The sequence below is a fragment of the Hippopotamus amphibius genome, chromosome 8, assembly GCF_030028045.1.
Source record: "Hippopotamus amphibius kiboko isolate mHipAmp2 chromosome 8, mHipAmp2.hap2, whole genome shotgun sequence".
Taxonomy (NCBI): Eukaryota; Metazoa; Chordata; class Mammalia; order Artiodactyla; family Hippopotamidae; genus Hippopotamus; species Hippopotamus amphibius.
This window is the reverse complement of record NC_080193.1, coordinates 84917205-84989293: the sequence shown is the minus strand read 5'-3', so window position 1 is coordinate 84989293 and position 72089 is coordinate 84917205.

Sequence of the window (72089 nt, the reverse complement as noted above, 5' to 3'; positions counted from 1 at the left end):
GGAGTCAAGGAAGGGAGGGAATACGGGGATATGTGTATAAAAACAGATGATTGAACCTGGTGTACCCCCAGAAAATAAAAAATTAAAAAAAAAAAAAAAAGAAGTGTTCTCTTTTTGCATTTCATAGATTGAGAATAGGTATCTTGCCTGTACTATTCAAAGAAAGAAAGGAAAATACCTGGCAAAATAAAAAAATTTTCGTTGCAGTTGTTTAGAATGGAAAGACGTGAATGATGAATCAGATAAATTCTACCTATGTTCTGCCAGATATTTTTTAAAGAAAAGCCAGTAACAATTTTGCAAAAATTTCTGCCCTGCATTCAAATATTAAGGCCACATTTGCCTTTTGACTTCTCTCTGAATAGCTTTACAAACTCGAGGTATTCTTAAATATAAGCAAGGTCAGTCAAATAACCTGTAAGCCTGGGGAAGGTATTAAAGCCAGATCCACACCAGATAATACAGGCCAACGAACTCGTCTTTATGAGAGAGAAGAAAACCTCAGTGATGTAAGATACCACAATGATATGAGATGCTGTACCTGAACTATGATCCTTGGAATTAAGATCCTGGCAGAGCAGAAAAAATAGAACACAAAGAGAACTAAACTCTGGTTTAATAGAACCTGCCAGTTGCCTCTGTGCCGAAGTTAGAAATGAACTTGGGATCATAAGAGATGATGTAATGCAGTTTCAGGCTGATGTTCATACCCAAAGGGAAATAGAGAATTGAGGCTATTATGTAGCTAATGAAGACATATCTTTCTTTATTGGAGATTTAGAAGACTAGAAAGACAACTCCTTAGCCTGGGGTGGGTAGAAGTGCTGTATAGAGACAAGAGGATGCACTGAAGGACAACTATTACGATCTTATGTAAAAGGCCAAGGGAGTCATATTTCATAGTAAAACAGAAGTGGATATGCGGTGATGTAGTAATTCATTCACGATAATAGCAGAGAAATATACTCCAGAACATCAAAATATGAAATAATCACAAATAGTCCACATTAAAATTTATATATTGAACTTTGCTTCTTAAATTATGTGAATTTATGTGTATTTTAAAGTAATGGTTACGAATTTTTAAATTATATGGCAATTAGAATTGGGATTTAGAAATGCTGTTTTTAAGCTTTGAAAGTCAGGAACAATTCCACAGGTTACTCTCACAATAAATAAAGGAGATTATAACTTCGATTCTGTCCTACTAACACTGTAACTGATAAGAGTATTGGGACAGATTTGGACATCTTACGAAATCCTTGTCGAGTTCTGAATTAATTGCCAGTGTTCTAAAAAAAACTAAGGTACTTATAAGAAACTTTAAAGATTACAAATATCATCTCATTTTGCCAGCTCTACTGTACTTCCAAGTTAACTACTAACTAGTCACAATGTTTAACTGCTAAACTTTACCAAAACGTTTGTATTAATATCAACTAGATTTACATAACACAGGGCTTAAAAGTCTCATTTCACTGAGAGTACAAAGTAGGCTATAGGGCCATGATTAAGCCCTTGAGCTATAGTCAGAGAAACACTATGGGAATCCTGCTTCCACTGTGACATTGTGAAAATGACTTCTAAATCCCGTGTGCCTAAGTTTCTTCATTCAATGGTCTGATAATAGTACCTATTCTTTAGGTGTTGCAGGCTTAAATGAAATATCTAAAGTACTTAACAAGTGCCTGACTTAAAAGATTTTGTTTTTTTCATAATGTTTTAATGGACTTTATTTCAACATGCCACTATTTTAGTAGATATTGTTTGGAAACATAAATATAAGGGACTTCAAATAGAACCCTCAAAATATTACATCATGATGAAATAGATGGCTCCATATGCTTTTCAAAGTCATCTTTGCAAAATTCTACCTATAGGTATTTGGAGCCGATAACTGACTTCAGTGGATCGTTTGTCTTCAATAAATGTTCCAACTCAAAGGAGAAATGCTGAATTTATTCATTTATTGATCTATTCATTCACGCATATTTTCATTCACGATTCAACAATCACATTCTCTCTGCGTAGAATCTGTACTAAGAGACCCTCAGGAAAATTGAGCCAAGTAGGAGATGAAGAAGGAGAAATTGGGAGAGAGGGCAAGCATGGAAACCAATATGAGTGAAAACAGATTGAAACACCAGCAGAGACAGTGAAAGTCTGACAGATGGGGGCAAGGCCTCGGTTCAGGATTCTTTCTGTTCCTAGACTCAAGCACCATGATGACCCTTAGATTCTAGGAGATTTCGCTGATGCCCTAAATTATTGCCATTTCCCTCCCCATTTTACCTACTCTCGTCTGTCTGAATGGGTTTCTGTGCCTTAAAACTCAAAGAGCCTGATGTATACTGGATGCTGGGAAAAAAACAAGTTTCCTTTGGATCTGGTGATTTTATTGGATTCCCTGTTGACTCAGGTGAAAACTCTTTCTTGGAGGCTGGAAGAGTCAAGGCATCACACTAATATCAAGATATTTATTCTAGTGAGTTAGAGGGTTAAAAAAAGGGAAGGGGACACTTTTTGGGTATTCATAAGGGTCTTGATCCTTGCTTGGCATCAGGAGCTAACCTGTCTCTTTATTGCCACTGAGTTTGCTGGTTGGTAAGTGTATATGGTGAGGGCAACACGAACATTCAATTAGGTACAGAAGGAAGAAATTAGGAGGAATGTTCTCTACTGATATGTCATTATTTCTCTAAATAACATGATTATTTAGAAATAGGATATCTGGTTACAGTTTGGCCAGGGTGGGGGGGGGGGTGCGGAGTGACAAAGGCTCTGAGATGCCAAATGACGGCCCAGTAAGATTGTATGAGATAACATTCCTGGTTTTCTCCTAACTTTCTTTCTGTATTGAATCAGTTTTATGGTAGTTATCTAGCCTCTCTGCTATGATATGCCATGGCAGACTTTGCTATGCTGTATTTACACAACCATGTTTCTTTATTGACTATTAATTTGACTTTTTCAAAAGTCCTGGACACTGTAAACAGAACTGTTTTAAGCTAATGCACAGGAACGTCAGCACAGAATTACAGGGGTTAGTTAATGGAGGCTGAAATTCCACACTGCTAATGAAGCATGATATTTAAGAGTTGAAGCAAATTATCTGTAAGGCTTCAACTCTGAGCTCTAGGAAATAAATATTTTATGCAATTCAAGGTAAGAATAACTGTTTAAATGTTATTTATTGCCTTACAATATTCAGCTCTTTATCCTTCAATAATTATGATTATTTACTAAATAACTGTTACTATAATAAAGGGGTAAAATACTATATGTAAAAACAATTATTATAAATAATTATACATATCATATAGACCTTTACTGTTATATGATAATTCAAATATTAACTGTCCAAATTTCATGTGTGCTATTCACTGTATTACAATATATAACATTTTATCCTTACGTAATTACCAGTATTGAGTAATATTAGTATTTTGTACTATTAGTACTAGCAATTAGTAAGCATTTACTAGATGATAATTACTATTATTTAGGTATAAAATATGTCACATGTAGTAATGTATAAAGTCATTATTTACATATAGTATATAGTATTTTACTATTATAAATAATAGTGTAGCACTGTGTTCATCCTTTAGTAATAATATCTCTAAATATACTTAAATAAAGGTCTAAAATACTTGTAAGTACACAGTGCTATATAATATCAATTATTTCAGAATATTTGGAAAATACAGAAAAACATTTTTTAAGAAATCATTTTTTTTTAAAATTTAATTGGAGCATAGTTGATTTACAATGTTATGTTAGTTTCTGCTGTACAGCAAAGTGAATCAGTTATACATATACGTACATACACTCTTTTTTAGATTCTTTTCCCATATAGGTCACTACAAAGTATTGAGTAGAGTTCCCTGTGCTATACAGTAGGTCCTTATTAGTTATCTATTTTATATATAGTAGTATGTATACATCAATCCCAATCTCCCAATTTATCCCTCCTCCCCGTCCCCCTTGGTAACCATAAGTTTGCTTTCTACATCTGTGACCCTGTTTCTGTGTTGTAAATAAGTTCATATGCACATGGGGAGAGTTTGTTTTGTTTTTAAAAATAGCCTTATACCACACAAATTATTCTACAATGTCTTTTTTCACTTAGTAATATATCATGGATATCTCCATAGCAATAAGGTACATGAAACATCCTTTATAAAAGATGCATAATAGTACACAGTGTGGATATATCATAATTTATTCAACTGTTTCTTAGAGGGACGTTCAAGTTATTTGGAGGGTTTTTTTTACATTATAAATAATGCCATAATGAAAATTCTTGAACAATTATTAGGTATTGCTTTTTTAAAATAAATTTATTTCTTTATTTATTGGCTGCATTGGGTCTTTGTTGCTGTGCACGGGCTTTCTCTAGTTGTGGTGAGTGGGGACTACTCTTCGTTGTGGTGTGTGGGCTTCTCATTGCTGTGGCTTCTCTTGTTGCAGAGCACAAGCTCTAGGGGCATGTATAGGCTTCAGTAGTTGTGGCACACAGGCTTAGTTGCTCCACGGCATGTGGGATCTTCCCAGACCAGGGATCGAACCCGTGTGCCCTGCATTGGCAGGCGGATTCTTAACTACTGCACCATCGGGAAAGTCCCTAGGTATTGCTTTTTATTTCTGTAGGCTACATTCTTCTAAGTGGAATCCTTAAAGCATATGGACATTTTAGTTTTCAGTAGATCTTTCCAGATTAATTTCATAAAATCTGTAGTAATTGACATTCTTATTAGTAACATATGAGATTGCCAGTTTCAACTCCACCCTCATCAACACTAGAATCTGTTGCTCTTAATAATTGGCAATCTGAAGTTGAAAAATTGTCTTATTTAATTTGTATTTCCATACTTCTAATGGGGTTAGGCATATTTCTTTTTTATTGCAATATAGTTGATGTAAAATATTATATAGGTTTCAGATGTACAGCATAGTGATTCACAATTTTGAAGGTTATAGTTATTTATAGTTATTATAAAATATTGGCTATATTCCCTGTGCTGTACAATATATCCTTGTAGTTTACTTATTTTATACATAGTAATTTGTACCTCTTAATCCCTTACTCCCACCTTGTCCCTCCCCCTTACCTTGCCCCACTGGTAACCACTAGTTTGTTCTCTATATTTTCAGTCTTTTCTTTTTTCTTATATTCACTAGTTTGTTGTATTCTTTAGATTCTACATATAAGTGACATCATACAGTATTTGTCTTTCTCTAACTTATTTCACTTGGCATAATGCCCTCTAAGTCCATTCCTGTTGTTGTAAATGGCAAAATTTCATTTCATTTTTTTTATGACTGAGTAGTAATCCATTATATATATGTATCTATGCCACATCTTCTTTATCCATTCATCTGTTGATGGATACTTAGGTTGTTTCCATATCTTGGCAATTGTAAATAATGCTGCTGTGAACATTGGGATGCACGCATCTTTTTGATTTAGTGTTTTTGTTTTGGGGGGATATATACCCAGGAATGGAATTGCTGGGTCATGTGATAGTTCTATTTTTAGTATTTTGAGAAACCTCCATACTGTTTTCCACAGTGGCCGCCCCAATTTGCATTCCTACCAACAGTATAGGAGGATTTCCTTTGCTCCACATCTTAATTTGCATTTCCCTGGTGATTAATGATGTTGAGCATCTTTTCATGTATCTGTTGGCCATCTCTATGTCTTCTTTTGAAAAATGTCTGTTCAGGTGTTCTGCCCATTTTTTAATTTATGTTGTTTTCTTTTTTGATGTTGAGCTGTCTGAGCTGTTTATATATTTTGGATATTAACCACTTATCAGTCATATCATTTGCAAATATTTTCTCCCATTCAGTATGTTGCCTTTTTATTTAAAACTGTAAAGCAGTATAGAATTAAAAAAAATCTTTCATTCAATAAAAATAATCATTCCCGGGCTTCCTAGGTGGCGCAATGGTTGAGAATCCGCCTGCCAATGCAGGGGACACGGGTTCAATCCCTGCTCCAGGAAGATCCCACATGCCGCGGAGCAACTAAGCCCTTGCGCTACAACTATTGAGCCTGCACTTTAGAGCCCGTGAGCCACAACTATTAAGCCCATGTGCTGCAACTACTGAAGCCCACGTGCCTAGAGCCCATACTCTGCAACAAGAGAAGCCACAACAGTGAAGAACCCGCGCACCACAATGAAGAGTAGCCCCCACTCACTGCAACTAAAAGAAAGCCCACACACAGCAAAAAAGACCCAACACAGCCAGTAAAATAAATAAATAAATAAATAAATAAATAAATAAATAAATAAATTTATTTAAAAAAATCATTCCCCCCAAAAACCACATTTAACATGAAAAAATAATGAGACAAAAATTTTGAAATAAACATAAATCTTCTGAGTTATACCTATGTATTCAATTTCAAGTCCTTGGTTTTTGGGAAAATATGTGTCATAATATGTTATAAACAAGTATTGATTAGGTATTATGATGAATGAACATATTATAAACTATACTCTTCCCCCTTAAAAAAAAAAGATTGATGATTTCCTTTGCTGTGCAAAAACTTTTTAGTTCAATTAGGTCTTATTTGTTTACTTCTGCTTTTATTTCTTTTGCCTTGGGAGACTGATCCAAGAAAATATTGCTACAATTTATGTCAAAGAATGTTCTGCCTGTGTTTTCCTCTAGGAGTTTTATGGTTTCCAGACTTACATTTAGGTCTTTAATCCATTTTGAATTTATTTATATATGGTGTTAGAGAATGTTCAAATTTCATTCTTTTACATGTAGCTGTCCAGCTTTCCCAGCACAACTTATTGAAGACACTGTCTTTTTTCCATTGTATATTTTTTCCTCCTTTGTCATAGATTAATTGATCATAAGGGCATGGATTTATTTCTGGGCTCTCTATTTTGTTCCATTGATCTATGTGTCTGTTCTTGTGCCAGTAGTATACTGTTTAGATTCCTATAGCTTTTTAGTATAGTCTGAAGTCACAGTGAATGATTCCTCCAGCTCTGTTTTTCTTTCTCAAGATTGTTTTGGCTATTCGGGTCTTTGTCTTTCCATACAAATTTTAAAATTATTTGTTCTAGTTCTGTGAAAAGTGCAGGGTTATACATATTTTCAAGTGTTTGTTAATGATTTTATTTTCTTCTCTATGAATTCCCTATTCATATCTTTGCTCATCTTTTATTGTGTGTGTTTTTGTGTGTGGGGGGGGTGGTTTTTTTTTTTTTTTTTTTTGGTTTGTTTTTGTTTTTGTCTTTTTCCTATGGAGTTAATAGGGGGAAATTTGTATATTGGAGTAAATGACACTTACCCTGTCATATATGATGCAGTTATTTTGCTGCATCCTACCTTTTCAACTTATTATATTCTTCTCCCACATAATTTTTAAAATAAGTATGGAATTTTATTGTTTAGAGGGTGTATTTCAGGTGGAGAATAAATTATGCCAACACCATTTATTCAATTAATGACGAATTATCCTGAAGTGAAATACCAATCTGGTTATATATGAAGCTGCCATATGTCTTTGAGTTTGTTTCTGTCATCTCTGTTTTATCACAATGCGCTATTACCATCTTTACTATGATATATCAGGATAGTGTTCTCTATTGGAGTAAATAAATAATTAATTTAAATAATTATGTTAGCTCATTGCCTATGAATATAGTGTTCCTAAATTCTTTTATATTGCCCCAAAGACACTAAATATAAAATGTTTTAGGTAAATGTATAGGAATAAGATTTTATCACAGTAGCTTTGTAGTAAATTTTAATATTTGGCAAGGCAAGATAGTACCCATACCTTCCTCATACACATCTTCCTCTAAACTTATTGTCTCTTCTCAGATATTTATCCCCTTATATAAAATTTATATTCATTTTGCCTAGTTTTAAAACATTGGTATTTTGATTGGATTTGCATAAATTGTTGTACCCATTTGGAAATGACTGACATTTTTAATATTAAGACTTTCATGCAGGATCAGAAAATATTCTATTAGTTCAGATTTTCTTTTATATCTCTCAGCAAAAATTATAGTTTTCCAAATATAGGTCCTGTGTCCATCTTAGGTTGTGAATTTTTGTTTGTTTGCTTTTGGTTTGGCTAATATCAATGGAATATTTTTTCCATTTCTACTCCTAAGTGGTTGTTGCTATTATAAATAAAATTATCCTGGGTTTTTTTTTTTTTAATATTTATCTTGTACCTAATAACATTACCAATTTCTCTTATTATTTCAAAAAACATGTACTAGCCTCTTGGCTTTTCTGAATATACAATAGTATTAAGAAAAAACAAGATAATTTTGTCACTTTTTTTTCAATATTTATAATGATTATTTTCTTATCTCAGTATTTCAGCTAAAACTGGAAATTATAATTTTTGGCATACTTCTTGGTCCTAATTTTAATGGAAATGACTTTAATATGTTTTCGCTTAATATGTTTGTCATGGGATTTTTATAACCATATTAGGGTATTTCCTTCAGTTCTATACTGCCAGGAGTTTTTGTTGAAAACGACTGGATATTGACATAAAAGTGTAGTCATTCCTCTTTCAGTGTGTTGCTCAAAGAACTAATTTACTGGATATTTTGAAGTTGAATGATATTTACAGAATGAGTTCTGCTCAGCTGTAGCAGCTTTGTTCCAGTAGTACAAGGCCTGGACTTGAGCCAGACTGCCTCTGCTCAAACCCGAACTCCAAGTCTTACTGTGTGACCCTAGGAGAGTTACTTTGTCTGCCTCCACTTCCTTAACTGTAGAATGGAGGTAATAATAGTTGTTACCTCCTGGGGTTGTTTTGCATATTAAATAAATTAATATGTATAAAAAAGTAGTCTGGCAGAGAGTAGCTGCTGTGTTAGCTATTATTATTATCAATGTAAACAGAGATGCAATTTACTGATAGGTCATTTAGATAATCTGTAGATGAATTTGCTCCATAGTTTTCTTTTTGTGCCATCTTTAATAAGATGTGATATTAAGTTGTGCTAATTTCATAAAACTAATGGGGGAAATTTCCATACTTTTCTATGGTTTGCTATAGTTTAAATAACATAGGAATTATTTGTTCTTCAAAGATTAGCTATTATTCAGCTATAAATCCCTTTGTGTCTGGTGCTTTTTTTTTTTAAGATTTATTTATTTATTATTATTATTATTATTATTATTTTAGCTGCATTTGGTTTTTATTGCTGGGCATTGGACTTTCTCTAGTTGTGGAGAGTGGGGGCTACTCTTTATTGCAGTGTGTGGGCTTCTCACTGCAGTGGCTTCTCTTGTTGCGGAGCACAGGCTCCAGGTGCATGGGCTTCAATAGTTGTGGAACTCAGGCTCAGTAGTTGTGGCTCGCAGGCTCTAGAGCACAGTTCAGTAGTTGTGGCACACAGGCTTAGTTGCTTCTAGGCATGTGGGATCTTCTTAGACCAGGGCTCGAACCCACGTCCCCTGCATTGGCAGGCGGATTCTTAATCACTGAGCCACCACAGAAGTCCATGTGGGTGCTTTTAAAAATCCTATATCTTTGGTTATAATTTTGATTTCTTCTAAGATTATTGACTTATTCAAGTTTTCTTAGTAGTACAGAATTCATTTTTCATATAGTTTAAAATTTATTGTCATAGACTTACTCATATTTTTATAATTTAAAAAATAATTTTCTGAGTTTATCTTATTTCTCACTCCTAATGTTAAATATAGTTTTTCTTAATAACTTCTACGAGGAGTTAACATTTGTCCCTTTAATGAATCAGTTTTTGATTTTCTGTATTTTTTCTTTTATTTAATTAATTTTAGATTAATTTCCATCTCCTGCTTTCTTTTCATTACTCTTTATTATTTTGCACGTTTCTTATTTTGAACACTTAAATTATTTTTGATCTTTTAAATGATTATACAAACTTCAAACTTTTAGAAATAATAGTTTTCATTGTGATGAACATTTTTTAATATAACTTTTAAATATTTAGGATTATTCTCTTTGTATTTATTTCCAGATATCAGATAAGTCAATGGAGAAATTTTTTTAAGGACCTTTATAAGACTTTAGAAATTTTAATGTAGCTCCTAAAATTCCATCTCATGAAAGGCCTTGTATAGGAGAGAGCTTGAAAAGTAGCAGAATTAAAAAATAAATTGTTTGGACAGATTTTGGTCTTCTCTACTACTGGAATTCTATATCTTGCAGAAAAAAATCATATTATGTTTCCTACTTGAGAAGTGCTTCAATTGCTATGGAATTTGTTAATTTGTTCTAAAATCTACATTGAAACTTATAGATTCAAAAGAGATTAAGCGTATCTATAAGGGAGCTTTTTAATTAAACACATGAAAAGAGGAGTAGATTGTAGTTACTGTAATAGTATGACATCTATAAATGTGGTTGAATGAGAATTTTGTGGCTTCTATTTGAAACAAACCCACAAACAAAATTACATTTGCTATCAGTGTTGGATTTTCATATCTCATCATAGCTTTTGAGCTACTTGTTAATTAATTAATCAATATTTAATAAAGTTTGAAAAATGTGTGCCTCTCCATCACATTAATCTTTGTCCATGTATCATTGGTTCATATAGCAAAGAAAGATTGATTCGACACTGTGTGGTAATATAACACCAATGACATAATTAATGATCCTATCCTCTATTTGTACTTTACTGTCTCTATTTCTAGTCATGAGTCAACCCTGTAATGGCAGAAATATTTTCAGTAGCAGATTTATTTTCCAATTCTAACAGAAAAAAAATATGCAGAGAATAATATTCAAAGACAGCATACAATCTCAGATATTATAAGCCTCAAATATAAAAATATGATGAAGATTCCTTCCCTGCTACTGCTTCTTATGCATAGGACCAGATCCCTGTTAATTAACTCAGAGGAGCAAGACATCTGAGTAAGGCCAGGGGACATAAAAAAAGTGGTGAAACAATTGGTTGAAAAAGACAAATTTGTAAAAATTAGGCAACATTTGACTTTTCTCCTCTTGAAGTAGACTCTGCAAGAATGAGCTTAGGCATAGGTGATGGAGGAGATCACCTCAGTTATGACTTTTTAGGGCACTGGAAAAGCTGAATGTTTTGTAAATCCTGCCCCAGCTACTGAGCAATGCCTGAAATTCCACTGTTAGAGTTTCATTCTCTTAGCAGGGTTTTGTAACCTTTTTAGGTTACAGTACTACTATGAGAAACCAAGAGTAGCAATGATATACATCCCAGAAAGAAGCACGTAAACATAGACCCACAATGTTTTATGCCATTTGCAACAAAGGGAATTCCTTTTTTACACTCAGTATGTGTAAACAATCTTTATGCTTAAGCTTCATTGCCTTTTTTTCAGGCACAAATTAATAGCCATTTATTGGAAAATATGCAAAAATTTTGCAAAGATATGCAAACATGAAATTTTCCATACAAATAAAAGGTACAATTTAGTCTGCTTGAAAGTGAATTGAGGGACTTCCCTGGTGGCGCAGTGCTTGAGGGTGTAGGGGACACGAGTTTGATCCCTGGCTCAGGAGGATCCCACATGCCACAGAGCAGCTAAGCCCGTGCGTCACAACTACTAAGCCTGCGTTCTAGAGCCCTCGAGCCACGACTACTGAGCCCATGTGCCGCAACTATTGAGGCACACACGCCTAGAACCCTTGCTCCGCAACAGGAGAAACTACCACAGTGAGAAGACCTTGCACCACAATGAAGAGTGGCCCCCACTCACTGCAACTACAGAAAAGCCCAGGTGCAGCAACGAAGACCCAATGCAGCCAATAAATACATAAATAAATATATTTAAAAAAAGAAAGAAAGAAAGAGAGTGAATTCAACAGCAAAGCTGCTGCTATTTGGCTTGAATGAGAGGATGAAATTGTGGAGTGCTCTTTATTAAACTGCAAATGTCATCTTTGACATTCACTGGATTCCATCTTTCGATTTGGCTGACGAGTGATGAAAAACTCTTGTTCACAAACACAGTTCAGAAACGTAGTAATGGAATCAGAGCTCCCACGGAACACTTGCAAGAGAAGGGCAGACCTGAGTCAAGGAATGCCAGAATTTTCCAGGGCTCTTTTGGGTTAATCTGTGTAGCATCTATTCCTTTGTGAGGTAATTTTTGGCAGAGTCTGCAGGTTTGATGTCAGCAAGTTAAGGATCATGAACACACAATTCATTTCAAGATCACTGGAGTAGAAATAACCATCAAAAGAATTCTACAGGGTTCCAGGTGTTTACAGAGTTTTGCCTGCAGAAAAATGAGGGGTGGGGGTGGTAAATGTACTCTCTACTTCAGCCTAAAGAAACATTTTTTTCTAGCACAATCGCCTCTTCCCATTGCCCTTTTCAGAGCAGCAGTTTGGATAGGAGGGAGTGTCGGTAGCTTTTCTAATAGTGTGCTTGGGTTTGAATGGAAAGAATGACCTCATTGATTTGATCAAAAGTATTCACCAATAAGTCAAGCCATGAATAAACTCATCCATGTCCAATTATCCTAAGTAAATGTTCCTTTACTCTCAACATTCCCTGACCTTCCCCTCTGTTTTTTTCCTGAAGGTCATTCAAGTAAACAAGACCTGTCTTTTGGAAAGCCAGCAAATTTCTGTCTATAGGAAAGTACATTACTTTCTACTGCTCTTTCTTGTTTGAAATAAACAAAGATCTTGAAAAAGTGGTGATTTGAGGTCCGAGTCTGATGAAGCTGATGTCTTTCATGAAAATTGACCACCAGATTTATTGCAGGAAGATGGGCAGCTTCCTTTGCCATCAATGTTTGCTTAGTAGAAAGCCATAAAGCATATACATGTTTTCTTCAAAGCTGCAATGATATGTGTTCTATCAAGTATCACAGGTCTCCATCTCTACAGAGAATGTTAAGATTGTTCTTCTAGTGGAAGTTTTACTTTGCAAATTTTACTCTAACATTAACAATGGTCTTTGTATGTCAAAAAGGGGATTATAAACAGGATTGTTTGATGGTGTCAGTGCAACACAAGGGAGGAAAACCAAAAAGTGATTCCATTGGTAGGTCATACTAAAGGTAGAGCTGACAGTCTCTCTACAGTTTTTTCCAAGGTATTGGAAGAAATGGCACTAATTCTGGTGTGGACAAGTGTCATTTTATTAAGGAACCACTTCAGTTTTCTACCTCTGCTTCAGGCCACAGCCTACTGTACCGTTTCCTAGGTATATGGCTTCACAAGATCTCTGCAATTATATGTGGGCAATTTTCTTTTCACTTAGGTGTGTGATGGACAGCCTTGAAGAGGGAATATTTTGTGGGAGTAAGTGCATATTTTGATACATTTTTAATCCTTGTTGAATTATCATTGACCTTCTCCAAAATGTTCTTTTTCAGTAGAATTCAGTAAAGGTTCACACATGGCATTTGTCATTTCTCATCAATTTTTCCCCCACATGTTGACTTTTTGAAGAAACTAGGAAAACTGTCTTATAGAATGCCCTCCATTCTGGATTTGTCTAACAGTTTCATGAGGTCTTGTTTAGCTCCTCTGCCCCTGGAATTTCTCTGAACTTGAAGATTTCATAAGATTCAGGTTAAACCTTTTATGTAAAAATAGTTTTCTGTGAACTTACTAAATTACATCAGGAGGTATTTATTGCCAGTTTGTCCCACCATTAGTGATGTTAAATTTGATTAATTGGTCACCATGGCAGCTGCCAGATATGTTTTGTAGATTTGTTTCTCCCTTACTAATTAGCAGTTAATCTGTGGGGTAATACTACGGTAGCACGCAAACATTGTATCATCTCTTTTTTTTTTTTTTAAGTGATTTTTTTTAAATTTTTTTTTATTTTTGGGGGGGTACACCAAGTTCAATCATCTGTTTTTATACACATATCCCCATATTCCCTCCCTTCCTTGACTCCCCCCCCCCGAGTCCCCCCCACCCTCCCCACCCCAGTCCTCTAAGGCATCTTCCATCCTCGAGTTGTATCATCTTTTAAAAACATCCTTATTGAGGATTCCCTGGTAGCTCAGTTGTTAGGAATCCACCTGCCAATGTAGGGGACATAGGTTCGATCCCTGGTCCAAGAAGATCCCACGTGCCACGTAGCAACTAAGTCCGTGCACCACAACTACTGAGCCTGCTGTGCTCTAGAGCCTGTGAGCCACAACTATTGGACCCCACATGCCTAGAGCCCATGCTCCGCAACAAAAGAAGCCACTGCAGTGAGTAACCCACGCACTGCAATGAAGAGTATCCCCCACTCACCGCAGCTAGAGAAAGCCCATGTGCAGCAATGAAGACCCAATGTAGCCAATTAATTAATTAAAAAAAGATACATGCACCCCAATGTTCATAGCAGTGCTATTAAAAAAATAAATAAGTAAATAAAGATAAAAACATCCTTATTGACATATAATTGCCACATATTAAACTGCATGTGTTTTAAAGTGTACAAATTGTTAAATTTTTAAAAAAACTTTATTTATGCGTCCCCTGCATTGGCAGGCGGATTCTTAACCACTGCACCACTTAGGAAGTCCCTGTTAAATTTTTGAAATGTGTATACATTATGAAATCATAACACAATAAAGGTGATGAACATATCTATTACCTTCCCCCCAAGTTTCCCCTTATCCTCTCCTCCCTTCCCCCCATCAGTAAGGCAACCACAGGTCTGCTTTCTGTCACTACAGATTAATTTGCATTTTCTAAATTTTATATATAAATAGAATTCCACAGTAGGTACTCTTTTTTTTTGGTCTGGATTCTTTCACTGAGTATAATTATTCTGAGATGCATCCCTATTGTGTGTGTATCCATAGTTCATTCCTTTTTATTGTTGAATAGATTCCATTGTGTGGATATTGCACCATTTATTTATTCATTCACATGTTGAAGAATATTTGGGATATTTTCTAGTTCAGGCCATTACAAATAAAGCTGTTATGGATATTTACAAACCAGATTTTGTATGGACACGTTTTTGTTTTTGTTTTTGTTTTTGTTTGAATTACTTTTTAAATTTATTGGCTGCATTGAGTCTTCGTTGTGCGGGCTTTCTTTAGCTGCCCCAAGCTGGGGCTACTCCTCTTTGGGGTGCCAGGGCTTCTCAGTGCAATGGCTTCTCTTGTTGTGGAACACAGGCTCTAGGTGGGTGGGCTTCAGTAATTGTGGCACACAAGCTCAGTAGCTGTGGCACACGGGCTCAGCCGCTCTGTGGGCATGCCGGATCTTCCCGGACCAGGGCTCGAACCCATGTCCCCTGCATTGGCAGGTGGACTCCCAAGCACTGTACCACCGGGGAAGTCCCTGGACACGTGTTTTTATATTTCTGTGATAAATACCCAGCTGGTAGGTATCTGATTAACTTTTTAAGAAACTACCAAACTGTTGTCCAAAGTGGTAGTACCATTTTACATTCTCACCAGCAGTGATAAGAGATGCAGTTCTCCCATATGCTTATCAGCACTTGATATGGTCAATCTTTTTAGATTTTTGCCATTTCAATCAATGTAGTTGTATCTCCTTACAGTTTTAATTTGCATTTGGCTGATGACTAATGACCCTGAGCATCTTTTCGTGTACATATTTGCTATCTGTGTATTTTCTCTTGTAAAGTTTCTGTTCAAATCTTTAGCCCATTTAAAAAATTTTTTTCTTCTTGTTGAGTTTTGAGAGTTCTTTATGCATTCTGAGTGCAAGACCTTTATCACATATGTGAATTGCAAATGTTTTCTCCTAGTACGTGGTTTGTCTTTTAATTTTCTGAACAGTGTCTTTCAATAAGTAAAAGTCCTCAGTTTTTATTATATGCAATTTGTCTATTTTTAATTTTATCAGTCATATTTTTGTTTTTATACCTCAGAAGTCTTTGCCTAATCTAATGTCATGAAGTTTTTCTCTTGTTTTCATGTAGAAATTGTGTAGTTGTAGCTTTTTACGTTTCTATCTGTGATCTTTTGGGGTTAATTTTTGTATACGGTGTGAGGTATGAACTGTTTTTTTACATATGCATATCAAATTGTTCCAGCATCTATTGAAAAGATTATTCTTCTCATCTAAATTGCCTTTGCATCTTTGCTGACAACCAATTGACATTATGCATATAGGCCTATTTCTTGACCTCTCATTCTGTTCTATTGATCTACATGTCTATGTTATAGCAACACCACACTCTTGGTTACTGCAACTTATAAGTGCCAAAGTTAGATAGTGTAAGTCCTCCAACTTTGTCCTTCTTTTTCAAAGTTGCTTTTGCTCTTCTAGGTCCTTTGCTTTTCCATATGAATTTTAGAATCAACTTGTCAATTTCTACAAAAAGTTTACTGAAATTTTAATGGAGATAACATTGAATCTATAGATCAACTGGGGAGAATTGACATTTTAACAATAGTGTGTCTTCTGATCCATGAACACAATATAGCTCTCCATTTATTTAGGTTTTTAATTTCTCTCGGGAATGTTTCATAGTTTACAGTATACATTTTTGTCATGTATATCCCTAAGTATTTAATATTTTTAATGATATTGTAAATGGTACTGTTTTTAAATTTTAATTTCTGATTGTTTCTAGTACATAAGAAAGTCAGCTGACTTTTATATATTGAACTGGCATCCCACAAGCTCGCTTAACTCACTTATTTCTAATTGCTTTTATATGGAGTCTCTACAATTTTCTATGTAGATAATCATGCTGAGAATAAAGTTTTATATCTTCATTTCTAATCTGTATAAGTTTTATTTCTTTTTTCTCTTTTTTTTTTTTTTTTGCCTCATTGCATCGGCTACAACCTCCAATACAATATTAGAAAGAAGCAGTGAAAACTTGTTCCTGGGGTAAAGGATTCAGTCTTTTACCATTAAATATGTCAGCTGTAGATTTTTCATAACTGCTCTTTATCAGGTTGAGAAGGTTTCCTTCTGCTACTAATTTGCTTGGTTTTCCTTTTTAGAAACATTAATTGAGTTTCAAATGCTAACCCAACTTTGCATTCCTGGGAATCCAAATGCTGTATTTTGCTTTTCATATACTGTTGGATTCAATTTGTTAATTTTTGTTTAGATTTTTTACATCTATGTTCATAAAAGATACTGGTCTATAGAGGTTTTTTTTTTCTCTTTTATAAAGTCTGTGTCTGATTTTGGTATCAGAGTAGTGTTGGCTTCATAGAATGAGCTGGAAAGTATTTTCTCCTTCATTTTTCTGGAAGACTTTCTGTAAAATTGATATTATTTCACAAATGAAGCTATATGAGCCCAGAGTTTTCTTTATTGAAATAAATTCAATTTCCTAACATGTTAAATCTTTGCTCTGGTTTCTTGAACATATGTGATACAATTATCATAGAGGTTTTAATGTTCTTTTTCTACCACACGTGTCATATGTGAGTCACTTTCAGTTGGTCAATTTTTCTTCTCATTATGGGTTGTATTTTTCTGCCTCATTGCATGCATCTTTGATGGGATGCCAGATATTGTGAAGTATACCATATGGTCCCCTTTTTCTTGCTGTAAATAAATGCTTTCATTTGTTCTAGAACATGACGAAGTTGCTTATAGTTTGATCCTTTTAGAGCCTACATTTAGGATTTGTTAGGTGGGACCAAAGCTGCATTAATTCTGGGATGAATTTTTCCCACTACTGAAGCAAGAACCTTCAAAGTACTATATCTGGTTCACTGTGAATTGTGAGGTTTTCCACTCTGGCTGGTAGATAACAGGCACTATTTCCGATCCTGGGTGAACTCCAGGCACTGTTCCCCCTAACCTTTTCAGGTGGCTCTTTCCTTGGTCTCAGGTGGTTTCCTCACCTGCATGTGCTAAACAACACTCAGTTGAATACTTGAGGGACATTCCCTTTAGATCTCCAGCGTTTTCTTTGTTCAGCTCACTTCTTTTATCTCCTACAAACTCTAGGCATCTTAGCATCCCTAGACTGCCAATTTCATCAACTCAACTCAACACAAAGAAATCACTAGGCTCTGCCTAAATTTTCCTTCCTCCCTGCAGCCTGGAAACTTCAGGCAATAAGCTGGGCTTCATTTGTTTTCTTTTCTTTCTTTCTTTCTTTTTTAATATTTATTTGTTTATTTATTGGCTGCATTGGGTCTTTGTTGCGGCGCGCAGGCTGAGCAGGGGCTACTCTTTGTTGTGGTGCACAGGCTTTTCAGTGCGGTGGTTTCTCTTGTTGCGGAGCATGGGGAGCATGGGCTCTAGGTGTGCGCTGGTGGGATTCAGTAGTTGCAGTGCTTGGGCTCAATAGTTGTGGTGCACGGGCTTAGTTGCTCTGTGGTATGTGAGATCTTCCTGGACCAGGGCTCAAATCTGCGTCCCCTGCATTGGCAGGTGGATTCTTAACCACTGTGCCATTGGGGAAGTTCCACTTAATTTGTTTTCAGTCTCTCAGGGATCACTGTCCTTCACTGGCTGATGTCCAATGTCTTGCGTGTCATTGTTTCATATTATTTTGTCTGGTGTTTTAGTTGTTTTAGGATGTATCTTATCCTTGTTACTCCATCCATAATGAAAGCATAAGTCCCATTAACGTTTTATCCAATAGTTATCATATTTATTCATGACTGCTGCACTGATCAGTTATTTCATTGTAGTTTGGTGATTTTTTTTAAATCTTCCATTTTTTTCTTTATTAAGTAACATCCATCAAATGAAGAGCTTTCCTCCATTACCTGGAGACAAGTTTCTGTTCCTTCTGTTAGGACAGAATTACTGTCTAGCTCTTTCTCTTCTTTCAGAATAAAGAGTTGTTATTAATAGTCATCTCCATAGTGGTAAATGGGTTTCCTCATTTTTTTCCTGTTTTCTTCTTTTTGTTTAATTTTGAGTATCACTATGGACTAGGAATTTTTATTTATTTATTGTATTGCAATCACTTTATAGTTATTATTTCTTCTGATGCTCAAATTGTCCCAAATTTAGCCAATAGGGGCTCCTTTGTTCTGGCTTCAGAGCCCTTTTGATACATCCCCACTAGACCCTGAGCACTTTCTTGCTTTAAGGCAAACAGATGTCTCAGCTTCACCCTGTACTTTTTGTGCTTCAGACCTGAAGTTGCTCGTTGAAGTCCTGATTTCCTTTAGTAGAAAATATTATTTAGAAATTAAGATCTGTGCTCTAGTGGAAATTCATGTTACGGGGTTGTCAGTGGGGGAAAATATTTTAGATGTCATAACCTGGCAACTACAATAGTTATACTTTACCCTTTTTGCACAATAGCATCCCTTGCTGGTAAACACTTTTAACATTTTTTGAATGAAATGATACTTTAATAGTATACTTAGACATAATTGTTGTTCAAATGAATTTTTAAATCAAAGAAAAGGATCATTTTGGAGATGATTTAAAGAACCCTTCAAAGGCTCTTCAGAGACTCCCCAGACGTTCCTGGACTTGTGGTTAGGAATTGACTAGGTGAGGGCAATTGTTCTTACCTGGCCGCACATTGATATCAGCTAGGAAGCTTTTTTTAAAAAAAATTAATTTATTTATATATTTATTTATATTGGCTGTGTTGGGTCTTCATTGCTGTGCACAGGCTTTCTCTAGTTGCGGCGAGCAGGGGCTACTCTTCGTTGTAGTGCCCGGGCTTCTCATTGCTGTGGCTTCTCTTATTGCAGAGCACAGGCTGTAGGCATGCGGGCTTCAGTAGTTGTGGCACATGAGCTCAGTAGTTGTGGCTCACAGGCTTTAGAGCACAGTCTCAGTAGTGGTGACACATGGGCTAGTTGTTCCGCAGCATGTGGCATCTTCCTGGAGTAGGGCTCGAACCCATGTCCCCTGCATTGGCAGGCGGATTCTTAACCACTGTGCCACCAGAGAAGTCCCAGCTGGGAAGCTTTTAAAAAATACCCATACCAAGGTTCTACCTCAGAACATATTCAATCAGAATGTTTGGGGGGGGTGTCCCAGACAAAGGGTGTCCCCATTGTCTTTGTTATTTTGTTTTGTTTAACTCTTCCCAGGTGATTAATGTGCTGCTGGGAATGAGAACCACCCTCTTAGGATCTTTTTTTTTTTTTTTTTTTTTGCAGTGGTCATTCATTCTTTTATTAACTCCATCCCTCTCCCATCCTAACCACCAGTAAGCCCCGCCTCCAAATACATCTCCATCTACCCACTCCTCTCTATCTCCTTTGCCTCCATCCTGGACTAAGGTACCATCAGCTCTCACCTGGTCAACACCAACCACCTCCAGATAGATATTCCCAATTTTTGCCCTGTACAATCTATTCTTGACATAGCACCCAAAGCAATCTTTTTTTTAATTAATTTTTACTGGAGTATAGTTGATTTATAATGTTTTGTTAGTTTCTGCTGTACTGCAAAGTGCATCAGTTATACATGTACATATACCCACGCTTTTTAAAATTCTTTTCCCATATGGGTCATTACAGAGTATTGAGTAGAGTTCCCTGTGCTATAGAGTAGGTCCTTATTAGTTGTCTATTTTATACATCGTAGTATGTATATCTTCTAAAAATTGTCATAACTTTCATCACTCCTTGCTTAAAAGCGTCCAGTGGCACCTCTTACTTCTCTTGGTCTTGATCAATGGCATTTGGTCTTCTCATTCCCTAGAATGTTCTTCTTTGCATAAATGACTTCTCATCAGTCAAGTATGGGCGATGGTCACATCCTCAGAGAGGCCTTCCGTGACCACTTTGTCTGATGAATTCATCTGCTCAGTACTTGTTATCACATCATATGGTCTTACTTTCTGTATCACTTTCATCTCTACCTGAATGTATCTTCTTTGTCTGTTTGCTTTCACATGTCTGAGTCTTTCATCTAAAACTAAACTCTAAACACAGTGGCCTTGCTTATTATTTGCTGTTATTTACCTCTTTACACCCAGTAACTAGAACCCTCTTAGGATCTTGACACCATTAGAAATGCGAGCACCTGCTGACAATAGTAACACCTAAATATGTGATCCCTCCTTTTTATATCCCATGGATGCCAGGGAGAAGAGAAATAGACAGGACACTGGGTGTCTGAGCAACTGTTGAAAAGAGCAGAAAAAGAAAAAGACAAGCAAAATATACAAAGTGAACTTGCTTTTTTGCTTGGATCAAATCCGCTGATCAATGTCTCCAAATTGTTTACTAAAGAAGCAATAAAACTTTACCAGGAAGTATTTGTTTGAGCTATTGGCACACCAACAGAGTTAATGCACCATTTGGATGATTCCAGCATTGATGTCCCTTATCCGTGTCACCATGACCCAAAGTTTGCCAACTGCCATGGCTGCTGTTTTGAAATAACTTGGAGCTGGAACTCAAGGCAATTAATGTGCTGTCCTTTCATTCCTTTGCACAAAATAACTTTCCAAATCAATCATGTCACTAAATGTCTCTCTAGATGTAATGGCCTGAAATCTGAAACAATGGAACTGCTGGTGTAGTGAGAAATGTCAAACTTCCAACTACTCATCTATTCTCTTAGCAAAGTTGCAGCCAAATGTCTATATTGCAGAATTCAATTATAATTGATTGAGAATATTTTCTTATGAACCAGTTGACTAAAGAAGATGTCCTGAAAAGTTTTGTCCTTCCAACTTTTTATTACATGAATTTTCAAACGTGCAGAAAAGTTGAAAAAAATAGCACAATGAATACCTGTATATTCCTCACTTAGATATTTTGCCACATGTCTAAGTTTGCTAGGGATGCCATAACTAAGTAGCATAGACTGGTTGGCTCAAACAACAGAAATTTATTTTCTCACAGTTCTGGAGGCTGGAAGAACAAGATCAAGGTATGGGCAGGGATGGTTTCTTTTAAGGCCTCCTTCCTTGGCTTGAAAGTAATCATCTTCCCTGGCTTTACACTGTCTTCCCTCTGTGTTGTCTGTGTCCCAATCTCTTCCTATAAGGCCACCAGTCAGATTGGATTAGGGTCCACCCTAAGAGCCTCGTTTTAGCTTAATCACCCTTTAAGGCCCTATTTCTAAGTGCAGTCACATTCTGAGGTACTGGGGTAAGCACTTGAACATAGGAATGAGGGGTGGGGTGGGCAGGGACAGAATTCAGCCTATAACACCATGTTTGCTTTCTTTCTGCCAGATATAAGCATGCAGATGTACTGATTTAATGATCCACTTGACGATGTATTATAGGCATTATATCTCACTCCTAAATAAGACACCTTGCATCTCTTGAGAATAAGAATATTTTCTTATATGACCTTAATGTCATTATCACATTTAAGAAATTTAAAATATTCTGTGTGTTTTTTAAAATATTTACTTATTTATTTGGTTGTGCCAGGTCTTAGTTGAGGCTTGCCAGCTCTTTAGTAGTGGCATGAGAACTCTTAGTTGTGGCATGCATGTGGGATCTAGTTCCCTGACCAGGGTTCGAACCTGGGCCCCTGCATTGGGAGTGAGGAGTCTTAACCACTGTGCCACCTGGGAAGTCCCAGTATTCTGTGTATTTAATTCGTATTTGTTTTTCCCCAATTGTCCAAAGATTTTTTAATGGCTGTTTTCATTTTCCTGAATAATGGTCCAATAAGGTTCATACCTGAATTTGGTTGGTACATCATTTTAGTCTTTTATAGTCTCCGCTCCTCTACCCATCATGTCTTTCATCTTTTTTTCTCAATAGCACTGACTTTTTAAAGACAGTAGACAAGTTGTATTTTGAATGTTTCACATTTTAGATATGACTAATTATTTCCTTATGATATCATTTAACTTGCTCCTCTCCATACTGTGTTTATATAAATTAGAAATTAGATGTGGTGAGACTGTAAAACTGACAATATTTTTCTTATTAAGTGGTGGAGTTTATTTCTCCTCCCCTTGACTCTGAGCTAGGCCATGAGACTTGCTTTGGCCAATGGGACATTTGTTTTAGCAAATGTGACACAAGAAGAGGCTTGAAATATGCTTGTACACCAAGGCTTGCCCATCTCTGCTGCTCCTGGGGGGCCTGCGACTGGGCCAGTCTGCTGGCTAAGGAGGAATGTGTGACCATATCTCTATCCCCTGGCTGACATCAAGAGTGAAGCCACCCACAACTATCCAGCTGGCTCAGACCAGAAGGATCATCTCTCTGATCCACAGAGTAATATGAAATAATAAATGGTTAGTGTTCTAAACCACTAAGTTTGGAGATGATTTGTCCTGTAGCAAAAGCTATTGATACAGATATAGAGGCTTGATTAAATTCAGGTGAAATGTTTTGTCAGGACTACTTCATAGATGATGCTGTGTGCTTTTATCATACCACATCAGAAGGCTCATAAAATCAGTAGAAGTTTGACTTTTGAACCTAGTCAAATGTGGATGAAGAAAGACAGATACTTGCTTATATCATTCCTCAATTTAACATCTCCCCTGGATTTTTTTTAAGGTTTTCTTGTTTTGTTTGGCCATGCCACCATGCAGCATGTGGGATCTTAGTTTCTCAACCAGGGATGGAACCCATGCCCCCTGCAGTGGAAGCATGGAGTCTTAACCACTGGACCTGAATTTTAAAAAAAATTTATTGAAGTATAGTTGATTTACAATATTGTATTAGTTTCTGGTGTACAGTAAAGTGATTCAGTTATATATATATATATAGTTATTCTTTTTAATATTCTTTTCCATTACAGTTTATTACAGGATATTGAATATAGTTCTTTATGCTATACAGTAGCACCTTGTTTATCTATTTTACATATAGTGTCAATAGTTTATATCTTCTAATCCCAAATGCCTAATTTATTTCTCCTCCACCCCCTTTCCTTTTTTGTAACCACAAATTTGTTTTCTATGTTTGTGAGTCTGTTTCTGTTTTGTAAATAAGTTCATTTGTATCATATTTTAGATTCCACGTATAAGTGATGTCATATGATATTTGTCTTTGTCTGACTTCACTTAGTATGATCATCTCTAGGTCCATCCATATTGTTGTAAATGACATTATTTCATTCTTTTTTTATGGTCAAGTAGTACTCCATTGTGTGTGTGTGTGTGTGTGTATGTATATATATATATATGCTTTATCCATTCATCTGTTGATGGACATTTAGTTTGCTTCCATGTCTTGGCTACTGTAAATAGTGCTGCTAGGAACATTGGGGTGTATGTATCTTCTCGAATTAGTGTTTTCTCCAAATATACACCCAGGAGTGGGATTGCTGAATTATATGGCAACTCTATTTTTAGCTTTTTAAATTTTTATTTATTTATTTGTTATTTATTTTGGCTGTGACAGGTCTTAGTTACAGCATGAGGGATCTTAGTTGCAGCATGCTAACTCTTAGTTGTGGCATGCATGTGGGATCTAGTTCCCCAACCAGGGATCAAACCCAGACCCCCTGCATTGGGACCATGAATTCTTACCCACTGGACCACCAGGAAAGTCCCTTTATTTTATTTTTTGATGCGATTTTAAAAGGGATTTTTTTTTTAAATTTCCTTTTCTGACATTGCATTGTTAGCATAAAGAAATGCAACTGATTTCTGTATGTTAAACTTGTATCCTGCTACTTTGCTGAATTCATTTATCAGTTTTGGTAGTTTTTGTATGGAGACTTTAGGATTTTCTATATATAGTATCATGTCATCTGCATATAATGACAGTTTTACCTCTTCCCTTCCTATTTGGATGTCTTTTACTTCTTTTTCTTGTCTGATTGCTATGGCTAGGATTTCCAATACTATGTTGAATAGAAGTGGTGAGAGTGGGCATCCTTGTCTTGTCCCAGGTTTTAGTGGGAAGGCTTTTAGCTTTTCATTGTTGAGTATTATGTTGGCTATGCTATGAATTTGTCATAAATATTGATAGCTTTTATTATATTGTGATATGGTCCCTCTATACCCACTTTAGTAAGAGTTTTTAACATGAATGGATGTTGAATTTTATCAAATGCTTTTTCTGTATCTATTGAGATGTTCATATGGTTTTTGTCTTTTCTTTTGTTGATGTGGTGTATCACATTGTTTAATTTGCATATGCTGAACCATCCTTGTGACCCTGGAATGAATCCAGCTTGGTTGTGGTGTATGATCTTTTTTTATGTGTTGTTGGATTCAGTTTGCTAATACTATCTTGAGAAATTTTGCATCTATATTCATCAAAGATATTGGCCTGTAATTTTTTTTTGGTATTGTTTTTGTCTGGTTTTGGTATTATGGTGATGGTGGTTTTATAGAATGACTTTGGGAGTGTTTGCACCTCTACAATCTTCTGGAAGAGTTTAAGAAGGATTGGTTTAGGTTCTTCTTTTTATATTTGGTAGAATTCCCCAATAAAGCTATCTGGTCCTGGACTTTTGTTTGCAGGGAGTTACTTTTGTTTGTTTGTTTGTTTGTTTGTTTGTTTGTTTTACAGATTATATTTCACTTCTAGTCTGTTCAAATTATCTATTTCTTCTTGATTCAGTTTTGGTGGGTTATATGTTTCTAGAAACTTGTCCATTTCTTCTAGGTTGTGCAATTTGTTGGCATATAGTTGTTTATAGTATTCTCTTATGATTTTTGTATTTCTGAAGTATTGTTTTTTATTTCTCCTCTTTCATTTCTTATTTTGTTTATTTGTGTCCTTTCTCTTTTCTGTTTGGTGAGCCTGGCAACAGATCTGTCAAATTTTGTTTAACCTTTCAAAGAACCAGCTCTTGGTTTTATTGATTTTTTTCTATTGTTTTTAAATCTCTATTTTATTTATTTCTTATCTGATCTTTATTATTTGCTTCCTTCTGTTGACTTTAGGTTTTGTTTGTTCTTCACTTTCTAATTCTTTTAGGTGGTAGGTTAGGTTGTTTATTTGAGATTTTTCTTGTTTTTTGAGGAAGAACTGTATCACTATGAACTTCCCTCTAAGGCTGCTTTTGCTGCATCCCATAGATTTTTTATGTTTGTATTTTCATTGTCATTTGTTTCAAGGTATTTTTTAATTTCTTCTTTGATTTCATCATTGATCCATTGGTTTTTTAGTAGCATGTTGTTTGGTCTCCATGTAATTGGTTTTTTTTTCCTAATTTCTCTTTCTGTGATTGATCTCTAGTTTCATGCTGTTGGGGTCAGAAAAGATGCTTCAGATAATTTCTATCCTCTTAAATTTGTTGAGGTTTTTTTTTGTGCCCTAGTATGTGTTCTATCCTAGAGAATGTTCCATGTGCACCCAAAAAGAATATGTATTGTTTTTTTTCTTTTCTTTTCTTTTGTGTGTGTGTGTGGGGGGGGATATAATGTCCTGAAAATATCAATTAAGTCTAACTGTTCTATGATGTCATTTTGGATTTCTGTTGCCTTATTGATTTTCTGTCTGGAAGATATATCCATTGATGTCAGTGGGGTATTAAAGCCTCCTACTATTATTGTATTCCTATTACTTTCTCCCTAGAGAAATTAGTATTTGTTTTATGTATTTAGGTGCCTTTATATTGGGTGCATATATATTAATGAGTATAATATCCTCTTCTTGTATTGATCCGTTTATCATTATAAAGTGTTCTTTATCTTTCTTTATGGCATTTGTTTTAAAGTCTATTTTGTCTGATATAAGTATTGTCATTTCCACCATCCCATCACTTTCAGTCTGTGTGTGCTCTTTGCCCTAAAGCAGGTCTCTTGTAGGTAGCATATTGTAGGCCCTTGTTTTATTATCCAATCTGCCACTCTATGTCTTTTGATTGGAGCATTTAGTCCATTGACATTTAAGGTAATTATTGATAGATATGTATTTATTGCCACTTTTTAAGAAAAGTTTTTGACTGTGTTGGGTCTTTGTTGCTGAGTACAGGCTTTCTCTAGCTGTGGAGAGTGGGGGCTGCTTTTCATGGCAGTGTGGAGACTTCTCATTGAAGTGGCTTCTCTTGTTGCAGAGCGTGGGTTCTAGGCATGTGGGCTTCAGTAGTTGTGGCACACAGGCTTAGTTGCTCCTTGGCATGTGGGATCTTCCCAGACCAGGGATCGAACCTGTGTCCCCTGAATTGCCAGGCAGATTCTTAACCATTGCATCACCAGGGAAGTCCCTCAAATACATTTTTGATCCCCTTTTCTCTTTCTTCTTTTTCTGGGATCCCATTTCTGCATAGATTGGCATGCTTTATATTATCCCATAGGTTTTATATATTCCTTTCATTTTTTTTTCATTTGTCATTCTGTTTGCTGTTCTGATTCAGTGATTTCCATTATTCTATCTTCCAGATCACCTGTTCCTTTTTCTGCATTATTCAGTTTGCTATTTATCGCCTTTAGCTCAGCTTTCATCTCAGCAAATGAGTTTTCTAGTTTTAATTGGCTCTTCTTTATAGGTTCTAGCTCCTTTTTTACAGTAACCTGCATTTCTATCAATAGCCTTTCTTAATTCCTTCAGTATATCTGGATCTGATAGATGGGAGAGGTCTGTTTCATTGTTGTTTCAAGGAAATCCTCTTGGTTTTTTAGTTTGGTGTGGTTCCTCTGCTTCTTCATTTTACTTATATTTCTCTGACTTTGTGAGTTTAGGAGAAACAGTTATCTATTGCAGTCATGAAGGGCTGTTTATATGTGGGAGCATAAGTCTAATATTTTTGTTGCAAGCACTGTTTTTAGTAGGGATGCCTGCCACACCTTTCCTCAGTGAGTGCTGGCCATTATCCCCTTGATAGGGGGTGTGACTGGTGTTGTAGTGACCAGAGCCTGCACTGGATGTTGAGCAGGGCCTCCTCTTTGCTGTGTGGTTGTCACAGCCCTGTGCAGAGAGGGTCTTCTCCCTAGTTATTAGAGTAGAAGCCCCCAGATCCATTTCTCAGCTACAGTGTGAAGTAGGTGGGATTGGAGTGCTTCCACTGGGAGAAGAGCCATTGAGTATTCCACTGCAGGAGCTATTCACCAGGAGGTGCAGACTGGTGTCGCCTGCCACCTGTTGTGTGGACTCACAAAGTACACTGTTGTTGGCACTGCTCCCAGCCCCGCCTTAACCACGGGAAGGTAGGCAATCAGCCCTGGTGTGCCTCAGGTGCTATGCTCACAAAGCCACCAGCACAGATTCATTGGTACCAATCTCCTGAAATCAGGTGCTGCTATCACTGTAGTTGCACCTTGGACCCACTGTGGGAGCTATGGAATCAGCCTGGACTCTGGTCTCATCTCCACGTGTACATGCCAGCAAAGCCTGCAGCTGCTAGTGCTGGACCCACCCCAGCCACAGGAGCACCAGTAATCTACTCAGATGTCCCACAGGCACTGAGCTTACAAAGCCATGGGTGGGGACTTCCCTGGTGGCACAGTGGTTAAGAATCTGCCTGCCAATGCAGGGGACATGGGTTTGACCCCTGGTCTGGGAAGATCCTACATACCAAGGAGAAACTAAGCCTGAGTGCCACAACTACTGAGCCCATGTGCTGCAACTACTGAAGCCCACGTGCCTAGAGCCCATGCTCTGCAACAAGAGAAGCCACTGCACTGAGAAGCCTGAGCACCACAACAAAGACAAGCCCCTGCTCGTCACAACTAGAGAAAGCCCACATAGAGCTACAAAGACCCAATGCAGCCAAAAATATATAAATAAACAAATAAATAATAAATAAATCTTTAAAACAAAAAAACGAAAAACAAAGCCACGGGCAGTGCCTAAATCTGTGGGTAGAGCAGCCACTGGGGGATGGCTCAGATCTCAGCCCTGCTCCCCAAGTTGTGAGGCCCCTGGGCATCAGCTCAAATTTCAGCCCCATCTCCACATGTGGGCAACCCACCAGTGCTTGAGCATTCCCAGAGCTGTAGAGGCAGAGCCACACCCACTGTGATCACACCAAGAATGAGGCTGCTATGATGGAGCCCTGCCCCTCTCTTTGTGTACATGCTAACAATGAAGCTCCTCTGGCAGACCCGGGCTGTGTCCTGAGTACAACCCTGGTTGCTTGGGCCTCACTCCAGCCCCTTCAGGCTGTCTCCATGCAGCATACCCCAGTCCTCTCCCCAGGTCTATCTGAAGACCAAGTTTCAGCATCCAGCCCCTGTGTGTACCAGCAGACATGCATCTCAGGTTGGGGAGTGCCAGGACCCTCTGTGCTGGTCTCTCCATTCTTCCATGCTACCATCGGCTGCTGCACTCTCCTCTGAAGCTCCCTTTCTGTCCCAGCTGATCTCTCAGCTGGTGAAGGGCATTCCCAGGGAGATGGAACCTTTCCTCTTTCAAAGCTCCCTCCCCGGGGCACAGGTCCCATCCTGATTCCTTTTTTTTTTTCCCTTTCATCCTACCCAGTTATGTGATGATCTTTCTTGCAATTTTGGTTGTATGAGATCCTCTGCCAGCTTTCAGTAGATATTCTGTGAGAATTGTTCCACATGTGGATGTATTTTTGATATATTTGTGGGAGGAGGTGAGCTCCACCTCCTTCTATTCCTCAATTTTGATCTCCTCTCCCTCCCCTGCATTTTAGTATCAGGTCGCTCTTCAGTCATTAGGGTTTGTAGGGCACTAACAGTGACAAGTGGTTTTGCCCCTCCTCCATGTTCAGAATGACCAATGCCCAAGGGTAGCACCAGCATTTGTCTCAGGGAGGAAATCATCTCACCAGTTTATAGCCACATGTGGCATTGTTCTAAAGTAATACCAATGGGTATATTTCTAAGGATTTTGCTCCACCTAACTTTGGAGTTATACAGATACCTTCTATTACACAGAATCATGCTAATATCTTCCTTAAGATAACCAAGTGAGTACTATTCCATTCTTGCATATTTAAAATAAGCAAGTAGTTATTTAATACAAAAATAAAAGGAGAGCTTCCACTCAGTACTACCAGAAAGGCAAAATATATATATATATATACTAAATCATGGCACTGTTTTGCTCAGAAGCTAAAATTGAATAAGAAAAGTTAAAGAAAGAAAAAAGAGGAAAAAGTAAAAAGAAAGCATTTTTATTGATTATCTCCAATGCTCTGGGCCCCTCATTGGAAACTTTCCCAACTGCTACAGTCGGGGCAACACTACTTAAATGATCCAACATCTGGGATTTCCATCAAACTCCAACCATTTCTTTGTCATTGAATAGAACCCACCTTGGAGTGAAAGAAAATTTGTTGGACAAATAGCTGGCCCCAAACTATTTCTTTAAGCAAATATATGTAATAATAATTTAAAAGACCATTTCTATAGAACTAGAAGAAAAAATCCTAAAATTTGTATGGAGACACAAAAGACCCCAAATAGCAAAAGCAATCTTGAGGGATTAAAATTGAGCTAGAGGAATCAGACTCCCTGACTTCAGACTACACACGAAGCTACAGTAATCAAGACAGTATAGTACTGGCACAAAAACAGAAATATAGATCAATGGAACAGGATAGAAAGCCCAGAGATAAACTATGGTCAACTAATCTATGACAAAGGAGGCAAGCATATATAATGGAGAAAAGGCAGCCTCTTCAATAAGTGGTGCTGGGAAAAATGGACAGCTACATGTGAAAGAATGAAATTAGAACACTCCCTAACACCACACACAAAAGTAAACTCAAAACGGATAAAAGACCTAAATGGAAGGCCAGACACTATAAAACTCCTAGAGCAAAACATAGGAAGAATACTCTCTGACGTAAATAACAGCAAGATCTTTTTTGACCCACCCCCTAGAATAAGGGAAATAAAAACAAAAATAAATAAGTGGGACCTAATGAAACTTCAAAGCTTCTGCACAGCAAAGGAAACTATAAGCAAGATGAAAAGACAACCCTCAGAATGGGAGAAAATATTTGCAAATGAATCAACAGACAAAGGATTAATCTCCAAAATATATAAACAGTTCATGCAGCTCAATATCAATAAAAGCAAACAGCCCAATCAAAAAATGGGCAGAAGACCTAAATAGGCATTTCTCCAAAGAAGACATACAGATGGCCAAGAAGCACATGAAAAGCTGTTCAACATCACTAATTATTAGAGAAATGCAAATCAAAACTACAATGAGGTATCACCCCACACCAGTTAGAATGGGCGTCATCAGAAAATCGACAAAGAGTAAATGCTGGAGAGAGTGTGGAGAAAAGGGAACACTCTGTCACTGTTGGTGGGAATGTAAATTGATACAGCCACTATGGAGAACAGTATGGAGATTTCTGGCAAAACTAAAAATAGAGAGACCATATGACCCAGCCATCCCACTGCTGGGCATATACCCAGAGAACACCATAATTCAAAAAGGCACATGCACCCCAATGTTCATTGCAGCACTATTTATAATAGCCAGGGCATGGAAGCAACCTAAACGTCCATCAACAGATGAATGGATAAGGAACAGGTGGTATATATATACAATGGAATATTACTCAGCCATAAAAAGGAATGAAACTGGGACATTTGTAGAGACATGGATGGACCTAGAAAGTGTCATACAGAGTGAAGATACAGAGTGAAGTGAGTCAGAAAGAGAAAAACAAATATCCTATATTAACACATATATGTGGAATATAGAAAAATGGTAAAAATCAGCTGGTTTGCAAGTCAGAAATAGAGACACAGATGTAGAGAACAAACATATGGACACCAAGTGAGGAAAGCTGGGCGGGCAGGGGGGAAGGGTTTGAGGTGGGATGAATTGGGAGATTGGGATTGCCATATATACATTATTAATAAGGAAAAAAAATCAAATTTTACAATTTAAATATATGCAGTTTATTGTATATCAATTGTACCTCAATAAAAGTTCTTAAAAATGTATCTAGTCTATGGTAACTGGCTCAATTATTATCATCATAATTATCATCATCAATATATTCTGGGAGTTTTCATAATAGATAGTAGCATAAAAATTCTTGAAGGAGAGGCAAAACGTACCTTATTCTTCAGAAAACTGCTAGCACTAATTGATGAGTTTAGTAAAGTAGCAGGATACAAAATTAATGCACAGAAATCTCTTGCATTCCTATACACTAACAACGGAAGAGCAGAAAGAGAAATTAAGGAAACTCTCCCATTCACCATTGCAACAAAAAGAATAAAATACCTAGGAATAAACCTGCCTAAGGAGGCAAAAGATCTGTATGCAGAAAACTTTAAGACATTGATGAAAGAAATCAAAGATGACACAAACAGATGGAGGGACATACCATGTTCCTGGATTGGAAGAATCAACATCGTGAAAATGACTGTACTACCCAAAGCAATTTACAGATTCAATGCAATCCCGATCAAATTACCAATGGCATTTTTCACAGAACTAGAGCAAGAAATCTTACGATTTGTATGGAAACGCAAAAGACCCCGAATAGCCAAAGCAATCTTGAGAAGGAAAAATGGAGTTGGTGGAATCAGGCTTCCTGACTTCAAACTATACTACAAGGCCATAGTGATCAAGACAGTATGGTACTGGCACAAAAATAGAAAGGAAGATCAATGGAATAGAATAGAGAACTCAGAAGTAAGCCCAAACACATATGGGCACCTTATCTTTGACAAAGGAGGCACGAGTATACAATGGAAAAAAGACAGCCTCTTCAATAAGTGGTGCTGGGAAAATTGGACAGCAACATGTCAAAGAATGAAATTAGAACACTTCCTAACACCATACACAAAAATAAACTCCAAATGGATTAAAGACCTACATGTAAGGCCAGACACTATCAAACTCCTAGAGGAAAACATAGGCAGAACACTCTTTGACATACATCAAAGCAACATCCTTTTTGACCCACCTCCTAGAATCATGGAAATAAAATCAAGAATAAACGAATGGGACCTCATGAAACTTAAAAGCTTTTGCACAGCAAAAGAAACCATAAACAAGACTAAAAGGCAACCCTCAGAATGGGAAAAAATAATTGCCTATGAAACAACGGACAAAGGATTAACCTCCAAAATATACAAGCAGCTCATGCAGCTGAATACCAAAAAAGCAAATAACCCAATCCACAAATGGGCAGAAGACCTAAATAGACATTTCTCCAAAGAAGACATACAGATGGCCAACAAACACATGAAAAGATGCTCCACATCACTCATCATCAGAGAAATGCAAGTCAAAGCCACAATGAGGTATCACCTCACTCCAATCAGAATGGCCATCATCACAAAGTCTGGAAACAACAAATGTTGGAGAGGGTGTGGAGAAAAGGGAACTCTCCTGCACTGTTGGTGGGACTGTAAGTTGGTACAGCCACTATGGAAAACAATTTGGAGGTTCCTTAAAAAACTACAAATAGAACTACCATATGATCCAGTCATCCCACTCCTGGGCATATACCCAAAGAAAACCATAATCCCAAAAGAAACTTGTACCATAATGTTTATTGCAGCACTCTTTACAATAGCCAGGACATGGAAGCAACCTAAATGCCCATCAACAAATGAATGGATACAGAAGATGTGGCATATATATACAATGGAATATTACTCAGCTATAAAAAGGGATGAGATGGAGCTATATGTAATGAGGTGGATAGAACTACAATCTGTCATACATAGTGAAGTAAGTCAGAAAGAGAAGGACAAATATTGTATGCTAACTCACATATACGGAATCTAAAAATGGTACTGATGAACTCAGTGACAAGAACAAGGAAGCAGATACAGAGAATGGACTGGAGAACTCGAGGTATGGGAGGGGGCGGGGGGTGAAGGGGAAACTGAGACGAAGCGAGAGAGTAGCACAGACATATATATACTACCAACTGTAAAATAGTCAGTGGGAAGTTGTTGTATAACAAAGGGAGTCCAACTCGAGGATGGAAGATGCCTTAGAGGACTGGGGCAGGGAGGGTGGGGGGGACTCGAGGAGGGGGCATCAAGGAAGGGAGGGAATACGGGGATATGTGTATAAAAACAGTTGATTGAACCTGGTGTACCCCCAAAAAAATAAAAAATTAAAAAAAAAAATTCTTGAAGGAGAGGCAAAACGTACCTTATTCTTCAGATATTCTCATCTCAGCTTTATTTCTAAAATTAAAGGTCTGAAGGTTAACTTGTATATAATGAGGTATGTAATTAAAAAATAATAATAATAATAATTTAAAAGACCAGAAATGGGATGGGGGATATATGTATAAATATAGCTGATTCACTTTGTTGTACAGCAGAAAATAACACAACATTGTAAAGCAATTATACTCCCATAAAGATGTATTAAGAAAAAAAAAGCATGGGAATGTGGACTGAAAGCTATAGACAAGTCAAAAGACAAAAAAAGAAAGAAAGAAAAAGAAGGAAGGAAGGAAGGAAGGAAGGAAGGAAGAAAAAGAAAAAGAAAAAAAGTCCAGAAAAAAGTTTAATTATTTCTTCAGGTGATCTCTTTTGTTCCTTCTCAGATTATCTATATATGATTTCATGTAGTTTCATTTTCTCTTTGCTCTTTCCTGTGTTTTTTACTTATTTTTAATATTTAGTATATACTACTTTTATAATTAGAAACAACAAAGTAAATGAAGTTATTAAGAACATTTAGAAGTTGAAGAAAGTATGGTTTCCTTAAAAACCTTTTTCTATGTATTCTATGTAATATTTCAAAATTAGATTGAATTTTATGTCATATGCATAACCTTCCAAAACAGGCACAAAAATAGAGAATATAACCAACCTGTATGAATTCATCAGAGGAATTCATCAGCCGTCATTAATCTACCACACTAACTTCTGTTCTATTTCTCTGCTTAAACATTTTAAAGCAATTTCCAGACTTCATGTTATTTTAGCCCTTAGTACAGTAGCATGAATCTCAAAAAGGGAAGGGCACATTTTCTTACCTAACTGTATTGCATGGCCACAGGTAGTAAAACTAACAGTAATTCCTAGTGCCATCTAATACTCAAGTCATAATGAAATTTCCCCCATTTGCTAAAAAACTTGGTTTGTACATATCAAGATCCAAACAAGGTCCTTTCATTACATGTGGCTGTTCATAATCTTATACCTGTCTTAACTCAATCTGGAACAGTCTCTTCCCACTTCTGTTTGTTTGTTCTGGGCCATTGACTTCTTGAAGAAACCCAGTCAAATGTTCTATAAAATGGTACACATTGTGAATTTGGCAGAATACATATTTTAAAAATAAAAGGCTTCACAGTCGTGATTCTATAACATTAGCCTGCCTAAACATCTCCAAAACATAAAAACCCCTTCAATGGTAGCTATGAGTAAATATCCATAGTGGGATTCTTTGGGAAAAGATTGATTTAATGAACAGCACACTAAATGGACATAATAAATTTCATTCGCTTTTTCAAATGTGTTGTTTGTGATAAAAAATAAATTAAATTTATAGAGTATTTGACTATTTAAAGAACACTTGAAGTAGTGCCTTAAGGAGTGTAACTAAGAAAAATATTCTCTACTGTGTGCCTTGTAAATGAATACCATTGTATGAATTGAAAACTGACTCTAGGGAAGTCAGCGAAGAACAAAAACAGTCTTTGAAATGTGAGAATATGGATGCTTTGACTCTATTTCCATTTATTTGATGTGTTTGGATTGCCAGAAAAAAATAGGATGCCCTGCTAAATTTTAATCTCAGGTAAACACAGAATAAATTGTTTTTGGGTTTTGTTTTTTTTTTTAGCATATCTCATGCAATGTTTGGGACATACTTATACTAAATATTATTTATTGTTTATCTGAAATTCATATCTAACTGGGCATCCTTATTTTTATTTGCTAAATCTGACAACCTGTGGACAAACTCTACCATAGTGGGGTGGGGAAGACCCAAGGAGGAGCTTTAATACTGGAGAAGAGTATGATATGAGGACACTGTCAGCCTCTTGACCCCACTTCTGTAATGTGGGAATAGCCACGAGTCTCTGTTACTCTCCAGATGGTTGCTCAGGAAGCCTGGCTTCTTATTTCTGCACATAAACTTTCTCAGCTGAGATTCTGTGCAGGACCTGCCAAAGCAGAGTGCAACGTGATATTCTTTTCTCTCTGAGAAACAAGAGTCACAGAAGCTAGAATCATAGGCGATTCTGGAACGAAAATGTGGGCTGGGATCCACCTGCAAGTTCCTCAAAGCCCTCTCTGTAAACAGACTGAGCATATTACAAAATATAAGACAGGAGACAAAGAAGAAAATAAGAGGAGTAGAAAAATTATGTCCAAAAATCCTGGCATAAAAATTCCCATCAGTGGACTATAAAACTTAATTCTGAACATCCTAGCAAACAAGGCAAAGAAGAAAGTCACTGGGTTACAGCAATTTTGTGGCTAGGCTAGCAATAGAATGTTTCTTTATTCATTTAGAAGCAAATGGTTTTCCCAGCCCTTAGTTCTAAAGGAAATTTGTACTGGAGATAAAGTATAATAAGGATACACAAGAATGGTATAATATCAACAATTTCTTGAAAGCAAACAAGAAACAAAACTTCCGTGCATAGAAATTTTACAGTCTTCACTGTCTGTAGGTGCTAGAATCTTTTGACAGTTTTATATAGTTTATGTACTGTATGCCCTTAAATATGCGAAGGTTTTGCATCATGTTTCTTCCAGGCATGCTCTCCCTGGAGCAGGATAAAATGTCTCAGGCTTATCTACACTCCAAGTCCCCATTCTAGGCCTTTCTTCTGCTTCAACCCCACTTTATAGAGGCACACCTCAGTTTTGTCTTTGATCTCTTATTTGGTCAACCGATTTGGACTTGGACTTCCAGGTTTTTAATTTGGCTTCTGTTACCAAACTGAACTTGGGTCCACTCACCCACTGCACAACAAAGTCAATTTACTGACAACAGGTTGTGGTGAAGGAAAGTATACCATTTATTGCAGGGCCTAGCAAGGAGTATAAGCAGCTCATGCTCAAAAGATTTGAACTCCCCAGTGGCTTTCAGGTAGGGGTTTTTAAAGCTGACATTTTTTTTTAAGAATTTTATTGAGATACAGTTGACATATAATAAACCACATACATTTAGAGTGTACAATTTGGTATTTTTTTTCTTATTGGTAATGTATATATGGCAATCCCAATCTCCCAATTCATCCCACCTCAAACCCCTCCCCCCTCCCTGCCCTGCTTTCTCCACTTGGTGTCCATATGTTTGTTCTCTACATCTGTGTCTCTACTTCTGACTTGCAGCCCAGCTGATTTTAACCATTTTTCTATATTCCACATATATGTGTTAATATATGACATTTGTTTTTCTCTTTCTGACTCACTTCACTCTGTATGACACTCTCTAGGTCCATCCATGTCTCTACAAATGTCCCAGTTTCATTCCTTTTTATGGCTGAGTAATATTCCATTGTATATATATACCACCTGTTCCTTATCCATTCATCTGTTGGTGGACGTTTAGGTTGCTTCCATGCCCTGCCTGTTATAAATAGAGCTGCAATGAACATTGGGGTGCATGTGCCTTTTTGAATTATGGTGTTCTCTGGGTATATGCCCAGCAGTGGGATGGCTGGGTCATATGATAACTCTATTTTTTAGTATTGCAAGGAACCTCCACACTGTTCTCCATAGTGGCTGTATCAATTTACATTCCCACCAACAGTGACAGAGTGTTCCCTTTTCTCCACACTCTCTCCAGCATTTACTCTTTGTCGATTTTCTGATGACGCCCATTCTAACTGGTGTGGGGTGATACCTCATTGTAGTTTTGATTTGCATTTCTCTAATAATTAGTGATGTTGAACAGCTTTTCATGTGCTTCTTGGCCATCTGTATGTCTTCTTTGGAGAAATGCCTATTTAGGTCTTCTGCCCATTTTTTGATTGGGCTGTTTGCTTTTATTGATATTGAGCTGCATGAACTGTTTATATATTTTGGAGATTAATCCTTTGTCTGTTGATTCGTTTGCAAATATTTTCTCCCATTCTGAGGGTTGTCTTTTCGTCTTGCTTATAGTTTCCTTTGCTGTGCAGAAGCTTTGAAGTTTCATTAGGTCCCACTTATTTATTTTTGTTTTTATTTCCCTTATTCTAGGGGGTGGGTCAAAAAAGATCTTGCTGTTATTTACGTCAGAGAGTATTCTTCCTATGTTTTGCTCTAGGAGTTTTATAGTGTCTGGCCTTCCATTTAGGTCTTTTATCCGTTTTGAGTTTATTTTTGTGTGTGGTGTTAGGGAGTGTTCTAATTTCATTCTTTTACATGTAGCTGTCCATTTTTCCCAGCACCACTTATTGAAGAGGCTGCCTTTTCTCCATTGTATATGCTTGCCTCCTTTGTCATAGATTAGTTGACCACAGTTTATCTCTGGCCTTTCTATCCTGTTCCATTGACCTATATTTCTGTTTTTGTGCCAGTACCATACTGTCTGGATCACTGTAGCCTTGTAGTATAGTTTGAAGTCAGGAAGTCTGATTCCCCCAATTCCGTCTTTCCTTCTCAAGATTGCTTTGCCTATTTGGGGTCTTTTGCGTTTCCATACAAATCATAAAATTTCTTGTTCTAGGTCTGTGAAAAATGCCGTTGATAATTTAATCAGGATGGCATTGAATCTGTAAATTGCTTTTGGTGGTATAGTCATTTTCACAATGTTGATTCTTCCAGTCCAAGAACATGGTATATCTCTCCATCTGTGTCATCTTTGATTTCTTCCATTAGTGTCGTATAGTTTTCTGAGTACAGGTCTTTTACCTGCTTAGTTAGGTTTATTCCTAGGTATTTTATTCTTTTTGCTGCAGTGGTGAATTGTATTGTTTCCTTAATTTCTCTTTCTGATCATTCATTGTTAGTGTGTAGAAATGCAAGAGATTTCTCTGTGTTAATTTTGTATCCTGCAACTTTACCAAATTCATTGATTAGCTCAAGTAGTTTTCTGGTGGCATCTTTAGGATTTTCTGTGTATAGTATCATGTCATCTGTGAACAGTGACAGTTTTACTTCTTTTCCAATTTGGATTCCTCTTATTTCTTTTTCTTCTCTGATTGCTGTGGCAAGGACTTCCAAAACTATGTTGAATAGTAGTGGTGAGAGTGGACATCCTTGTCTTGTTCCTGATCTTAGAGGGCATGCTTCCAGTATTTCACCATTGAGAAGGATGTTTGCTGTAGGATTGTCATATATGGCCTTTATTATGTTGAGGTAGGTTCCCTCTATGCCCACCTTCTGGAGAGTTTTTATCATAAATGGGTGTTGAATTTTGTCAGATGCTTTTTCTGCATCTATTGAGATGATTATGTGGTTTTTATCCTTCAGTTTTTTAATATGGTGTATCACAATGATTGATGTGCATATATTGAAGAATCCTTGCATTCCAGGGATAAACCCCACTTGATCATGGTGTATGATCCTTTTAATGTGTTGTTGGATTCTGTTGGCTAGTATTTTGTTGAGGATTTTTGCATCTAAATTCATCTGTGATATTGGTCTGTAATTTTCTTTTTTTGTAGTATCTTTTTCTGGTTTTGGTATCAAGGTGATGGTGGCCTCATAAAATGAGTTTGGGAGTGTTCCTTCCTCTGCAATTTTTTGGAAGAGTTTGAGAAGGATGAGTGTTAGCTCTTCTCTAAATGTTTGATGGAATTCACCTGTGAATCCATCTGGTCCTGGACTTTTGTTTGTTGGAAGATTTTTAATCCCAGTTTCAATTTCATTACTTCTGATTGGTCTGTTCATAGTTTCTATTTCTTCTTGATTCAGTCTTGGAAGTTTATACCTTTCTAAGAATCTGTCCATTTCATCCAGGTTGTCCATTTTGTTGGCATATAGTTGCTTGTAGTAGTCTCTTATGGCACATTTTATTTCTGCAGTGTCCATTGTAAATTCTGTTTCATTTCTAATTTTATTGATTTGAGTCCTCTCCCTCTTTTTCTTGATGAGTCTTGCTAGAGGTTTATCAATTTTATTTATCTTCACAAAGAACCGGCTTTTAGTTTTATTGATTTTTGCTATGGTTTTCTTTGTTTCTATTTCATTTATTTCTGCTCTGATCTTTATGATTTTTCTGCGTCTACTAACTTTGGGTTTTGTTTGCTCTTCTTTCTCTAGTTTCTTTAGATGTGAGGTTAGATTGTTTATTTGGGATTTTTCTTGTTTCTTGAGGTAGGATTGTATTGCTATAAACTTCCCTCTTAAAACTGCTTTTGCTGTGTCCCATAGGTTTTGGATCATTGTGATTTCATTGTCATTTGTCTCTAGATATTTTTTGATTTCCTCTTTGATTTCTTCAGTGATCTCTTGGTTATTTAGTAGCGTATGGTTTGGCCTCCATGTGTTTGTGTTTTTTACAGTTTTTTGTCCTGTAATTGGTTTCTAATCTCATAGCATTGTGGTCAGAATAGATGCTTGATACGATTTCAATTTTCTTAAATTTACCAAGGCTTGATTTGTGACCCAAAATGTGATCTATCCTGGAGAATGTTCCATGTGCACTTGAGAAGAATGTGTAATCTGCTGGTTTGGGATGTAATGTCCTATAGATATCTCTTAAATCAAGCTGGTTTATTGTGTCATTTAAAGCTTGGGTCTCCTTATTAATTTTCTGTCTGGATGATCTGTCCATTGGTGTAAATGGCATGTTAAAGTCCCCCACTATGATTGTGTTACTGTTGATTTCCTCTTTCATAGTTGTTAGCATTTGCCTTATGTATTGAGGTGCTCCTATATTGGGTGCATATATATTTATAATTGTTATCTCTTCTTCTTGGATTGATCTTTATGTAGTGTCCTTTCTTGTCTCTTGTAATAATTTTTATTTTAAAGTCTATTTTATCTGACATGAGTATCACTACTCCAGCTTTCTTTTGATTTCCGTTTGCATGGAATATCTTTTTCCATCCCCTCACTTTCAGTCTGTATGTGTGCCTAGGTCTGAAGTGGGTCTCTTGTAGACAACATATATATGGGTCTTGTTTTTGTATCCATTCAGCCAGTCTGTGTCTTCTGGTTGGTGCATTTAGTCCATTTACATTCAAGGTAGTTATTGATATGTATGTTCCTATCACTATTTTCTTAATTGTTTTGTTTTTGTTTTTGTAGGTCCTTTTCTTCTCTTATGTTTCCTGCTTAGAGAAGTTCCTTTAGCATTTGTTGTAGGGCTGGTTTGGTGGTGCTGAATTCTCCCAGCTGTTGCTTGTCTGTAAAGCTTTTGATTTCTCCATCGAATCTGAATGAGATCCTTGCTGGGTAGAGTGTTTTTGTTTGTAGGTTCTTCCCTTTCATCACTTGAAATATATCATGCCACTCCCTTCTGGCTTGCAGAGTTTCTGCTGAGAAATCAGCTGTTACCCTTATGGGAGTTCCCTTGTATGTTATTTGTTGTTTTTCCCTTGTTGCTTTTAATAACTTTTCTCTGTCTTTATTTTTTGTCAGTTTGACTACTATGTGTCTTGGTGTGTTTCTCCTTGGATTTATCCTGCCTGGGACTCTCTGCACTTCCTGGACTTGGGTGTCTATTTCCTTTCCCATGTTAGGGAAGTTTTCAACTATAATCTCTTCCAATATTTTCTAAGGTCCTTTCTCTCTCTCTTCTCCTTCTGGGGCACCTATAATGCAAATGTTGGTGCGTTTAACATTGTCCCAGAGGCCTTTTAGGCTGTCTTCAGTTCTTTTCATTCTTTTTTCTTTATTCTTTTCCGCATCAGTCATTTTCACCATTCTGTCTTCCAGGTCACTTATTCACTCTTCTGCCTCAGTTAATCTGCTATTGTTTCCTTCTAGTGTATTTTTCATTTCAGTTATTTTGTTGCTTATCTCTGTTTGTTTGTTCTTTAATTCTTCTAGGTCTTTGTTAAACTTTTCTTGCATCTTTTCGATATTTGCATCCAGTCTTTTTTCAAAGTCCTGGATCATCTTCACCATCATTATTCTGAATTCTTTTTCTGTAAGGGTGCCTATCTCCTCTTCATTTAGTTGTTTTTCTGGTGTTTTATCTTGTCCCTTCATCTGGTACAAAGTCTTCTGCCTTTTCATTTTCTCTGTCTTTCTGTGGCTGTGGTTTTCAGTTTCACAGAATGAAATACTGCTGATACTGCTTGATACCGCTGTCTGCCCTCTTGTGGAAGAAACTATCTAAGAGGCTCTATGGGCTGGGTGGGCAGAGCTCAGTAAAACTTTAATCTGCTTGTCTGCCAATGGATGGAGCTGTGTTCCCACCTTGTTGGTTGTTTGGCCTGAGGTGACCTAGCACTGGAGCTTACAGGCTCTTTGGTGGAGCTAATGGTGGACTCTGGGAGGGCTCACGCCAATGAGCACTTCCCAGAACCCCTATCACCAGTCCCTGTCCCCTCAGTGAGTGACAGCTGCCCCCCACCTCTGCAGGCAACCCTCCAACACCAGCAGGTAGGTCTGGTTCAGTCTCCTATGCAGTCATTGCTCCTTCCCCCTGGGTCCTGGTGAGCACACTATTTTTGGTGTGCCCTCCAAGAGTGGAATTCCTGTTTCCCCCAGTCCTGTGGAGGTCCTGCAATCAAATCCCGCTGGCTTTCAAAGTCTGATTCTCTGGGGATTCCTCCTCCTGTTGCTGGACCCCAGGTTGGGAAGCCTGACCTGGGGCTCAGAACCCTCACTTTAGTGGGTGGACTTCTGTGGTATAACTGCTCTCCAGTTTGCGAGTCGCCCACCCAACATTTATGGGATTTGATTTTAACAGGATTGTTTCCCTCCTACCATCTCATTGAGGCTTCTCCTTTGTCTCTGGATGTGGGGTGTCTTTTTTGGTGAGCTCCAGTGTCTTTCTGTCAATAATTGTTCGGCAGTTAGTTGTAATTCTGGTACTGTTGCAAGAGGGAGTGAGCACACATCCTCCTACTCTGCCACCTTGAACCATCTCCTCTAAGGCAACATTTTAAAGGGTGACAGCTGCAGGGTGCATGAGTTTCTTCTAATTGGTTGGTAGTAAGTAATGGGGTGGTGTTTCAAGAATTTCAATCATCAGCCTTCTGGTTTCAATCAGTCTGGGGTCTATGTGCTTGTGGTCAGCATGAAGTCACCACTCCACCTGGGCCAGGTCTTGGTTTCTGCAGAACAGTTCAAAGATATCCTTCAGATTGTTGTGTATACCCCTTGAGGAGGAACTTGGACTCTGCTTTATCACTGAAGTATTGTTTCTTGACTGGTTTTCATTTGTTTCTGCATTCCCTCACTTCCCCAATTAGTAACTGCTTGAATCTGCTCTTTGGAATTCAGGGAAGGCCTGGGAGACAAAAAGCCTTTTTCTACAAACCAGTAACAGGGAATACAGAAGAGATTTTGTATCTCAGAGGGTCCCAGAGGGTCCTGCTCAGTTTAAGTTCCCACTTTTCTTTGATACTTCTCAATCCTGAGGGGAAAAGAAAGGGAATAAAGTTTTGGATAGAGAGGTTAATCACAAGAGAAACTCAGTTTTAGGGGGACTCTGTTTCACAACCTTGGACTCTACTTCCGCTGCCCTCCTCCCTGTGTCCCCATACATCAGCAGCATAAGAAAGTGACCCTTCTTTCTGGCCTCTTGGACTGTTGTGCTCTGGTTACACCTGGGTATGGGCGGTAGGTTGATTAATAGTCGAATTCTTTCTGCCTCCCTGTAGGCACACCTCCCTCCCTACATCTACACTTGGCCATGTTACTTTCTTCAGCCTAAGGGATAAGAGCTAACTTAACAAAACAGAGGCTTGAAAAGTTGTGCATGTTTCTGCTTATTCTGTTACACAATTGGGACCTCTCTCTCAGAGCTGAGCCACCACCTTGAGAACATGCCTGATTTAGCCTGCTCTAGAAAGGTGAGTGACATGTACAAAGGAACTGTCATCAGCTGAAGCCATTCTAGACCAGCCAGCCCTTTAGCCAACTGATACCAAGCAGGATGCTATGGAGCCCTCCTGGGTACAAAAGCCTGTCCCATGTTTCTTGTGTGTAAGAAAAAGGCTTCAGCCTCCTAGAACTTCCCTGAGTTCCAAAGAGCAGATTGCAACAGTTACTTGTTAAGGAAGTGAGGGAATACAGAAACAAAGGAAAAGCAGTCAAGAAACAATAGTGTAGTGGTAATGTAGAGTCCTGGTTCCTCCTCAAGGGGTATACATACCAATATATCTTTGAGTTTTCTATAGGAACTAAGCCCTGCAGTCTGGTGGAGGATGATAACTTCAGGTGAAGCACACGGTTCCTAGAATACTACCCTGTTACCCACAATCCAATCAGAAGAAAGTCACACACTCTGCAGCCCTCACCCCAAATTTTGCCTTTAAAATTTCTCTCTGAAAACCACTGGGGAGTTTAGGTCTTTTGTGCATGAGCCACCTGTTCTCTTTGCTTGGCCCTTGCAATAAACCTTTCTGTGCTCCAAACTCCATTTTGGTTTATTTAGCCTCACCTTATGTCGTGTATATGAATGTAGGTTTAACAACACAACCAACCAATTGACCACAGATGCATAAGAAAGCCTATCCCAGATCAGCAGAACCACCCAGCTTACTCACTGACTCAAAAGCAGTAAATAGTTGTTGTTTTAAGCCATTTAGTTTTGTGATAGTTTATTACACAAGCAATAGTTGACTGATGTGTTGGGGAAGATAAATCTCACACTTAAATTAATAGAGAGCCATCCTATTTCTGCACAGAAGTGAGCTTCATGAACTTATAAATTGGATGAGAGCATTTTCTTTTTCCAGAAAATACAATTCTGAATCCTCTGACACTTAAGTAAGTATTCTCATAAATCCAAAATTCTACCCCTTTAAGAATGAAAGTCAGAGATGATAGTCATTGACCTGGAAAATTTTAAGCAAAACCTTAATATGACTCCTCAGTCATCAGATATGAGTAAAATTATTTCAAGGCCAATGGAGTTTGCATTTGGGTCAGAAGATTCTGGTATCTCTTAAATGGTACAGATTGATACCATTAGCTTGTGAACCATGAAATTGGTAGCTCCTCTCTGATATTTTTGATCTAGCATTTGAAGCTGACTTTACTATTTCAATTCAAGCGTGAATACTTCTGTGATTAAAAAAAGAGAAAGACACTGGAGGGAAAAAACCACAGAAGAGTAAATGCTGTTCAGAAAAGAAAATGAAGCCAGTGCAAACGGTGAAGAGGGCAGAGTGAGTCCTGGAGGTCCTTGGAAACCACACCTGGTAGTGAGGACAGAGGAGTCGTCAGAGCCAAGATCAGAGAACCACTCCAGCAAACATATGGCAGTGAATTAAATTATCTTTTAAATGAAAAAAATATATTCCTGGAGTCAATTAGAGCGGGACCAAGTCCTGACTCTTGTAATGGAATATGGGAAATTATTTGGGGCTGCAGTTTATGTTGACGAAGAAACAATATGTGATACAGGCTCTTTCTTTAAAATGCAGGTTCTTTGGCATTTGATTCAAATACATATCAAATTATTCAGTCTTAGTATAGCAGCTTTTAAGGCCACACAATGACAAAAATGGTCTTTTAATAATACATTTTTCCAGTTAAAACTTTACCGGAACTTGCGTTTTTGTATTACTGTCCTAAAGACTATCTCCTGTGCTTCTCTGGTTTAGAACTTAGAAGTGAATTATTTTCTAGACTACTAGAAGTGAGGTGGGACATTCTGTCAAGTCATCTGATATCAAGGACAGACAAATCATTGATGCTGAATAGTCTTTGACTTAATCATAGCAAATACTCATAGAAAGATTTGGGGGGCATAAGTACAGACATTATCTTCATACTATACTTTATGTCTGAGGAAGGGCATTTACCTAGTAGGGTATCTCTTTATGTCTGGAACAGATAGAAACACCCAGGAGAGAACTTAAGTTCTTCCTTGCTAAAGTTACACCTTGTTGGAGATAAGCTCCATTCCTAGAAGTCACTTTCAGTTGTGGAGTGTCTTTCCACTAAGGCTCATAGTACCCAAACAGAGCATAACGCAGCTAGGAGGAGTCACGTGACTCTCAAACCTGGCATGTAGCTAAGCAGAGTTCTATTATACACAAACAAGCCAGAATTCCTTTGTTGAAAATGACCTTCTGTTAAAGCCAGAACACTGTCAGCTGTAACCTTGATACCAGAGATTTTACATTAGAAGCCACTAAGGGAGCTGGGAGAAGGAGAGAGACAGAGCGAACTCCAGCTGAGTACTGGAGGGGTGCAAAATGCTTGGCTAATTTAGGGCGAAACAATAAAAGCAGAAGTAATCAAAAGTGAAGCATTTACCAACAAAAAATAATCCAAATAAGACACCACTCATGTAAGCATACTGGAGAGTATGCTTTTAAAGACCAGCAATCTGCTTTCCAACTCTAAGGAACTCTTCAGTGTGCTGTGGTAACTTGTTTGTTATATTGTCATTCTTTTCTACTGATTTTATTATCATTGGCTCAACTTTATAAAAGCAATAAGGGGGAAAAAAGAAAAGCAAATTACTGAAGTGAGCTTGGAAATGGGAAAGGTTGTATCAAGATGACATTTGAATCACTGGCTCAGCTTTTCCTTTGAATTGCACAGTTAAGATCACAGAACAATATGGGAAATGAGCCAGATTACACGGTACATAAAAATAAACTCGAGTTATTTCCTCAACCCCATGAAGTAGGCAATGCCACGGACCACTGCCTTTTCCATGAGATGGAGAAATCCTTTCCATCTTTTGGAGAGGTCCTATTTTAATCCTTGGAAAGTATACTTGGATTTCTTTGTTTTCATTGTACTTCTCTTCCTTGTTAACGTATTTTGTACAGCATAAGGCCTAAGCCTCTTCCCTTTGGCTGGTAATACTGTGAGTTGGAATAACACCTTGTTTCAGGTTTTTCAAAGGTTATCAATGACTAGGATGGTTTCCTGTTAGAGAGGAGTTAAGAAGCATATTCTAGAAGTCTCTTTGTGAGGATGTTGGTTTTATTTTCCCTAGAATGAGAAACAGCCTGGTACTTCCTACCAGTCTTAGGCAATCAGGTTTCTTTATATCCACTTGTATGATAAACATGAATCACTTCAAATTGATTTAGCATCTTTTATTTAGGTTGGCTTTTGAGATCCATAATTGCAACTAAAAGAAAGCCAACTGATATAAGATATAGTTGTCAAAAATTATATTTAAAATTAGACTTTTCTTACCTGCTTCTCTCTGACCTTGGGATGTCTTCTTCTGCAGAACATTTCTCAGGAGTCATTTTAAATCTACTTTAAAATCATTCAACCTAAGGTTATAACCAAAAGTAGACAAGGCTTCTTAATTCTCTTGGTCTGAGGGTCAGCTTCATAGTTTCAGGAAGTATTCATTCCTACAAGACGAGGTTTATGTCCTATCCAGTTAAACTAAAGAAGGCAAAAGACCAGTACTCCATTGAAACCTGAAAAATATGCACTCTTTTAAATAAATGAGTGAATAGGTATTTTGTTTATTAAGATAGAATATTAACTAGATAGTTTTTTATACTTAAGATAAATATTTTACACATTGAACTATGAAGAAAGAAAACTTTTTTTAATAAAACAAAATATATTTTATTACTATATCATTGAAATTGAGAACTTTGGTTTGCAGATTTTAGATAATTAATTTTATATCATATTCTAGTTAAAACCAAAAGTGTTTCTTTACCTTAGAGTTGTATCTATATCTTGTTTTCATTTTTGAAACACTGTTACAACTTGGATATTTCCCCAGCATTCTGAAAAATGACTTTACCCTCTGGGCTCCCTGCTATGCACTCAGTCATCCTTCCTTTTTCTTGAAGGGTAACATATTTTTAGGATATAAGTTTTATCAGCCACTTTCCTGACTGTAGAATTGGAGGTGTGACAGCCTTCTTTCATTTTGTCCTCTCTCTGCCCCTTTTAGTCCAGGTTGACAATGTTTCTGATGGTATAATATTCTCAACAACATTGTGGGTCTCTTTTTTTCAGAGATTCACTCCATTAGATAAGAAGTTTCTCCACAGATCCTTCCTGGATAATTCCAAATCCATTCCTGGCTTCTGGTGAAATAGCCAGGGGGATCCCTGAGTCATATGTCTAACCTCTTCACAGAGCCATCTGTGTGATTGAATACACTGATCTTTTGATCCTTCCCAGGCGCTAGCAAAATGTTGTCTATTTTTCCCAAATTACTAATGAAGGAACTGAAATTTGGAGATGCTATTAACTTGCCTAAATCTCTCTCAATCCATCATAGCCACACAATGGTCTTTGCTGTTCCTCTAATAACAGGGCCTCACTTACCTCAAGGTCATTGCTGTTCCCTTTGCCTAAAATGCTCTTCCTCCAGATGTCCATTGAACTGAAGGGTTTTCTGGGATGTGGGACTTTTAGTGCTAAAACTGGGGAAGTCCAGGCAAACTGGACAACTTGTTTACCGAGTTAGAATATATGTCTCCAAAGACAGGCATCTTGATTGCTTATTGGTGTTTCTATAGCCCCTAGAAGAGGGCCTGGCATATGGTAGATGCTCAGTAAATATTTGTTGAGTGAATAAATGAGAACTATGCTGAGTCCACTCTGGCAAAGAGAGGTACCACAGACAACCACCCAGAGTTTCCAAAGGCAGTATCCAGTATCAGAGTTGATGGTGTTAAGAGACACAAGATGCATGGTCCAGGGTCTCGTGGTGGTGTGATGGTTTATGTGTCAGCTTGATAGCTAGTAAAACATAATTTCTGGAGGTGTCTGTGAGGGTGTTTCTGGAAGAAATTAGCCTTTAAATCACAAACTGAAACACAAAGGCGGGGCAGGGGGTGCGAGGATGTGAAAGAACAGGGCATCTGAGGTCCATGTAACAATATTATAATATAGTTTAACATATATAACATTTGATTCCAAGAAATAGTGGACAGACAGAATGGGGCAAAAAAATGTGTGAAGATACGTCAAGAACATTCCAAAATGATGAATGATATCAATTCACAGATCCTAAGCTCAATTAATGCAAAGCAGGATAAATACAAAGAAATCCACACCTAGGCACGTCATAGTTAAACCAAAGATGAAGGCAAATCTTAAAGGCATCCAGAGAAAAAAGACACATTAAATTCAGTGGACAAAATACAAATAACGGCTGATATCACTAGAAATAATGAAGGCCAGAAAATAATAAAATGGCCTCTTTCAGGTATGGAAAGATAGCTCCAAGGTTTTAATTTGACTGCCAAAATACTGTTGTTATCACAGACACCGAATCTCACCAAAGTCATTGCTCGGTGATTAGAGGGGGTGCAAATCAAGTGATAGGAGGAGCTCTCAGAGGTAGAGAGAGAAACTCAGGGCTTGAAGAAACAATAATTTGGTGAGAGGGAAACACAATAAAGGAAATAGAGAAGGCAAGGAGAAGAAGTACAACTGCATTGCAGTGTTCTGCGTGAGAATGTAGTGCCCTGCAGGATATTTTGCATCCTTAGTTCCCAGGATAAGTGGCAATGGCTCTCCTCAGTCATTCAGTCATTGTAACCACCAGAATGATGCCCGTTGTTGCTCACATCTTCAAATGCCCCTGAAGGCACTATAGCACCGGGTATGGCAGGGTTTCCCAACCTTGACAATGTTGACATTTTGGACTATAGGATTCCTTGTTGTGAGGGCCCATCCTGTACATTGTAGGATGTTCAGCAGCATTCTTGGCCCCTCATTGGTCAAGGTCAGGACACTCCTTCACAGTTTTAATAACCACAGGTATCTCTAGACATTGCCAAATGTCTTCTGGGGGCAAAAAATCTCTCCTCCCCCTCCTCTTCCCTAGTAAGAACAATTTGGATATGAGATAGCAAAAAAAAAAAAAAAAAGTGAATCTTAAAAAAGAAGGAATGAAGCACAACATCAGAAACAAGAGAGAGGTGAAGAATGTTTAAGAAAAAAAGAAAACACTTTCAATAAGGCAGTGGATACCAAAGTCAGATTGCAGGGTGGTTAAGAAGATAGTGGGTTGACTCAAAAGGCAGCAATAAAGGTGGGCATTGTTTTAAGATATTAGACAATAGAAGAAACTGGGAAGATATCCAGAGAGGCAGCAGGGTCAGAGAAAGTCTTATTTTTGTTTTGTCTTGTTTTCTTAAGAGAATGGAGAATTTTTAAATTTTTAAAGCAAACGAAAAAAAGTTAGTAGCAAGCTTCCCTGGTGGCACAGTGGTTAAGAATCTGCCTGCTAAGGCAGGGGACACAAGTTCGAGCCCTGGTCCAGGAAGATCCCACATGCCATGGAGCAACTAAGCCTGTGTGCCACAACTGCTGAGCCTGTGCTCTAGAGCCCATGAGCCACAACTACTGAAGCCCACGTGCCTAGAGGCCATGCTCTGCAGCAAGAGAAGCCACCACAATAAGAAGCCCATGCACAGCAAAAAAGAGTAGCCCCCGTTCGCCACAGAACTAAAGAAAGCCCATGTGCAGCAACAAAGACCCAATGCAGCCAAAAATAAAATAAATAAATAAATAAATAAATAAACTAACAAGAAAATCTTTAAAAAATAAAATTAATTAAATAAATTGAGGTATAGCTGATGTACAAGTATATAACATCTTGATTCACAATTTTTAAAGGTTATATCCCATCTATAGTTATTATGAAATATTGGCAATATTTCCTATGTTGTACAATATATCCTTGTAGCTTACTTATTTTATACATAGAGTCTGTACCTCTTAATTCCCTACCCTTGTATTGCCCCTCCCCCCTTCCCTCAACCCACTGGTAACCATTAGTTTGTTCTCTATATCTGTGAGTCTGTTTCTTTTTTGTTGTATTCACTACCTTGTTGTATTTTTTAGATTCCACATATGTGATGTCATACAATATTTGTCTTTCTCTGTCTGACTTATTTCACTTAAAATAATACCCTCCATGCCTATCCATGTTGCTGCAAATTGCAAAATTTCCTTTTTATGTCTGAGTAGTATTCTGTTGTATATATACCACGTCTTCTTTATCCATTCATCTGTTGATGGACACTTGGGTTGCTTCCATATGTTGGCAGCTGCTATAAACATTGAGGTGTGTGTATTTTTTCAAATTAGTACTTTCATTTTTGTGCGGTTTTTTTGGATACATACCCAGGAGTGGAATTTCTGGGTCATATGGTAGTTCTATTTTTAGTTTTTTAAGAAAACTCCATAATGTTTTCCTCAGTGGCTGCATCAATTTATGTTCCTACCAACAGTGTAGGAGGGTTCCTTTTTCTCCACATCCTCACCATCACTTGATATTTGTGCTCCTTTTGATGGTAACCATTCTGATGGGTGTGAGGTGAAACCTCATCGTGCTTTTAAACTACATCTCTCTGATGATTAATGATGTTGAGCATCTTTTCATGTACCTGTTGGCCATCTGTACATCTTCTTTGAAAAAATGTCTATTCAGTTATTTTGCCCTTTCCTTTCTTTTTTTAAAGATTTATTATTTATTTATTTATTTTTGGCTGCATTGGGTCTTCATGGCTGTGCATGGGCTTTCTCTAGTTGCAGACAGTGGGGGCTACTCTTCGTTGTGGTGCATGGGCTTCTCATTGCAGTGGCTTCTCATGTTGCAGAGCAGCAGCTCTAGGTGTGCAGGCTTCAGTAGTTGCAGCACACAGGCTCAGTAGTTGTGGCCCACAGGCTTAGTTGCTCCTTGGCATGTGGGATCTTCCCAGACCAGGGCTCAAACCCATGTCCTTTGCATTGGCATGCAGATTCTTAACCACTGTGCCACCAGGGAAGCTCCTCTGCCCTTTCTTTAATTGGGCTGTTTGTTTTTTGATGTTGAGTTGTATGAGCTTTTCATATATGTTGGATGTTAATCCTTGTCAGTCATATCATTTGCAAATATTTTCTCCCATTCAGTAGGATGTTTTTCACTTGTTGATGGTTTTCTTTGCTGTGGAAAAGCTTTTATGTTTAATTAGTTCCCATTTGTTTATTTTTGCTTTCATTTTCTTTGCTTTAGGAGACAGATCCAAAAAACCAAACCAAACCAAACCAAACCAAACCAAACAAAATAAAACAAAACAAAAAAACATTGCTACAGTTTATGTCAAAGAGTACTCCACCTATGTTTTCTTCTAGAAACTTTAGTCTGTGGTGTTACATTTAGATCTCTAATCCATTTTGAATTTATTTTTGTATATAGTTTTAAAGAATGTTCTAATTTTATTCCTTTACAGGTAGCTATAGAGTTTTCCCAACACCACTTATTGAAGAGACTGTTTTTTCTCCATTGTATATTTTTACCTTCTTTGTCATTGATTAATTGACTGTAAGTGTGTGGGTTTATTTCTGGGCTCTCTCTTTTGTTCCATTGATCTGTGTGTTTTTGTGCCAGTATGATACTGCTTTGATTACTGTAGCTTTGTAGTATAGTCTGAAGTCAGGGATCATGATTCCTCCATCTTTGTTCTTCTTTCTCAAGTTTGTTTTGGCTATTCAGGGTCCTTTGTGTTTTCATACAAATTTAAAAATAATTTGTTCTGGTTCTGTGACAAATACCATTGGTGTTTTGATAGAGATTGCACTGAATCTGTAGAGTTCCTTTGATATGGCCAAGTATGGCCATTTAACAATATTACTTCTTCCAGTCCAAGAATACAGTTTATCTTTCCATCTGCTTGTGTCGTCTTCAATTTCTTTCATCAGTATCTTATAGTTTTCTGAGTACAGGTCTTTTACCTCCTTAGGTAGGTTATTCCTATGTATTTTATTCTTTTTGATGTGATGGTAAATGGGATTGATTCCTTATTTCTTTTTCTGGTAGTTTGGTTCTAGTGTATAGAAATGCAACCGATTTCTATATATTAATTTTGAATCCTGCAACTTTACCAAATTCATTGATGAACTCTAGTAGTTTTTTGGTGGCATCTTTAGGGTTTTCTGTATAGAGTATCATGTTATCTGCAAACAGTGACAATTTTATTTCTTCCTTTCTAATCTGGATTTTGTTTATTTCTTTTTCTTGTCTGATTGCTGTGGCTAGGACTTCCAATGCTATATTGAATAAAAGTGGTGAGAGTGGGCATCCTGATCTTGTTTCTGATCTTAGAGGAAATGCTTTCAGCTTTTCACATTGAGTATGATGTTAGCTGTGGCTTTGTCATATATGGCCTTTACTTATTTTTTTAATATACAAAGTTCATAGAAGATTTATTTGTAATGGCTAAAAACCGAGACAACTCAAATGTTCATCAGTAAGAGAGTCAATAAACAGAAAAAATGTGCTCTACTCATATAATGGAATACTAGTCAGCAACAACAACAACAACAAAGAAACAACAATTGATTGATGCAACAATATACACACTCAAAATCATACCCTCTGCAACATGAAAAGAAGCTGGGCAAAAAAAAATATGTTCTAAGATTACATTTACATGAAATTCTAGGAAATACAAACAAATCTTTAGTGTCAGAAAGTGTATTAGTGGTTGCCTAAGGATGGGAGTAGAGGAAACAATGGATTGCAAAGAACCATGAAGAAAATTTGCAGCATCATGAAAATATTGATTAACTTGACTTTGGTTATTATTTTATAGATGTATACTATTTCAAAACTGATAACACTTTCTATGACTACATTTATATGAGTAGTTCATACTTCAGTTGTTCTTCAATACAATTTTAGGATAAAAGCTGAGAAATACCAGATATTACAAAATCCCCCAGAATCATCAGAATATTTTTATTTCTGAACTGATATATGGTCTTTATTATGTTGAGGTATGCTCCCTCTATTCCCACTTTCTGGACAGTTTTTATCATAAACGTGTGTTGAATTTTGTGTAAAGCTTTTTCTGCATCTATTGAGATGATCATGTGGTTTTTATCCTTCAATATGTTGATATGGTGTATCACATTGATTGATGTGCGTTTATTAAAGAATCCTTGCATTCCAGGGATAAACCCCACTTGATTAAGGTGTATGATCCTTTTAATGTGTTGTTGGATTCTGTTGGCTAGTATTTTGTTGAGGATTTTTGCATCTAAATTCATCAGTGATATTGGCCTGTAATTTTCTTTTTTTGTGATATCTTTGTCTGGTTTTAGTATCATGATGATGCTGGCCTCATGGAATGAGTTCAGAAACATTCTTTCCCTCTGCCATTTTTTTGAACAGAGAAGGATAGATGTTACCTCTTTTCTAAATGTTTGGTAGAATTCACCTTGGAAGTCTCTGGTCCTGGACTTTTGTTTATTGGGAGGTTTTTTTGTTTGTTTGTTTTTTTTCTTATTACTGATTCAATTTCATTACTGGTAATTTGTCTGTTCATATTTTCTATTTCTTTCTGCTTCAGTCTTGGAAGAATGTACATTTCTAAGAATTTGTCCATTTCTTCTAGGTTGTCCATTTTACTAGCATACAGTTGTTTGTTTCCCTTGTTTTAAATCTATATATGACAATCCCTCTCTCAAATTTAATAAATAGTCTCTCAAGGGTGAAGTGCTTTCTCCAGTCCCACTCCAGCTTGAGAATCATTGATTTGCAGCATATAGGCAAAAGTCATTTTTTACTTACAGACAGTGATTCATGAGATGGAGAAGAGGAGGAAGAGGAGGAGGGGGGGTAGGAAGGGAAAGGGGGCAGAGAGGGAAAGCATTAGAGGAAGAGGGAGGAGGAGGGGAAGGGAATGGAGATGGAGAAAGGAGATATCAAATATGTTCATTTAATTGAAATCTAGTGGTCTTGACTTCTGCCTTTAGTAGTTTATAGAAACCCCACTCTTGACAGATAACAAGCAATAGAGAAAGATGGTAGATAAATCCGATTTGGGAAGGGGGAGCTAAATCCCTACTTCATTTCCTACACCAAAATAACTTCCAGATGAATCACTATTAAACTTAAAAATTGAAATAAAGTATTGGAAGAGAATGTGGATAAATGTTTTGTAAATAACATGGACATATAGAGGACCTTTGGAAGCATATTGCAAAATCCAAATTAATTCCACAAAGAAAAAATTACTAAATACAACTATATCAAATTTTAAAACTCTGCATGGCAAAAGTGATGTCATCAAAATAAAAAGATAAATAACAACTGGAAAAAATTGTTATACATATTATGAACAAAGCCATTTTTGTGACTATACAAAGAATCCATAAGCAATAAGAAAAAATATATGGAAAAAAATAAAAAAATGAGTAAAAGAAAATAATTAGGCAGTTCATAGTAAGAGAGCTACAATGGGACAATAAACCTTTATGATTATAAAGAAGCAGATGAGATACCCTTTTCACCTATCAAATAGGTAAATATTTTAAATATTAATAATGCTTAATATCACTGGTCAAGTAGGAAATGAGTTCCATATCCTCTCAGAGGGCTTTGAAATTGGTGACAAATCTCCGCAGGATAATTTTGGAGTACCTTTCAAAACTAAGGATTCACAACCCTTTGACCCAGCAAGTCCACTCCCAGGAGGTTTCCCCGGGGACGTTAAGAGAAGCTCTGCACCACGACGAATCAGTAGAATACTTACTGCAGGCTCATTTCTGAGAGCAAACAGTGGAAACAACCCCAGGTGTCCAGCAGTTGTGGCCTAGTTATATAAGCTATGGGATGTTTTTTTCCCTCTGTACATGAATTACTAAGGACAAAAACCTAGCTTTAAAAAAGAGATTGTTACTTTTACAAAAGAAAGTTCAAATGCTCAGGTGAATCTGCATCTGGTGAGGCCAGAAGCTGAAGACAGGGATAGGATGCAGCAACATGAGTATTTGAAAGCCCAGACCCTGGGAAATGGGGCCACCAGAACCAAACGTGTGATTAATGTGAAGTAGTTTTCAGTGTACATGAACCAACAGCAAAACTGAGTCAGTCTTGATGCTGACTCCTCTCTTTGGGGCCAGGATTTGGCCTAGAGAGTAAGACAGGGCTTAGCACATCAGAAAGAAGGCAAAATGATTCAGTTATCAGGAGCTGAGGTGGAAAATCAGTAAGAGCTTCACAGTACTTCCCAATGGTTATACTCAGCAATTTTAATAGAGTTCTATTTTTCCAACACTCTTTGAAAAGCATCATAGAGTAGAAAAGTCCACTAGCAGTGGTCTTGGAAAGTCAAAGCAAAGTCCACCTGGTTAACTATGGGGTGCAAAACTGGTTATCATCTTTAAAGTCAAGTTTGCATCAGAAAATTAATTACCGAATTAATTTCTCTAATATGAATAAACTCGTGTCATGTTCCATATCATCAAATTATAGTTTGGAATATAAAGTTGTTTCTGTAAAGGCATTTCACAAGAATGAAATTGGTGAAACCAATGGCTAAATATCTGAAAAAGATATGCTTGAACCTGAGTATTTTAAAATAAGTGGAGCTGGGGCTCCCCTGGAAGACTCTACCTGCCAATGCAGGGTTCATGGGTTCAATCCCTGGGCGGGGAAGATCCCACATGCCATGGAGCAACTAAGCTCGTGCACCACAACTACTGAGCCTGTTCTCTAGAGTCCTCAAGCCACAACTACAGAAGCCCAGGCACCTAGAGCCCATGCTCTGCAACAAGAGAAGCCCGTGCACCGGAAGGAAGAGTAGCCCCTGCTTGCCACAACTAGAGAAAGCCCATGCACAGCAATGAAGACCCAACATAGCCACAAATAAAATAAATAAATAAATAATAAAATAAATCTTTAACAAAATAAATAAATAAAATAAGTGGATCTTATGTAAATAGGTGGAACACTTGAGACTTTTATGTAAACTATGTTAAAACTCAGTGTGACATTGCCCATAAAAAAGATGGATTGCAACACCTCATTTGGAAAGGATTGCATATGTATGGGTTCATCACACTTTTGCATTTTAAAAGAGAGCTATGTCTCTCATCCAGTTTTAGTTCAAGATATTGATCTATACAGTACTTAGTTCAATAGTTCGTAGAAGTTTACTCTGAATATATTTTCTACCAATCAAAACATTTTCTCCTTTTAAAAGCACAAATCAATATATGCTTTCTTAGGACCTGTTATTGCTGTTCTAGTGATTCAGCTGATGTATCTATGATAAAGAGTATATTATGTTAAAAAAAAAAGTAGAGACTTCTCATTTTGCAGATAAAGCACTTCTCACTTACTGTTTGCATGCCTGTGTCCTCCTCCCCACCAAACACACACCCACATACAACATGCACACACACACACACACACCCTGTCTTTGTAAACCCTGGGCCATGCCCTAATAGATGATCAATAAATATTAGTCAAGTCAATGATGAAATGCCGTTTCCAACTGTGGGAGACACCAGCTGTTGCCTGCTATTATCCATTCTTGCCCCTGCCCCCCCTTGAAGAAAACCTTGGTGTGCTCAGGTAGTGACAGGGATCTCCACCCCAATGCAGGGGAATGGGTTGTGATTGGTCTAAACCAGTGATACTAATCTCATTCCTCTTGGCCAGTATTGCTGTAAAGAGGCCATGTAATCTAGTTCTGGCCATTGAAATATAAGGGAAGCTTCTATGTAGGGCTTTCAGAAAATATTTTGCTTTATCTTTTTTTTTTTAAGATTTTTTGCTATCCTCTAGTTTTCTTTCTTTCTTTTTTTAAAAAAAGAATATTTATTTATGTATTTATTGGCTGCATTGGGTGTTTGTTGCTGCACATGCGGGCTTTCTCTAGTTGCGGCGAGCGGGGGTTACTCTTCCTTGCGGTGCCCAGGCTTCTCATTGCAGCGGCTTCTCTTGTTGTGGAGCACTGGCTCTAGGCGTGTGGGCCTCAGCAGTTGTGGCTCGCGGGCTCTAGAGCACAGGCTCAGTAGTTGTGGTGCATGTGCTTAGTTGCCCCACAGCATACGGGATCTTCCCAGCCCAGGGATTGAACCTGTGACTCCTGCACTGGCAGATGGACTCTTTACCACTGCTCCACCAGGGACATCCCTATTTTGCTTTCTCAACGCAAAAGATCAGACTCAGCTGGCAAAACCCTTTGCCTAACCCTTTCTTCCTGACCAGAAATTATGCAGGGCCTGGAGGTGCAGCAGCCATGTTATGATCAAGACATATGAGGACAAAAAGTCAACAAATTAAAATGGCAGGGATTCAGGGAGATAGAGAGGACTTATGCCAGCATCACTAAGTAATCACAGTAGCTCTGAGAGATAAATTGTTTATGTTACTCAGTACTCAATACCAGTAGTTTCGTATTCCACTATTTGCAGCCAAATGCATGCCGTACTGATACCACCCTTAAATGTATATAATTAAAGGAAATAAGTACTTTACTGTAAGGAAGACTATTTCTGGCTCTTCCTAGTCTTTCTCTATTTCATTAGTTGCTTACTTTGCTGACTTTCCTTCTGTCATATATTCTACCCAAGTTCCCTTCTCTATTAGTTTTCTATTACTGCATAAAAATTACCACAAGCTTAGCTGTTCAAAACAATATTAATTTTGTTCTCTGACAGTTCCCAGGAGTCAGGAGTCTGGACAAGGCTGAGATGAATTCTCTGCTTAGGGTTGAGAGCAAGATGTCATCTGGGCTGCATTTCTTTCTGGACCTCCGAGTCCTCTTTCAAGCTCACATGGTTGTAGCAGAATTCACTTCCTTACAGTTGTAGGACCAAGGTCCCCGTTTGCTTGTCAGTTATAAGCCAGAAGCTGCTTTCAGCTCCCAGAGACAACACACATTCCTTGCCTCCTTCATCTTCAAACCGGGAGTGAAGAACTTCTCACACATCAAATCCTGCTCCTGCTTCAAATCTCTGACTTCCTCCGTCTCTCTCCTCTAGACCCTGATTTAAAAGGGTTCGTGTGATTTGGTCAGGCCCACCAGGTTAATTTCCCTGTCTTAAGGCGAACTGATGTGCAAATGTATTTACATCTGCAAAATCCCTTCACAGCAGTACCTAGACCAGCATTGGACTGAAACATTGAGAAAAGGTGTGTGTACATGGTGGAGGTGGGAGTGGCTGGGAGTCCTGGGGGCTGAGAATTCTGCCTACCACACCTTCTTGGGTGCAGAGACTGAGCTTTACACATGTTTTTAACACCCCGACTTTCTTAACACAAGGTGCTTGTGTTGTTTTCACTCTGCTGTCAGAAGTTCCATTCGTATTTGTGTACCTGTATATATATTTTTTTATGTTTGAAAAGAGAATAGCTCTCTTTTCCTTAAGTCTTTACAAAGATGAGGGCAAAAGAAACTCCGCCTAATTAAAGGCCAATTTGTGTATCTGTATATTTCAGTGATTTCTGATTTACATTGACATCTTCAGGAGGCACAGGAATAAGTATGACCACCTTTGTAGAGTATAAGCCAATGATTTATTTCCAGTGGTTCTGATTTAGCAAGTCTAGGATGAAGCCAGGAATTTGCATTTTTAAATGGTACCATTTAAGGATTATGAAGTGGATGGTCCACACTACACTGCGGAGAAACAATTCCCTAGGTTGTACGTGCCTGGAAGGGAGAGGCCATTCTTTCCAGGTCTGCTGTGAGGCATTGATGACACAAAGTATATAAATCGCCTGGTGTCTAGTGGGAATTTAATGAATACTGGTCCTTTTGTTTCTCTAATATCTAGTACCATACCTACTGTATAATATGCATTAAATAAATATTAGTTGAAAAAAAGTCAGTTAAGAATACGTTCAACTGTAAGAAAATCTAATAGTGGTTTTTAAAAGCCAAGATTATTTTTCCCTGCACAAATTAGCTCTTTCCAGGTAAACTGTTGCTAACATGGATTCAGCAGCCAAATGATCTTAGAGCCCTCGGGTGGTATCTCTGTAATTCTCTACCTGCACCGCCCCCCCCCCCGCCTTGTTTTAAAGCTTTTTTGAAAGATAGCTCTATTGAAATATAATTTACATACCATAAAGTTCACCTGTTTAAAGTGTACAGCTCAATAGTTTATAATTCACTCACAGAGTCCTAAACCATCACCATAATCTGATTTTGGAACATTTTCATCGTCCCCCCAGTGAAGCCCGTTAGCAGTCATTCCCTCGTGTCTCCCCTCCTCCCGCAGTCCTAGGCAACCATTGACCTACTTTCTGTCTCTATAAATTTGCCTATTCTGGATATTTCGTATAGATGGAATCATATAATACGTAAGATTTTTTGTCTACCTACTTTCACTTTGCATAAGGTTTTTTTTTTTTTTTTGGCACACTGGCTTAGGTGCTCCGCGGCATGTGGGATCTTCCTAGAGCTGGGATCGAACCCTTGACCGCTGCATTGGCAGGCAGATTCTTAACCACTGTGCCACCCAGGAAGCCCATGCAAAAGGTTTTAAAGGTTCATCCGTGTTGTACATGAATCAGCTCTTCATTCCTTTTTGTTGCTGAATAGTATTCCATTCATGGACCTACTGCATTTGGTTTATCTGCATCTGTGATTCTCTTGACCTTCCCCTTATGGTAGCAGGGTGAATAAACAAGTTCCTCACATCACATTCTCACAAGCCTGTATTCAGTGCAGCCAAGAAGAAGCAGGCCCCCTCACCAGCTCTCCTTTTATCAGGAAGCAAAAGCATTTCCAGGAGAACCTTGGCAGGCTTCCTTTGAGATCTCATTGCTCAGGATTGGGACATATGGGTACCACAGCTGCATGGGAACCTAGGAAACTGAGCATCTTTGGCAGAAGGCAGGCACGGAAAGAGGCCCCATGGGATTTATCTTTTTTTTCACGAAAAACAAATACTTTGTTATTTTTAAAAATATATATTGGTATTTGGTATAAAAGTTAGGGGTATGTTTTCCTGGATATAATGCCTCCCACTAAATTATCTTAAGGAATTATCAGGAATTATCATTATTTGTGATGGTAGGATTGTGATGGTAGGATTATGGTTACTTCTAACACCTAAATCTTTAAAAGATATTCTCAAATATTTACAAGTGAAATTATACTATGGGATGGAAGGAAGCAGATGGGGGTATGATGGGGCAGCACTGACCATGGGGCAATAACATCGGGGTGGAATGATAGGCACATAAGGGATTCTTTACACGCTTCTGTCTGCTTTTGTGTGGGTTCTAAACTGACAATAACAAAAATATTTAAAAGGTAACTCTCAAGTCTGTAAAAATAGTGGCATCAGGCCCCATGAGAGTCTTATTGATATTGATGACTCATTCAAAGAAAGACTGTATCTCCAGGGCTTCCCTGGTGGCACAGTGGTTAAGAATCTGCCTGCTAATGCAGGGGACATGGGTTCGAGCCCTAGTCTGGGAAGATCCCACAGGCCACAGAGCAGGTAAGCCCATGTACCATAACTACTGATCCTGCACTCTAGAGCCTGCGAGCCACAACTACTGAAGCCCAAGTACCTAGAGTGCATGCTCCGCAACAAAAGAAGCCACAGCAATAAGAAGCCTGCACACTGAAATGAAGAGTAGGCCCCGCTCACCACAACTACAGAAAGCCTGCGCACAGCAACGAAGACCCATTGCAGCTGATAAATAAATAAATAAAATTTTTTAAAAAGTTAAAAAAAAAGAAAGAAAGACTGTATCTTCAGAGGAGAGAAGACCTGCCAGTGGTGAAAGCAGCAGGATTGGGCCAGGCTCACCCAGTATTGTCTGGGGGAAGATCCCCTGATCATAGGGCTTGAGATGTGGTCCCTGGTGCAGGTCTGTCCCCCTGTGGATTCTGGGTCCTCAAAATCTCTGACTTGATGTAGCTAGCCATGAAGACTATTTGGTTAATTCCCCATGACTTTCTTTCTCTACTCCCCAAACAGACTTTTGGAGGACAGAATACACTGACTAGGAATTCAATTAACTGGACCCATAAGATTATGATTAATTTTTCACTGTAAATGAATAATTTGCAGTTCTTTTTTATATACATTGGTATTTTGGCATAAGAGTTATAGTTATGTTTAGCTGTATTTAATAGAAAACCCAATATAAAAGTGTCTTATTATAAGCACAGAGTTTATGCTCACTTGCAAAAGAAATCTACACATGGACTGGGACTGTGGTATGCTAGATCTACAGAGTCAGCAGAGACCTAGGCAATTTTTGTCTGTCCTATCATCCCTAGTGAATAACTTCTATCTTCTTGGTCATGTCTTTTTTTTTTTTTTTTTTTAACATTTAGCAGTTTTTTGTTTTGTTTTGTTTTAATTAATTAATTTATTTATTGGCTGTGTTGGGTCTTCATTGCTGCACATGGGCTTTCTCTAGTTGCAGCAAGGGAGAGCTACTCTTCATTGTGGTACACGGGCTCCTCATTGCAGTGGCTTCTCTTGTTGCAGAGCACAAGCTCTAGGCATGTGGGCTTCAGTAGTTGTGGCACACAGGCTCAATATTTGTGGCTCATGAGCTCTAGAGCACGGGCTCTAGAGCACAGGCTCAATAGTTGTGCTGCAGGGGCTTAGTTGCTGCGCAGCATGTGGGATCTTCCTGGAGCAGGGATGGAACCTGTGTCCCCTGCATTGGCAGGTGGATTCTTAACCACTGCACCACCCAGGAAGTCCCCTTGGTCATCTCTTGTTTCAAAATTGCTGTTAGAGTTCCAGCTATCACCTCTGCATTCCAGGAAGCAGGAAGAAAGAAAAATGTCATACTTCCTATTGGCCAGAACTTTGACAATGACCACATTTATCTGTTTGTCACACTGAGTAAAATCAGATTCGATTACTAAAGGAAAAATAGAGGGAAGAGATTTGGGGTTGACTACTGCTTACTGTGAATCAGTCCCTAGAGTCTAGTCCAGGGGTCCTCAACCCCTGGGCCACGGACCGCTTTCGGTCCGCAGTCTGCTGGGAATGAGGCCACATAGCATGAGGTAGGCAGCGGGTGAGAGAGTGAAGTTTCGTCTGCTGCTCCCCATTGCTCCCCACCGCTCACATTACCAGCTGAACCATACCCCCCACCCCCCCACCCCCAGTCCACGGAAAAATTGTCTTCCAAGAAACCAGTCCCTGGTGCCAAAAATGTTGGGGACTGCTGGTCTAGTCAACCAATTAGGTTGAATTCCTCATTTTATTTTCAACTCAATTTGGATTCAAGACAGAAAGGATGAGCGTAATTTTTACCAGCCTCTGTTTTGTTATCTTACTGTTATTCTTATTCTATTTCCATAGCATCCTGTGGTTTTATTAACCCCATTTACAGATGAGAAAGCTAAGCATCAGAATATTGAAATGGATTCATGCCTTAGGTAATACAGCTACTAAGATGTCTTGACTTAAAGTCTAGTGTTCCTTACCCTGAACTACAGAAGGAACAAGGTAAATCTGGTTTTACTGTATTGCAACAAATGGTCCCTGTGACAAGGAGCTATTTTAAGGATAGAAATTGGTGATATGTGTATATTGTCTGCTTTACTTGATTATCAGATCTCACATTTCCATGAGCTTTTTCTTCCACTGCCACATTGATAATTTTGTGTACATTCTAACAGGGGAACGTTTGGTCTGATGACCAAGATAAAGTGATGTATTACTATGACCTTGGTCCAGGGTACCTTGTCATAGATATTTTGCAAGGTGTTCTTAGCTTCATGAATTTGGTACTATTTCAGCCAATTGTTATCTAAGAACCAAACACTGATGTGTATTTTTAGCAACATGATTATGCTTCTTCCTTAAGCTGCAGAAGCTGATCTCTTTGCCAATTACAGGATCCAATAGTTGACCAGCTGCTATAGGAGCTCTGTTCCTGTCATCAAGCATGTGTTTCTTCCTTATATCATTTTTAGAGGAGCCATCCTCTCCTGAAGCAACACAAGTTTTACCAAACAATATACTTGAGGTAGATAATTCACTTATATAATCTTTGTGAGCCTAATTAAAGTTGGTAAAATGAAGCTTTTTCCTTTGCGTTTATTTTAAAATGAACATAGATCAAATCATCTGAGAAAAAATGGATCCTAATCCATTTTAATGGTAAGTGTCATATGACCAAGCACATAATTAATTGTATTAATATAAAAACACCCCTTTATGTGACCCACCTGCAACGGTACTGGCTTCTGAACATAATGGAATCCTTCTTTTTTAAAATATTTAATCAGTACATAGAAACCTACTCTAGTTTTTTTTTCTTTATCTTTTTAGTATTTTTATTTTATTTATTTTTTAAAATTTATTTACGTTTGATTGCATTGGGTCTTCGTTGCTGCACATGAGCTTTGTCTAGTTGTGGCGAGTGGAGGCTACTCTTTGTTGTGGTGCTTTCTCTTGCTGCAAAGCATGGGCTCTAGGCGTGAGGGCTTCAGTACTTGTGGCTCACAGGCTCTAGAATGTGGGCTCAGTAGTTGTGGCTCACAGGCTTAGCTGCTCCACGGCATGAGGGATCTTCCCTGCCCAGGGATCAAACCCGTGTCCCCTGCATTAGCAGGAGGATTCTTAACCACTGCACTGCCAGGGAAGTCCCCCTACTCTAGTTCTTAAGATGATAACTGGTCTTACTTTCATGATTTTTAACTCAATACATATAGTTGAGTAACTTTTCTAGAGCTGAATAACTATATCTTTTTGTATAAATTAATACTTAGCAAAATTTTATCAGTCTGACTTCATAAATAAGTTTACTAATCAGAAAAATATTTGGAAAATTGGCTAGAATAAAATAATTTGTTATTTCAGTTTCATCCACATACATCCTGTCAATGGCACCCTTTGCAGATCCTGGTCTGGCCATTTTGTTATCATTTCCACCCTCAATCTCTGACATAATTCTTGCCCTTCACATCACTCCTGGACTTCAATCCACACTGTTCTGTGTTTCTACTTTTCTCTGCATTATGTTTTCTGTCTTCTATTATAACCTTCCATGATCTCTAATTGTCAAGGTCTTTCCCATTACAGACAGGTCTCAAATCCTACCTCCTCCCTAGTTTCTTTGATCCCCCAGTTGTCATCAATTTCTACCTCCATTATGTCCCCATGGCCTCATCTTAGATCCCAGCTTGGCTATTACAGTCATTCCCATATCTGCCTATATCCTCCCACACACTATTTATTTGTGGAAGACAAGAGCTATGTTGATTTCTCTTTTCAGTTTTCTCTCCTTAAAACATTAAAACAGCTCTTCATTTATCTGGTGCTGAACAAGTCAGCATTGAATCGCATCCTGCTATGTTGTTGTTGTTTTCTTTATCTGTTCTCATCAGCGAGGATTCAGAATTCCTTTATATGGTTTTTGTGGATCTTGGAGTTAGAATGGCCTTTGAAGAATGCTGAGAGAATGTGTTAACAGATGAGGAGTAGGATCACTAAATGTGCAGAGAGCCTCACATCCTGGAGGGAGTTGGAAACAAGCTAGGGAGGAGGGCAGACCATCCAAACGGACATCCCATAAGAGTAGATTTAGTTCCATCCTGCCTTCCTCGCTGTGCGCTAAAAGTTACTCACCAGTCTAACACATGATGTTGGCCTTCCCAATGATTTCATAGGGGACTGCTGGGTAAGGAGATCAAGTGGGACTTCGCCCCAGCAGCAGCTGAATGGAAGAAAAGCTGTTTCATATCCTAAGGTACACGACTGCTCTTCAATGTTCAGGCCACTAGCGCGTTGATAATGTCAGTTAACATTGAATTAAAGCTGTATTTTACAGCAAGTGATTTAACCTTACCCAATCTCAGTTTTGTCATCTAATAGGGTAATAGTGACTTTTTCAGATTTTTCCGTTGCTGTGATGATTATGTAACCAAGCAGGACCCTATGGGGCCTTCCCCGGACAGGCCTTCCCCTATATCCTCTGCTTTAGCTCCTCGCTGAAACACCTAGATGATAGTTTTTGATGCAAATTTCCTGAGTTGTTTTGCAGATGTGAACCCCCCACCCGCCAAATGGAAGAGCTGCTTAATGACCATGAGCACACAGCTCTAGGCCTCCCGCAGCCTCAGGACCCATAATGCTAACCCCTGTGTCACCCCCGCAACGTCTCACCATCAGCCAATCAGAGAATTGTGCGCGCGCTGATCATCTACCCTGAGACTCCCCATCTCCTGGCCTTTAAAATTGCTTTGCCACAGCCCATGGGCAGCTAGAGGCTTTTCACAGCGTGAGCCACCTCCTCTCCTTGCACGGCCTTGAAACAAACCTTTCTCTGCTCTAAACGCTGACGTTTCAATTTGGCCTCACTGTGCGCTGGGCACATGAACCTGCGTTAACAACTAGAAATAATGCTTGTAACGCGCCAGCTTACATCTCCTCTCCTGGCTCTCAGGCCTTTGGACTCAGACTGGAACGACACCACTGGCTGTCCTGGGTCGCCAGCTTGAGGACTCACCCTGTAGATCTGGGGACTTCCAGCCTCCATAATCATACGTGCTAATACGTTATGATAAATCTTGTGATATAGATACAGATATATGAAATTATGTATAACATGTATAATATAAATATGTAGGTACAGTTGTAAATGGCCAGATACAGATATATCTCATAGATTTATACATCTATATCTATATATTTATAAATGGTCAGATAGAGATATAGATACATAAATAATGTAAATGGCCAAATAGCCTTGGACTACACTGGGAGATATATATATGTATATTTATATATATATATATAGAGAGAGAGAGAGAGACATATGGATATATAGATAGTGATAGATGATGATAGATAGATAGATGATAGATAGATAGATAATCTCTTATTGGCTTTGTTTCCTTGGAGAACCCTGACTAATACAATACTCTCACTATTATCTGAAGTAGAAACAGAGATTAGAAGCTCATTATCCACTGAAGAGAACAGGGAACATAGGGAATTCACCAGTGGCATTTAGGTAATCAGAAAATAAGGGAATCATAGGCTCCTGCAGTGAGTCACAGGAAGTGGGTGATTTACAGCAAGGCGCCCAGAAGCTGCTGCCAAGCCTCACATCTGTGGCCCGGAAGCCTCACAATAGGCTGTCAGTGCTGCAGAGCAAAAGGGCTTCTGCCTGACTCTCACTTTCAAATATCACACCAGCCTCTCTCATGGGAGGAATCTAAACCAGAACTCGGCCTGCAAGAGTGAGTTTGGGAAATGTAGGTTTTAGTCTCCAGACAGTGATAGAGAGGTTAGAAGTATTAAAACAACAAAAACATTAACAACAGAGAAAAGAAATGAATTTATAAGGTAAAATTTTGTTGACTTGAATAACACCCCCTAAAATTGTCCTTCCTTTCACACAGCAAAGGCCCACAGTTTTAGCTGTGATGGACTAGCAGGTAGTGTGGGGCTCCTGCCTTGTTGACTCTCTGAGGCGGCCATGACTCCAGGAACCAAGCACTCTGATTCAGCGGCAAAGCCATTTTCTCCTGGAAGTTCATGAGATGTAGGTGATGTTTATTGTTCACAGCTCCGTGACGTTGGAACAGATTCAGCTATACTATTCCCTGATACTAACCACCAAGCTGAAAGGTTATAAAGTATAGAAAAAGAAGCTGAAATTTTAAGCCAAGCTAGAAGAATTTGTATTCACTTAAAAAAAAAAAAGGGAACAAGTTCCTGGCTCTTATGAATTAAAAGCTCACTTGTATGGAAGCAGTGTGCAAAACAACTAAAAGAACTCTCTAGCCATCTTTCTAGTGTTCAATAAATCCACAGATACCACTTACCTCACTTATGCAAATGGTATTTACCATGGTTAATAAACTCAGTTCATGACTAGAATGTGGATTTATAAGGCTTCACAGGTATTTATTAACTAAGTTATACACTGGTATTTTAATGGGGCATAACATCAATAATAAAAAACACTGTTAAAAAAAAAACAAGATCATAAAGGCTGTAGCCTTTCTGACTCTAGAACTTAGAGTTAACATACGCAGTTCAGAAATCAAAGTGTGTTTGATTATGCTGTTTTCCTCCTGTTATCACTTCAGCAGACCATCAAGAAAGCTGTTTCCCACTGCACACTGACCACAAACGTTTGCATTAAGGAGAGTTTTAAGGTATTTCAACAAAAACCTTTTATCTCACTTCACAGAGTGGTTTAGCCAAATGATGTAGGTTAAGATATGTCAGTGATGATGCAGATACAAAAAAAAAAAATTAAGGGGTCTAGAGAAAATTCTATTACAATTAAACTAAGGAAGAAACAAGCATCGCATTAACTTCATGAAATGACCCTTCAAGAAAAATAGGGTATCGAATGATATCTCTATCTTACAGATGGTTAAACTTGGGCTCAGAGAGGAAAAGAGAATTGCCCAAGGACTAAGAGACCTGGATTTGAACCTGGCTATTCCTGACCCTGAAATGCACACTACAAGATCATTCCACCTCCAACATTATTGGTGACAGCAAAGGGTATTACCGGCAACGAAGGAGGCAGTGAGCAATGAGAAAGACATCATGAGCAAGGGTATAAATTAACATTTTGTTCATTATTCTTCTGGGAAGATGAGTATTTGTTATCTAAGCAAGACAACTTATCCCGATTCAAATTGCCAATGCGTAAACACAGGCTTGAGAGGAGTGCTGGCTGCAAATGTCAGGATGGTTGAAATTGAAACGTATTCAAGGATACTGAAATACAGGGTCATTACGGACAGTCACTCACTATGTTAAGGAAGGCAAGAAGATTCAGGAGCCGAACTTATGATTAGATTTAATGATACAGATGCCTATCCTGTCTCCTCTGCTGCTTTCTAGATTTCTTATGGTGAGGGACTGGTTTCTTGCTGTATCTAACATTGGGAGATGGGATTCCAATGGACAATATTGCTAATAACTGCACTGGCCTTCCTTGTTTTAAATGCAATGAAGGTAATCCCACATGCTGCAAGCTGACAATAACATAAGCAATGGAGGAAGGATGTGAAGTAATGCAGAGTGGGGGAGAACTGTGGAAAACCCTAGAACGACGCCCCATCTAGAGAAGCAGCAGGTATTCAGCTCGGGCAAGTGGGGCTACAGTGAATCTTGACCCAGCAATATCAGAGTTTTCAGTTTTTAAAGGGAAGTTAGAAATCTACATTTTATATAAATTATCTGATGTTGAAAGGTCGGCAATTAATTGCATTTCTAAAAAAATGTTTTATTTACTATTTATTGTGGCTGCACTGGGTCTTCGCTGCTGTGAGAGGGCTTTCTCTAGTTGTGGCTTTCTCTAGAGTGGGGGCTACTCTTCGTTGTGGTGTGTGCGCTTGAGCTTCTCAGTGCAGTGGCTTCTTTTGTTGCAGAGCACGGGCTCTAGGCATGTGGGCTTCAGTAGCTGCAGCACACGGGCACAGTAGTTTTGGCTCACAGGCTCTAGAGTATAGGCTCAGTAGTTGTGGCACATGGGCTTAGTTGCTCTGAGGCATGTGACATCGTCCCAGACCAGGGATCGAACCCACGTCCCCTGCATTGGCAGGTGGATTCTTAACCACTGTGCCACCAGGGAAGTCCAATTAATTCCATTTTTAAGATCATGGTGTGGGCCAGACTCTGAAGCCTCTGCTCTAGAAGTCAGTTCCTACGTATTGATAGCTCTAACTTCTGTCTGTATAGTGTGCTCAGGGGGCCCCTCTACTAAAGGGATGCTGATGGCTCAGATGAAGCCATGGGGTAGCACTGATTCTGAGAATCTATATTGGCAGGCCTGATAGGCAGGGCTTTCATATAGGGTGAGCTTTGGAGTCCTACGTGCTCAGGCCAGTTACAGATTGGTCATCTGCCATTGTCGTCAGAGCTACAGATGCTTCAGCTGAAAGGACCTTTAGTAACCTGCCCTCAATAATGAAGAACATGGAGACCCCATGGGGTTCCAGGGCACTTGCCCAGCATCCTCCACACTGCATCCCTTGCTGCCCACCGACCTCTCACCATGAGATGACTTATTAAGTCACCGAATCAGAAACTCAAAAGTCCCTAGACCACATGCTTAAAAATTTTTTTATTGTCTATCAGGTGAGTTTGACAGGGATGTTGTTAACTTCGTAAGAAAGACATGCTAGTAATATCTGGTAGCTCATAGCCAACTTTCAGTAATTGTAGTCTCTTGGTATAATTACTCCCAGTAATCTCTTTTATATAAGCATCTTCAAAACTTGCTTTTCTCACTAACCAAGCCTGACCAGTTAGAAGAGTTTTAAAAGAACAACAAATATCTTTTTAAATTACAAAAGTAATATACATCTGTGAAAAATTCAAACAAATCCCAGTACATGCAGTAAAAACTGAAAGTTCCCCTTGGCGCCATCCCATGCCAGGAGGGAGCTACTGTTAGTTAATGGGAGGTTTTACCCCAGACTCTTCCAGATCTTTTGCATGTGTGCACATATGGACATGCACACACGCACAAGTTTGTATTTTAACATGTTAAACATAAATAGCAACATGTTATACCTAGTGTTCCATATTATTTTGAGACTTGCTTTGTTTATTAGACAGTGCATATTGGAGATGAATGTCTGTGAAGTTTTCCAATCCACCCTTAGCTTGTAGATGATTCATGAATTTGAATATATGCATGAAGTATAACCCCAAATGCTTCAGTTAGGGTTGGAAGCTGATTCCGAAGTAAATGAGATTTAAAATTTTTGATAACTAAGTGGTACAGTTCTACTCAGGTCTACTTAATAAATCTAGTCTTGGAAAGTGTTATGTTAATTGAATTTGTAAATTGAATCATATTGTAAAAGTGTCCAGGAACCTGATTATTGGAAAGGACTCAACAATGATTGATACTAATAGGGAATATTCTTTAGGAATAAAAATGACCATCCTAACAGACCATTTGTGAACAGTCGACTGACTTTTAAAATTGGTCGGCATGTGATATCCTCCTTCCCCCAAGTTCTTTAGTTAGGTGGAGCATCTAAACTCTACAATGTTCCTCATAAAGTGGTCAAAATCCAAATCCATCAAAACTCATTGGAGAAAACTATTTTGTCTCATATGGTTTGATTCAATTGGATTCAAACCAAGAAGTCCTGGCTGAAATAAAACTCTTAGCCAATATTCATGGTTGTGGGAGCGTGCAAACTGGACCATTCCTTGACTGTTTGCTGCAGGGGAAATTCAAGACTCCTAGGCTTTCTTCTTACTGCTTTCCCTTTTTCTGTCCCCCTGTTTACAGGAACATTACCTGTAACTGTTTTGTTTTAAAGCAAGGTTTTCAGCTGAAATTTCTCCCAGCCTGAAAAGTCCCCGCACTCCAAGAAAAGAATTTATGTTTGATGATTTATTGAAACTGTCTAAATAGAAAAAGTGTTTTTCATTAGTTAAAGAGAAGAAAGGGGTTGCACGCTGAAAAACACAAGATGCATTCAATGCTTTACATTTCAAAATTTCAGTGATCTGAACAGTCCATGGAGACTACGGCTTTGATCAATTTGTCAACAAATGATATGTCTCTAATCTGCTAAGGTTATTAAATCCTTGGGTATTTTACATAACGTATATGTAAAGATATAAATTACCATTTTAAAAAAGACTACCAGTAACCAACTTCAATATATAGTAGTTTGCACATTTTGAAAGGGTTATGTGCAGAAAGTTTGCTTGGATCTCAGAATGCCTTCCCTATATAAAGTGACTAGATTTCCAGCAAAGCCCAGGAAGCAGTTTGATTCACCATGAAGTGAAATATTATCAATAGATTCACTGTGTTCCACAATCTTTTAGGAAGCCAGGACTCTGCAGCCCTTTCTAACACCCTGAGGGGCTGGGACGAGGAGTTGGAATCAGTAGTTTCCATGGCAGCAAGAAGAAGCCTCCAGCAGCAAGAGGTGAGCAGGGCTTTGTAACCCCTTGATGATGACACGAAGGTGAGGAGTTGATCTGATTCCATGTTCTGCCAGTTCCTGGCTGTCTGAGTTAGGACCCTTCAGGCCATAAGTAACAGAAATGGGGGATTTGTTACCAAGGATTCGGGGGTAGTTTGGGAACCCAGGCTAGAAGGACCTTCACAATGACTGGAAAGAGGCGCCGAGGAGCTGTCTCTCCAGATCAATAGCTCATCTTGCCTGACTTCTCTGTGTGTCTGCTTTATTTCTTCCTTGGGAGCACTCAGCAGTAAGACCACTTGTCTGCCCCATGGTGTGGTCTCCAGGTTTTGAATTTTCTTCTCCCTGGTTCAACAGATACTGACTGGGGTCTATGAATCCAAATTCCCAAAGAGAAAGCATTTGATGATCCCAAATTTGGTCAAGTGGTGTCCAGCCCAGAGCTGGGGATTAGCTCCGGCTAGGGGGCCAAGTCATATGGCTCAAACAATGGCTGACAGTCTCCTCTCCCATTCCTTTCCCATGCCCTGGGAAGAGAGTGGGTAAAGGAGGAAGCAAATCCTCCCATAAGAGCAGCGTGAGATGGCAGACCCTGCAAAGAGTATCTAATACATTTTGTAACTTTGGGAAAAATCACTTTACATCTCAGAGTTTCGGTTTTCTCTTCTAAAAAAGGAGATAACCACTTGCCTCTGAGGTCTTGTAGAATTTACATGCAAAAATTTGCAAATGAGTCCTAAACTCCAAGAGCTCTAAAAACTGTGAGGTTGTACTCAATCTAGAACAACATTCACTAAGTA